General features: G+C 41.1%; 4 protein-coding genes and 1 long non-coding RNA gene across 6 annotated transcripts in view; 4 read left to right on the plus strand and 1 right to left on the minus strand.

Moving 5' to 3' along the window:
• The first annotated feature begins 1,252 nt into the window (after positions 1 to 1,252).
• serpine1 (serpin peptidase inhibitor, clade E (nexin, plasminogen activator inhibitor type 1), member 1) lies at positions 1,253 to 10,866 on the plus strand. The gene is made up of 9 exons (XM_038732780.1): positions 1,253 to 1,400; positions 4,011 to 4,249; positions 6,525 to 6,749; positions 6,902 to 7,096; positions 7,201 to 7,399; positions 8,750 to 8,850; positions 9,128 to 9,214; positions 10,130 to 10,213; positions 10,322 to 10,866. The coding sequence occupies exons 2-9, from the start codon at positions 4,012 to 4,014 to the stop codon at positions 10,366 to 10,368; spliced, it is 1,176 nt and encodes a 391-aa protein (XP_038588708.1). The 5' UTR covers positions 1,253 to 1,400; position 4,011; the 3' UTR covers positions 10,369 to 10,866.
• Positions 10,867 to 12,570: 1,704 nt separating this feature from the next.
• Positions 12,571 to 34,336, plus strand: ap1s1 (adaptor related protein complex 1 subunit sigma 1). Its single transcript, XM_038730732.1, has 5 exons — positions 12,571 to 12,748; positions 18,822 to 19,000; positions 22,599 to 22,707; positions 22,878 to 23,015; positions 28,464 to 34,336. The coding sequence occupies exons 1-5, from the start codon at positions 12,746 to 12,748 to the stop codon at positions 28,509 to 28,511; spliced, it is 477 nt and encodes a 158-aa protein (XP_038586660.1). The 5' UTR covers positions 12,571 to 12,745; the 3' UTR covers positions 28,512 to 34,336.
• A 9,908-nt stretch (positions 34,337 to 44,244) lies between these two features.
• vgf (VGF nerve growth factor inducible) lies at positions 44,245 to 51,617 on the plus strand. The gene is made up of 2 exons (XM_038730103.1): positions 44,245 to 44,492; positions 47,017 to 51,617. Exon 2 carries the CDS (start codon positions 47,067 to 47,069, stop codon positions 49,251 to 49,253), a length of 2,187 nt encoding a protein of 728 aa, XP_038586031.1. The 5' UTR covers positions 44,245 to 44,492; positions 47,017 to 47,066; the 3' UTR covers positions 49,254 to 51,617.
• A 982-nt stretch (positions 51,618 to 52,599) lies between these two features.
• LOC119911518 lies at positions 52,600 to 58,908 on the minus strand. Its single transcript, XR_005445883.1, has 3 exons — positions 58,847 to 58,908; positions 58,253 to 58,330; positions 52,600 to 52,921 (listed from the first exon to the last, which is right to left on the minus strand). It is a non-coding gene; the product is annotated as an uncharacterized LOC119911518 (long non-coding RNA).
• A 7,541-nt stretch (positions 58,909 to 66,449) lies between these two features.
• snapc2 (small nuclear RNA activating complex, polypeptide 2) overlaps positions 66,450 to 72,089 on the plus strand; it is a 17,901-nt gene continuing 12,261 nt past the window's right edge. Inside the window, exon 1 of one of the 2 annotated variants that reach the window (XM_038731834.1) lies at positions 66,450 to 66,871. In XM_038731834.1, the coding sequence (XP_038587762.1) occupies positions 66,656 to 66,871 (216 nt within the window). In that variant the 5' untranslated portion in view covers positions 66,450 to 66,655. The remainder of the gene's footprint in view (positions 66,872 to 72,089) is intronic. The other variant, XM_038731833.1, reaches the window with a different exon arrangement.

Below are 72,089 nucleotides of genomic sequence, written 5' to 3' on the forward strand. Positions count from 1 at the left end.
AACATCTCCTTTACTGTCTTTACCTCTGTGTGTGGATATTGTGTGGGCTGCCTCCCTCCCCTCTCTCTCTCTCCTTCCATCCCTCTCTTTTTCTCTCTGTTCTGACTGAACTGTTGGGCTTCTGTAAATATCATCATAGAGTACGGTCTAGACCTGCTCTTTTATGAAAAGCGCTGTGAGATAACTGTTGTTGTGATTTGGCGCTATATAAATACTGAATTGAATTGAATATTTACACATTCTCACCTACTGTACTTTATTATTAATATGTTTGAGTTTGTTATTGGTACGTTTGGCATGCATCTCCCTTCTTTGTTGTAGCATAACAATTTAGATTAGGTCTGCTCTGTGGAATATTTCTTTGGTAGAAAGTTGATGTTGTATTGATTATTCTGAGTAACAGGAACGTTGTTTCTGGAAACAAATAATTAATTTTTTAAAGCTGTGAGAATTCACCTACATTGTACTGGGTGGGGGCAGAAAACAGAAATCTCAAAACCTGGACAAATTAAACCATTTGCATCTATCTATCTATTTGATAGATCTACTTAATAGATACTGTGCCACTAGAGGGAAGGGAGAAACATGTTTGTTTGTAATGTGGGTGACCCAAACCTGACATTTCCCCATTTTTTTCCACACTCCACAGCTGAGTGAGATAAGTTTTGTCAAGTCCAGGAAGCTCTTATTGGCTTTGCTTTTTCACTTGTAAGAGAAAAAGTGGCTATATTTAGAGCTTTTGTGGGTCTGCCAGAGACCTCATTACAAATAAATTTGGAAAAAGTGTGTTAATTCCCATTCTCTGTCTACCAGATGCATGGTGAGTAGTGAGATAAGGAATGCTGCAAGTCACAACCAAATTTGGTGTTTTGATGTTTCACTGCCCCAAAGTGAGAGTCAAGAGCGTGAATGTACAAAAGATAAGCTTTTGTCAGAGCCCTGCTAAGTTACATGAACTGCTGTCATGGATAAAAAACATGACTAAACCTTGAGGTCCGAGGACGCTTCCCTTCCTGCACATGCCACAGTGATGTGTGTTTGTTGGAGCGAGACAGGGAAAACTGTTAAGTGACTTCCCATATGCTCTGTCATGCTTTGGGCAAAAAACAGACAGCCAGAGAATAGAGGGAGCGGGAGAGAGAGTGGTTGTGTGTTTTCACGAAAAGGAAGCCTGTCCAGACAGTGTTAGATGACATCATCGTCTCTAATAACTTCTGCGTGTGTGTGTGTGTGTGTGCATGTGTAGGTGGTGGGTCGGGCTTCAGACCATCCGGCTCTACACTATAAAAAGACAGAGAAAGAGGATTCAGTCATTCAGACACAAGCTACAGCAGTGAAGGGGACTGAAGCTGAAACACAAGAGACCCGCTGTACTACATCTGACGCCTTTCAACCAAAAGGTAAGAACTACAACTGGACTAAACATTTAGAGCTTCAGTAATTAGAATTATGGCTCTTATATAAAAGTACTGGCACAATTATTTTATGATCAACAAAGTCAATACATTTTTTTCCAGAACCTATTAAATTTGCTAAATGTGTTACTTTTTGTTTCAATAATATGACATAACGAAAACACAACACAAGGCATAACATGGTTGTGCAAATGACAGTTAAGTAAAGCATGAAGTACTAACCTGTCTAGATGGGATATGAATATTGCATAACATTAAAAGAATGTGTCAAATAGGAACAGAGGTAGCATTATTCACAGCCATAGCTAAGATGTAAGAAATATTGTGGTCATGTCTCCTTGGTTTGCTTAAAATGCTAATATGGTGCATTCCATGGATTAAACCACCCAACAACACAATGTAAAGTAGTTAAAGTAACTTAATTCTACCTAGATACAACATTAACATCCTGTTTACACATTAGTGCATCAATAATTGATGCAGGAGCTGTTGGTAAACTGACAGTTGGAATCAGGGACTTTTAAAATATATTTGGTTTTTATAATGGCAATCTGATGGGAGGAACTGGCATGAGAAATGAAGAGCGTGAAAATGAACACTGTTTAAAAATTTAGAAGCAACATAGATTAGGTATGCATCTTGTTACCTCAAAGATTATGTATGCATATTATGTGATAATATATCATGCAGTACAAATGTGAACTATGAAAACATCAGCAGTAAGCTGGGAGGAGATTTTGGGAATTAGCGGTGCTAACAAAATCAGTAGCTGAATCTCTAATATCTTGCAAAACAATCATCACCATCAACCATTTGAGTACCATCAAAGTACTGACAACAAGTTTTATTAAATCATTTTCTGATAAATGAGTATGATAAAACATATAGAAATCAGAGTTGAATGTTGTTACACACTATTAAGTAAAAACTGTGTGGATACGATTTTGAACACTGGATTACAGCATTAAGAGAGTGGTTGGTATGTGAATACCAGTATTTCAACTTATATTATCAAATTAGTCATTATATTATCAATATGATTTATTACTTCACTACTGACTAGAATTAAAAGTAGATTTATCTAATACTACAAAGATTAAGCAGTACAAAATGTTAGCTATTTTGAAAGATGTTCAACAAAGGATCCCAGTGTTTAAAGCTCTAAAATTACACAAAGCATAAGCAGTAAAATTCAGCGGTGGCCAGTGGCTTTTCTTAGACTGATGCACTTGCGAAAAAGTGAAAGCATGTTTGATCACAGCTGGAAATGATTACATTTGCAAATAGAGGCTAACATACAGCGTTCGCCTTTGACCCAGCACTACTTCTGTGATGCTGCTGCTGTGCCTACAGTATAATATTGATGTCTGCAGTGGAAATCTGATGACACACACAGATGTTCCAGTCAACATACTGACACATCCTGCCTGAGTCACACACACAGTACATTCCTATCTTACCAACAGTGGAGTCTCATGCGCCAGCCAAGGGTGGATTTCTGTTTCAGGTCATTTTGAAATAAAAATAGAATACATACATTTAAGTTCTTTTTACATAATATTACTGCAAATGTGCTTTATTAAATGTGTTAAAAGAAATTGCCAAGAGGGAACTTGTGTCCTTGAGTGATGTCTACCAATCAAAGATGGGACCTCCATATACTGCAGTGGACTCTCTGTCCCATTCTTTTACCTAACCGCTTTGTTTTTGTCAAAAATGGCGTATGATTGCAGCAAACACAATATCCACCCAGAAATACAGACAGTAAAGGTAGTAGTGGTACAGACTGAAAAAGAAATAATGATAATCATAGTAGTAATAATAACAGGACTAGTAATAACTGTAGCAAAGGGTGTTGAGCAGGGTCATGGCAGCAGCAGCAGGTGACTCACAACCACAGACTCAACAGTTCCAGAGCCAGAGACACCTGCAGAAGGCGATAGAAGGAGAAAGGATAACATTTAGTTTATCTAAGTTTCAATTATATAATACATCTTTTTACACTTGTGCACTCGTTTTAATTTTCCTCCTTGGGGAATTCATATTCTGTGTTGGTTGTGTGGAATGGTGATGTCTGCATTTTAAAGATGGCTCCCTTAATCCTGTGGGTTATCTTATTTTGTATTTGCTCTTAACTTAAGGCAGGGCAGTGTCAGGCAGACAGGAATGCTGGAAAGCTAGAGCTAGCTGACAGAGTGTGCGTAGAAATGGTCGTGTGTGATTACATACATACATACATGTGTGTGTACACACACACACGGGAACTAATGAGGGAAATGGGATGCAGTTGAGGTGACTGGTGGAACGAGGTAATAGAAGGGCAGGAGGGAGTGGCTGGATCTGCAAAGACATGAGAGAAACAGAGCAGGAATGTGAAAACATGACTTACTGGGTGGAGATGTGACAGATATCCATCCAACAAATTTTGCTCTTTTTTGGGATCATGTTCTGAGTGCCAATGATAGTGTGCATTAAGTAGGTGTTACTCTTTGGTGTTACTGTCTGTGTAAAATTCACGTGGGCCTGGTCCACACCGATTTTGAATTCAAACCAACCAGAATGAATCTTACACCTATTCTCTTCTTTCTTTATCAGGATGCTTTGCATTTATATTTTCCTGTTGCTGACTCTGAGCAGAGTGGGGTTGAGCTCTCTGCAGGATAGACAGACTGACTTTGGCCTGAAGGTCTTTTCACAACTGTGCCAGAGCTCTGTGGACAAGAATGTGGTCTTGTCACCCTACGGTGTGGCCCATGTTCTGGCCATGGCTCAGCTTGGGGCTGCTGGAAAAACACTCAGGGCCTTAACTACTGTGATGGGCTTCTCTCTGAAAGGTGAGTGATCCATAGTTTAAAAGAAAACAGTGAGGATTATGTCATGAAATGGGACAAAAACAACACCAAGCAATAATAGTATCAAGGGAAAAAATTATACACTGAACAGAAAATCCCATCTATATCGAATACAATGCGAGACTAAATCCTAAACAGCCATAAACATGTATGCACAGTGCATCCAGCTGTGACTGTCTGCATAATAGTGCTGAAAAATAGATTTAATTAAACAAAAGTCCAGGGTATTCAAAGTAAATAAACGATCCCAACAAACAAATAATCCAACTGGAAAACCAAGAACTGTCAGGGGAAAGCAGGTAGACAGAGGACATCACAGTACAGAGCATTACAAGCTAAACGCTACAATGATCAGACAGGGAATGAACAGAAACACCAAACATAGTACATACACAGGGACTAACGAGCAGGGCGGCAGCAACACAGGTGACCGGGCTAACGAGGCAGAGAGACAGCAGGGGAGAAGACAGAGACAGGAAGACAGAGTAATAACTGGGGGAACAGACATAACCTAGGTTATTGGACACTAAACACAGAACCAAAAAGCAGAGCTAAATCTAAGATAAATGACAGACAGGTACAAAGTGAGCTAAACAGAACCCGCGAATGAACAATGAAATAAACAAGGCTAAACAGAGAACACAAGATAAGGAACAAAACTCCAAAACAGAAAACATGGACCATGGACCTGTTACAGACCATTGTAGGGAACAGAGACAGAACTAACCAGGAAACAGGACAACACTCAACAAGAAACAGAACAGAAATAAGGAAAATACCAAACATCACTAAACACTAGCTGACTGGGTGAATAATAACTCAGACTAAATAACAGATACCAAACTCACAGTTAACTAAACTCAACAGAACAGAACTAAAAAGTGGATGCAAAACCCAAATCTTAGAATCAAGAACCAAAACCCAGAAAAAAAGAAACCAAATTCAAAACACAGTGTAAACTAGACACAAGACAACATACAGGACTGAAACCCAAAACACAGACTAAATGACAGATACAGAAAAGACTAGAAATAACAAAACTGACTGAAACTAACTAAACAGAGCAGAGCAGACACACCCACAGTGTGACACATGCAGTACAGCAAAACAATTGTTGGGTCTCTGTAAATAACATCACAGGGTACTGTCTAGACGTACACTATATGAAAAGTGCAATGAGATAACTTTTGTTGTGAATTGGCAGTATATAAATATAATTAAATTGAATAAAAGAGCACTCCCAGGATTAGTAGACTACCTACCTGCGTCTCAGCATTAAGCCAGACGTGATGTGAGCCTTTCTAACAAGCGCCTCCTACAGGCCGATTGTTATCACTGTAGTAGCTGTGCTATTTTATTTTATAGAAAGGAGGAGGATGTACTTCATGCCGTATTATAATTATCAGTTCCATTGTTCATTTTCAGTCTATACCAATACAACCTTTACTGTCTGTATTTCTGTGTGGATATTGTGTTACCACCCCTGCTTGCTCATGGTCTCTGTAAATAAAATCACAAATAGTACGGTCTAGACCTGCTCTATTTGAAAAGCGTTATGAGATAACTGTTGCAAAATTTTTTAATGGAATTGAATCAACAAGGCCCGGGAGCCCGACACTCATTCTGATGTCCCCCCAAACCTCTCCCTCTCCTCCCCCCTTTTACAGTTCATACTGTATATGTTTGCACATGCAAATCTGATGTACTGGTAAATAACTGCCATATTGCACATAGTTATATATTATTCTTTTACATTTAGTATATCCTGTCAATCTTATATTTATATATATTTATATAGGTTTAAATTTATTGTTAAGCACCAACTATTTTTGCACTGCCTTACAAGCTAAAAAAAAAGTTACAGTATGTACAATATACAGTAGTACAATATAATTATGAGGGTATACATACACTGCCACTTACATAAACTTGCTGATAATAACACAAATAATAATGCTCTTTTTTTGCTCTTTGCAGATATATAACAGATAATATACTCACATTTAAGGGCACAGAAAATATATGATAAAATCTACAAGAGAGATATAATAAGAGAAAGAAAGCAGTTAAGTATAAAATTAATTAAAAGCAAATTGTAAGTTACTAGACATCTAAGACTTCCAGCCTGCAAGGCCAGTTGCAAGTGAGGTGTGATGGATTTATCGACAAATGTATCTTTGAATTCGGTAGACTGGAGAATAGGAAGTTGAAGGTATATTGGTGTATCTATTAAACCTTCATCTCACCTGTCCTTCAGAGCGAGGGATGTCTCGGCAGCAGCGGCTTGTGTTGCGGGACCTGTCCAGTGAGGAGGGGGTGAAAACAGCCAGTGGGGTGATGGTAGAGAGGAATATGATCCTGGAGAAGGGATACCGAAGGGCCCTGGCCAAGGCCTTCCAGGCCCATCCTCATCAAATGGACTTCACCAAGGTAGACCAGGCAGTCAGCATCATCAATGCCTGGGTCTCAGAGCACACTGCAGGTACTTACAACACACAATTAACAGCACATCATCTGCAGAATTCTCCACAGAACTCCGCTGCAACCACCATCAACTTTGTTTTGCATTGCTGCATTCCTGCTTTTCTTGTTTCCATCTCATTTGAAACCTATTTGTTGTCTTTTCTTCTGTAGGTTCCATTCCTGAGTTCTTGGCATCTGGATCTCTGACTGATGAGACCCGCCTGATCCTCCTGAATGCCCTCCACTTTCAGAGTCACTGGAAGATTCCCTTTGACCCCCTACTGACACAGGAGAGGATGTTCCACTGTGCCAATGGCAGCACAGTGCCGGTGCAAATGATGAGACTCACCAACCGCTTTAACTACGGTTGGTGAAATTGACCCAGTGCACTTATACAGTGTTCCAAAGATGACAGACTTTCTGTGTGCTACTTTGAAAAATTAATCGGCCTCCTTCTCCTTTGTCAATAGCCGAGTTTATGACTGATGACGGGGTGGATTATGATGTCATTGAGGTCCAATACGAGGGTGACTCAATGAGCATGTTCCTGGTGTCACCCTTTGAGCCTGGTGTTCCACTGAGCATGCTCAGTGCAGATTTAAGCAGCCAGAGGATTCAGCAGTGGAGAGTGGAGATGAGGAATGTCAAGAGACAGCTGACCATGCCCAGGTGAGGTAGAAAGGGTCATGTAGTATGTGGGTAGCTAATGTTATTATTTTACGATTATTTGTGTCATTTTAATTTTTTTGTGCCTGTCCTACAGTGTCAACAGTTTGCGACACCAGCTGTGTGCTCTGAGACTCATTATTTCTTATGGCTTGTGCCACACTGGTGTAGTACTAGATGTACTTGGCCTGGCAGATGTAACATATTAACAGATTACAATTAGCTGTACATCGTAAAGTGTATGGATGCTGTGTGTTTGTGCCGCAGACTAACAAATTTTGAGTTTTGTGCAGAGAAAGAGATCTACATGTACTAAAATGTAAATGCCACACTTACATTTAATTATTTTACATGTTAATGCGGAGTGTAAGTTTGAACTGGTAAAATGACGTAGTCCAGCTATACAGTAAGTTTTGAAAACTCTCAGAATCCTACTATGGCAAAGACATGACCTACCCTGCTCTGTCTCTGATTGGCTAAGCCTGATAATGGTGTTTCTCACTTAGCCCTTGCTAAGACAACAACACGGGAGAGTTCAATCTCAAAACGTTTTGCACTGGTTTGCTATGTTCACAGTTAGAATGACATGTTTCCTCAAAATGGTGCGCAATGTTATGCAGGGCAATGTTATGTAGGTATGTTGCCATGTTAAAAAGGCAGAAAATTGCAGTGCACTTGGTACACAACAGGGTACTGAAGGCACTGTGTTTCTGTTGAAATAAACGTTTTGCTATGTTTTATCAGGGCTGAACTCAGCCCAGCTGTTCTGCTGATGTCGGGATCTCATCATCAGTCTAAGCCAATCAGAGGCACAGTAATGAAACAGTTATGAGACATACACAAGACTCAATGCTAAATTGAACAGTGAATGCTGGAAAATAAATTATAATCATATTTAGAATTATGTTACTATCTGTAATGTTCCTATATTTTATTTGGGACATCGGTTCCACAATACTGACAGGCTTGCCATTTGTAAATATTCCCATCAGCCACAAAACAACCAACTCCAGACCCGCCACACAGCTAAGCCACAGCCAGCCAGCCACCCCAGCTTAGTTTAGGTTACAGTTAGCTAATTGGCTGCCCCTACCTTGCATCTCTTTTGGCTAGTAGAAAGCAGTTGTTAGTTGTATACAAGGGTTAAATTCAATCCTCCGACAGAAATACACTAATCAACATTGGAAAAGGAAGCACAGGGAATGGATTAAGTACAGAGATTACTGTCTGCAGGATGTTCTGACCACCCAACCAGAGCATGAGTGCTATTAATTGCAAGGATTTGACAGTTACACGTAGAAACTTTGTGCAACCAGGATGAAAACTGAGGATTTGGGTATGTTGTTGTTGCAGGTTTACTCTGAACTCTGAGGTGAATCTGAAGACCACTCTGCTTAACATGGGTCTGGGAGACATGTTCAATCTGGCTACTGCTGATTTCTCACGCATCACCAGTAAGTTAACCTCTAGGAAGACCAGTTAGTTAGAAACTTTTTTTGTGGTGGACAATGTGCCTTCACCTCATAGCACGTAGGCTATACATAAAAACATAGAAACATAGTGGCGTTCTGTGTTCTTGTTTTGCACATTTTTGTAGCCCTTACTTGTCTGTGGGGTTTCCTTGGTTTTTCCTGGGTTTCCACACTACATAACCATGTTAAAAATGACAATAATTAGATTTTGCATTTTGTTGAACTATGTATCTAATCTGTGTGTGTTTCTGCCCTCCAGCTGATGAGAGGCTGTGTGTGTCAGAGGTTCTGCAGAGAGTAAGGATTGAGGTGAATGAGCAAGGAACCAAGGGAGCTGCAGCAACAGGTAGGCTCAAAACTCAATCTCTCTAGTGCACTCACTCACTCACTCCTACACATGCTTTTAATAGTTTTAATAATTTTGGCCATGATTTTTGTCAGCAATAGTAACATTCAGAAGTGCTGAGTCACATAATATCAAACAAAATGGTGGCGAGAACCACAAAGAATAAATAGTTGTAGTAAATGGAATTATCTTTTAAACAGGTACAGTCAAAGCTACAGTCAAAGCCAGCAACTCCTGATAAAATACATTTATTCTTACTACTTATACTATGAGAATTGAATAGATACTATAAGATATACTAGTGACATACTAATACTGAGCCATAGTTGTGGTAAGTTTATCTCTCTCCATAATGGAAGTAATTTTTTATTAATTTGGTAGAACAATGAATGGTAACTGGTTGGTGCAAACTGGTCTAAGAATATACACCATAACATGAAACAATAAGGTAGGTAAGTAGGTTTATTGTCACAAAATAACAAGTATTAGAGTGAAATTGTGTTTTGTAACTCCCCTCTGCTACATAGTAGACAATATAAATTAATAAAGAATGGAGCAGTGCTGAGGATGAATTTTAAGAGTTTAAGGATCTTAAATCAGTTATAATTGCCTTATTTGAGGCCCTTTCTTGTAACCTTTCTTGGCCCTGTGTCAAAAATTGTTTTAAGACTTTTATTATTTCTGATAATAGTATTCATATATGGCACATATTCTTAAATATATTTTGCTGTTTGATCAAATTACAACAAACTAACTTGAGACAAGGTAAACATGGGGCCAGATTGTATTCAGGAGTACAGTTTGTTATCTGGCATCTAGACAAAAACAATAAAGGGAGCCCACAGCTACATTTTGCACAGGGCCCCCACACACTTTAGAGAGACTGACCTGTTTTTAATTTCTTCCCTCTGTTAGCGGCTGTGATGTTTTCTCGTACGGCAGTGGAGGAGATTACTCTGGACCGACCCTTCCTCTTCCTCATCCAGCACAAACTCACAGGTTAACACTCTTATTTTGTTTTAATTTGAAATCCCACTTTACAGTGCCGTTCAGCTGATCATTGCAGGTAGTGTGTGGTGTGTCAAATGTTTCCCTTCCTGTGTTCAGGTGCTGTTCTCTTCATGGGTCAGTTCAACCAGCCTCAACAACAATAACCCACTCTGAGGACCTGCCTTCATTCCACTGTGTTTGACTACTGCTGCTTATACTTCACATGATGACCAAAAGTCATACAGAAGTCATACACATGACTTCTTTTGACTCTACAGACAAATTCATTGAAGGTTTATGTAAAATGTGCTTAATACAAGAAAACTGAGGCAAAGTGACACACAGACATTGGAAACAGGATTGACAGATATTATTTTATTATCTCAGTTAGAAGCAGAGTTTATATGTTTACTATTAAATTATTTCTCTGAATGTTTGTAGTTGGTAAGAAAGAAAATGATGATGACTGTGTGAGAAAAATCATTTTTATCTATTTTTATAATGTTAATTGTAATGTATATTTTTTGTTAAAGTTGTATCTTTCAGTATTAATATTTATTAAAATACTGTGTTTTTAGAAAGCTGTAGTCTCTGTAATTACTGTAATGTAAAAACACTGACCTCTTGTGTCCAAACAGTCAGACTTCCCTAATCTACAACATGCTGTATTGTAGATCTGACCATGCGTTACACACACATAATGAAGCCCTTATCAAATATAATCTAAAAAGCTTTCAGTACAATTAAAATTTTTATTAGGAAAACAAAAAGGGGATCATCTGTATTTGTGTCACAAAATAACAGGATTAAACAAGTGGACACAAATTAGATAACTCCCTTCTGCTACTTAGCAGATAATATACATTAATCTAGAAGCAATTATGAAAATGGTAAACAGAAATAAACTATAGTCAATGAAGCAGTGCTGAGGATGAATTTCAGCTTAAAAGTCTGATAGCTTAGGGGGAAAAGCTGCTCTGCAGTCTGGTGGTGCGGCAGCAGAAACTTCTACATCTCTTCCCAGGTATGCGGCTGGGTGGGTACTGTCCTTTAGTATCCTTTGGGCTCTGCAGACACCTCACCTCACCGATATCACTGATGCTCGTGATGGATGTGGTGTATAACATATGTGCATTTGACCATAACAGTTTAAAATAACACTGTAGCAGCTGGATAGAGGATTAGTGACCTTTTAAGGGGAGAGTAGAGGTCAGTGGTTATGTGGAGACTCAGACCCTTATATGGTGTCTAACAGATGTTTACTCTTATCCTATAGGACTGTGCCCTTATATGGATTGGTGCCTTAGTTTGCAGACTCAGACCCCTCTATGGTACCTAACAGATACCTAAACATGTCCTATATAAGCTATGTTTGATGTACAGAGAGACAGAGTGGCCATCGGGCTGGGTCTCTCTCCAAGCTGCTGCAGAGCTTGTAATTGATGCTGAACTCCTTGATGTAGTAAACTTTTATGATCAAGAACAGTGTCAAGCGGCTTTCTTCTCAACACATCATGGCAGCATTATTGTTCGGACACCACATGGGTAACAATGATCTTCTGAGCAGTTTGAATCCCCCCCTGCAGAGCCCTCCGGTCCTGGGCCGTGCACATCCCATGCCAGTTTGTGATGTTTCCAGTCAGGATGCTTTCTGTTGCTCCTCTGTAAAAGCTGACAAGAACTTGGCATGGGAATTTGACCTTCTTAAGCTTCCTCAAGAAATACAGTTGTTTCTGAGCTTTCTTCACCAGCGTGGAGATGTGAGACGACCATGTCAGGTTCTCTGTGATTCCCAGGAACCTGAAACTGTTCACCTGCTCCACCTCAGCTCCACTGATGTAGACAGGAGTGTGTGTCTTTATCTCCTTCTTCCTAAAATCAACGATCAGCTCGTTTTGCTGACGTTGAGCAGAAGGTTGTTCTCTGTAATGTAAAAATGTGTTTCACTTATTGTTACTCCCCTTGTTGTTTCAGCTCCACTGTGCAGAATGATGTATTTGCAGACTTCTACTGGCTAAACTTATTGCCCTACATCTCAATCATTTTGTTTAACTTACATCTAAAAACATTTCTGTAGATCATGTTCAGTCATCATTGGCGACCTGTCCAGGGCGTACCCACCGCCTTTCGCCCGATGTCAGCTGGGATTGGTTCATCTTAACTCCACTACATATTTTTCCCTGGTCAAAGCCAAAGTTGGGAACATGACATGACTGAGGGGGCCGTATAGAGGAAATAGAATTCAGCTTTTAGCTCGGGATTTATCACGAGGACAGACGCTTTACTCCAATTCCACTGTCCTTTTGTTACCTGACAGGCGTAACTCAGGGCAAGAAATAAAATATGTCAGTGCGCATGCTCACCAGAGGCGGAACTCAGTGGAGCAGGAATGGGTACAGTTCTGATGCAGCTGGACAGGATCTGACACAGGCATGGGCTGTCAGCATTAGCTGCGGTGTAATCGTTTACGTTGGACCGGGCAGTACAGACATAACCTAGAAGTCGTTAGTAACGTCGCCTTAGTGTAGAAAATCCGACAAAATGGTAAGTTACTGCTTCTGTTTGACTTAAAAAGGCAGTAGCTAGGCGCTAAGCTAATGCCACATCAAGCTAACAAGGTGTATGGTTTCAGGAAGTGTCCACCTGCGCTACCTGGCTTCTGTCAGCATGGCCTGCAAGCTAAAAGGCCGTTTGACAGCACAAGGTGTGAAATAGTCCTGTCTATCTGACACATGGTAGGGCTTTCAGATAGCGTATAGCATATGGCCCGTGTAACTGTTCATGTTCGCTGTGTCTTCATGTCATTCAGTAATGTTCAAACTGAGCATGACAAGATTTTTGTAATGTTAATTGTTTCCTCGTCGCAGGTAAAGAGTTTAGCCCGTGGTTTTAGTCGGTGTCCACAGTAAATGACCGTTATGGAGCTGCCCGTTTCTAACTGCCTGCGAACCTATAGCTTTAATATGCAGCAATTAATAAATTATTTGATTAGAATGCACAGTAACTGTCAATCTGAGTAAAAAGAATGTATCCTATTTCATCTTGAATATGTAGCCAGTGTATGTAAAAGGTCTTTAATTTCACCAGCTATAATGTAAACAATTTTCTAAATTGGTTAAACAACACAGGTAACTTAATATTGAGATATACAATACATATGTGCATGTGTCACTGTTTAAACAGACCGTCTTTAAACGTCTGAATCTGGACTGCCAGAATTCATAGTGTAGAGCTCTCAACGCCATCAATCGTCTGATTTTAAACACTTTGTCATTATTGCCATAAAATGGTCAACGGTGCAGCTGTTATAAATAACTATTTACAGTAAATAAAACTGATTTAATATCTTTAAAACTGTGAACTAAATCAGTAACTTTTTAAACAGTTTAAAGTAACAATATACAAAGAAGTTGACCTTCCCTGACTGGTTTAAACCCTGGGAGGAAGTTAACAACAGGAAACTGAATTTGTTTATTTCAATACATTTGTTAATGCTAAAAATAAATAAATAAATTAACCTTAAATATAATTCAGTATGTGTGGCAGGACTGTAATAAGGAGGGCTGGCTGGCCTGCCTGCCTGCGCTCACTCTGCCTGTGCACTCGTTGCACATGAAAAAGTGTTTTGGGGGAGTGGCAATGGAGGAAGGCCTGAAGGGAGGGGGTGTGATATTTTTCAATGGCTGGGGTGATTCATCGACATTATGAATTATGAAAATACGTCAATTTGTCAGCGTATCAAAAAATCATCCTGGAGCACTTCGTCAAGACGGCAGCAGGACAGCACCGCATCCTGTTACCTGTTTGTCCCCATACAATCAGAATCAGAAGGAGCTTTATTTCCAAGTAGTGTTTTACACAAATGAGGATTTTGCTGTGGTGATAAGGTGCTGCACTTAGACAAGCCTACAGTCGACGTAAATAAATGTGGAAATATATAAATATGGAATGGAGATATACAAGCCTGATATATCAGGATGATCAACAACAGGAGCGTGTTTCTGTTAGCTGTAGAAGTTACAATTGGTTTTCTGTCATGGTAACCTAATACTACACTATGTGTATTCTAATGTGTGGCTGTTTTATATTTCCTGTTTACTTTAACAAGTATGAGTGAGAAAACGGAAGTTCTTCAGTAAAAATACTGATGCTGACACACAAATCCTTTTGAATGTCTATGTTTCATATAAGCACAGCTACAATTAACTTGGCAATTAGCCAAATGTTACAAACAAGCGAAATTGAAAGCTGTCTGTCTGTGGTGCTGCTCAGCTTAGTTTGACACGTAGCTTAATATTTGGCACAACTCAGTAAAGTGAGCTGCTATCTGAGACAAACCAGCTGCTCCTCTCTACCAGGTAATGTTACCTGCAGGCAGTGAATAACAGGAACTGATATTGAGTTTATATAGTGACTTTGGTGTTGGCAAACTTTAATGTTGCTGCACATCCAGTAATGTTTGTATATAAGAAAGCGTCTGATTTTAAAATATTTCCAGCCGTCTCGCTGATGCTTAGCCCGTGTTTGTTGAAGAGACACAAATTTTTAAAGATAAAACTGCTAATCTATTTACAGATGGTGTTTTACAGAGCTTGAGGAGTTGGCAGAATTTAAATCTGTTTGTAGATCTTGTTTTGTGTCTATAAATTGTAATATGCATTTTTGACTAATTTTCAATGATTATGGCATTGTTTTATCACCACAGCGAAACAATATTGTAAAAATTCTAAAAACAAAGATAACACAATATTCAAACAGAATAGGATCTTCACCTGAAACCTATAACTTGCACTCATTCAAATTAGGGCTGCAGCTAACGATGATTTTAGTATTCGAAGCTTCTATAGATCATTCAGCGATTCATCAATGCGTCGTTTAAGAAGTACTTTTGCTTGGCGGCGGCGCCGTATTATTATAAAAATACCAATTATAAAGACAAAGAATCTGGGTGAAAGGATGGATTAGCACACGCAGGTAGCAGGGATTGTCTGAGCTACAGAGAGAGCTGCAGGTGAGTAAAAAGGTGCAGCTCCCTGACACCCAGTTAACTCATGACTGTGAGGCTACAACTCACGGCCCAAAAACGTAGAACAACAAACGCACGTGTGCACATTTTCAGCTGAGGACTGCGGCTTACTTTGGCTAGCCTTCAACTCAACAATAAATCATGATTTCAGTTAAATGCTAAAGTTACTGTTACCTTGTCTGTGGTCTGCTGACCAGGTACCGCCGTGCTGTTGCCGAGGCGACATAAGTTTCGTTTTACGGTGGACGGACTGTGGCATTACAGAGTGGTTGTTTTCCTTTTGCTTGTTATAATCCTATACTTTAGACACTTTCTTCTTCGTCTCTTGCTATTTTCTCTCTCCTCCTCGACTTCATAATCCCGTCATGTTCACAGCGTAAGCGCGATGTGCGACAGTTGTAAATGTCCGTGCGAAACTCTGTGCTGTATAGTTATATGGATTAAACGAAGCATCGATGCAAAGAATTTGCGTCGATACATTTTATTAATCGATGAATCGTTTCAGCCCTAATTGAAATTCTAGTTTTCAAGTACAAATTACGGATTTCTATTTGTAGATCATGTTTTGCAATTGCGATCAATCCATCTGTAGATTGTGTTTTGTGTAAAGTTGTAATATCTATTTGTGACTTAAAGTCTGTCCATTTTCAATGATTTTGGCTTCGTCTTACCTCCATATGCCCAGGTCGACCAAAACTCACCATTTGTGCAATGTGTAATGGTATAAGACTGCACAGCAAAAAATTGAAGTCAATCCGACTTATTCTGTAGGAGGAGTTCATTAAAGTGGTATTATGCTCATTTTCAGATTCAAAATCTGTTCACTTGAACAGTCTGTGAAGTTACATTGCCGTGTTTATTTTAAATATAATTCACAACCAATAAAGCATACTTACAGGTTATGATTGTGAATTTCCAGGCCCAAACGGAGTCGCAGTTGCATCGTCTTTTAGGACTAAACTGAACTGTTGCCGGTGTTCTGACGATCTATGCTGCCTTGCCGAAAAATGCTACCATAGCGCAAATCGATAGACTCGACTCTACCCTGCTCCGTTTTCCATTGCAGATAGTACCCAGAGATAGTACGTAGCTTGTCGTCATAGCGACGCTATACACAACAGCCGCAACGTAATGTTCAATGCGAGATGCACACCAGCGATCCACACAGCTTTCTCTTCTTTTTCCAGCTGTGTTTTCCTCTGCCGTTGTTGCTGCAGCGGTATGTGTGACGACGGGAGCAGAGGGCTCTGTGAGCGGGCGGCTGGCCGGCCTCACACGCTCCTCCCGCGGGTTGGCATCCCCCGCAGCCACTTCTAGAGCTCCTCTGTTTAGCTTATATATATATATATGTTTTATCTGAGGTCCAGTCCACTGTTGACGAGTAAAATATATAGAGCTATCAACTATTTTAAGGAAACACTGATATCCACGTAAACATTGATTGCATTTAGAAAGACTAAGATACAAAATGAAAAACAGCACAGCAAGTCAGCGGGAACTGAACTGCACACAGTTAAGTGAAGTTGAAAGCAATTATCGCTGCTGCCGGAAGTGGGATTCGAAACCTGGGTCTGAATGGAAAGAGCTTGCATTTGCTTTAAAAAAAAGCTTTTCAGCTATCATTTTAGTGTTTTAAGGTAGGAGACATCTTTAGTTTGTTATCATTAAGTTCAAACACCATCCAGGTGTTTAAAGTTTAAAGCAATAATCACTGCTGCTGGTTGCGGGATTCAAACCCACAACTGGAAATAAGAGGTGTTGCTCCAGAGACTGATTCCTAAACAATTATGCCACCAGTGAGTCTCCTTGTAATGATACAATTTGATGCTTCGTTGATACAAAAAGTGTATATGTTTTTAAAAAAAAAAGGTTTTCAGCTCTCATTTAGGTATTTTTAGTTAAAGCTTGAGTAGGTGAGCATAAAAATATACGTTGTGTCGACACTACAAACAGGGAGGAAGATATAGCAAGTTAAAGAATTGGTTACAGGGTGAGAACTCGGTGCAGTTAGGGAGTGAATGAGACACGACTGAGAGTTTCCTATCAATTTATGTCCACAGCTAAAAAAACTAAACCTCCAGTGAGCAAGATTTTGCCATTTTTGAGGGAGAAGAAGGCATGTGGCTACATTTTGGTACCTTTTTTGTGCTTATGGAGATAAAGCTTCTAACCTTCGTTTTATTTCTCTCGGCATCATGTATCACCTCATACCATAGCGTACCATACTCATTCCAAAATGTCTTGGTATGCTGAAGCATCAACAGTTCATTTCACAGGAATAAGGGGCCAAGCCCAACCCCTGAAAAACAACCCCACACCATAATCCCCCCTCCACCAAACTTTACACTTGGCACAGTGTAGTCAGACAAGTACCGTTCTCCGCAACCGCCAAACCAGACTCGTCCATCGGATTGCCAGACAGAGAAGTGTGATTCGTCACTCCAGAGAACTCGTCTCCACTGCTCTAGTATCCAGTGGCAGCGTGCTTTACACCTCTGCATCAGACGCTTTGCATTGCACTTGGTGATGTAAGGCTTGGATGCAGCTGCTCGACCATGGACACCCATTCTAGGAAGCTCTCTACGCACTGTTCGTGAGCTAATCTGAAGGCCACACAACGTTTGGAAGTCTGTAGCAGTTGACTCTGCAGAAAGTTGGCAACTTCTGCGCACTGTGCTCCTCAGTTTCTGTTGTTCCCAATCGCTTCCACTTTGTTATAATACCACTAACAGTTGACCATGGAATATTTAGTAGTGATTAAATTTTCACGAATGGTCTTATTGCACAGGTGGCAACCTACGCTTGTACCACGCTTGAACTAACTAAGATCCCCAATAAGGGTAGGCTATGTGTATTTTACCTTACAAATAATCTCCCCTGATAACTACATTCAGTGTAGCATATTCCCATCTAGTTTATCTCTAAAGCTATGAGAAACCATTTCTCAACCACCAGCTGGTTCTCAATCATGCCGTCGATGATAACGTTACAGTGACCTGCTGTTGAATGCATCTAATACTAAATGACTGTCTACAACTTTGAGATTTCATTTAAATAACATTATAACTATAACCAGAGCCATTACGGCTCTGACAGGAAGCTATTTTAGATTCTTCTTCAGCTCACGTTTATTTACATGTCAGCTCTGGTTTAATCATTTCAGACACACCAACTATAACTGCAGACAGGCGGCCAGAAACTATAGTTTAACGGCTCATTAACGTTAGCCCTCCTCCACTGATAAACACGGCTATATAGCTTTGTGGCTGATTTAGCAATGAGCAGCGTAAGCTGCTGTACCTGATTTGAGAGAAAATCTGAGAAAGTCTGTTTCAGCGCGCACACCCTTTCCACCTAATAAACAGTATGGCAATATCTTTATATTGTATCTAGACCAGATCGCTGAACCACATCAGTGGCTTGATGTGTCATGTGATAATGAAAAAGACAATCCTTACCAGTTAAGGAGGTCATTGTTTGAAATTATTTTATTGGACCAATAATGCTGATCACATATTCTCAGTGATGGGCAGAAACAGCAACACTACTTGTTACTTGTTTTGAATAGTTTCCATCCCTCTCTGTGTGTAGATGCGTTTCATGCTGCTTTTCAGCCGGCAAGGGAAGCTGCGTCTGCAGAAGTGGTACACAGCCACAGCTGAGCGCGACAAGAAGAAGATGGTCAGGGAGTTGATGCAGATAGTGCTCGCCCGCAAACCAAAGATGTGCAGCTTCCTAGAATGGAGGGACCTCAAGATTGTCTATAAAAGGTAAACATGCTAGCCTACATCATAAACTGTCATAATGTTGTACTTGTTTCTTCTGGACAGCCTGATGTGTCTGCCATAAATGTCTATTAAGTGATCTCTTTTTGCACCAGTTTCACCTTCTTTATCTCATCATTGGCTGAGTGTATATATCACAGACACAGGCTTACAGAGAGCACATTAGCCAAACAGCCAAGTGTTTCATTAAAATTTATGAAATTAATGTTAATAATTTGTCATTATCACAAGATAGTGACACACTTATACAAATGTTAGTGCCACTAGTATTTAACATGACAGGCTGATTGTCAGTTTCATTGTAGAGCTCAAGGCTCTGCGCCTGAGTCATTAACTCATTGTTACTGTGGTGCAGTTATAGACAATAGTTCAAACAGTAAAAAATATCCATCAAATAGCCTACACAAAACATATTGATCATGGAATGACTGTATTCATCATTAAACCAATAGAAAGGAAACGTAAAAGTTCCTGACTTTGGCTACAGTTAATTATTTTTATTAGGAATAATTAATTAATCAACTGCCAATTGTTTTTGCAATTTATTGTTTGTTTGCTGTTCAAAAACCAGAGATGTTTAATATCATATGAAAAAAAAGTAGCAGGCAGAAGATTTTAGACCAAGAAGTTTAGTTACTTGGTTTCCCACCATCAGTTCGTCCTGAAATCAGCTGTTCTGATCAGCATATATATATATATATATATATATATATATATATATATATATATATATATATATATATATATATATATATATATATATATATATATATATATATATATATATATATATATATATATATATATATATATGCTGTTAACACCTTTAAGCTTTTGTTAGCCAAAGCGGGAAACATATGTGTCAATCCTGTGGTTCCACTGACGTAAGGGTCTGTTATTCTTCAGCTGCGCATGCGTGGTAGTAGTGACGCATGCACAGTAACATGTTGGGAAACTTATTTTGGGGGCAAAGTCGTTAAACTTTTTCAGTGATTTTTATTAGATTTTACCAGTGATTCGATCCAGGGTAGATATTAGTGAGTTCCAGATTTCCAGGGTGTCTGGGGCAGTTGTGGCTCAGGAGATAGAGCGGGTTGCCCGTTAATCGGAAGGTCCGCAGTTCAATACCTGTCTCCTCCAGGCTACATGTCAAAGTATCCTTGGGCAAGATACTGACCCCGAATTGCCCCTGGTGGTCGTTCCACCACTGTATGAATGTGTGTGAATGGTGAATGTGATGTAGTGTAAAAGCGCTTTGAGTGGTCGAAAAGAGTACAAAGGTATATGGAGCATTTACAGATTTATTTTTTTTGATTTATGGAAATTCCTACCAAAATTAAACCAAACACAACCAATATTATACACTACATCCACACAAACTAATGATATATAAAGAAATACGTCGGCAAAAAATGTTTATCAGTCAGTGGGCTGAAAACTCACTTAGAAATGAAGCACACCATTGCTTGCATCAGCCACTATTCTGCTTTTAATGTGAGGTCTCCGGGTCGGATTCAGCCCTGTGCGCGCTCCCGAGCCTCTCAGACTACAGCGACAACACGGCAGCTAACGACATGCAGTCCACTAACAGCAAAAAACTACCAACTAACGCCACCCATGTTACTATCATGTGTAGGATGTAACGGCAAAAAACAAACGTGGAGCGATTTGTTTACTATCGTTAGCCTATAGTGATGCAGCCAGGAGCAGCCAGCTAACACTACAGTAGCTTGGACCTGCCGCTGTTTTCTTCGTAACATTCACTTTATGTTTATTGTGGTTTTACCAATACTCAGATACACAGCTTCTCCACCTCTCAGTCGCTGTAACTAACGTGACCCACACAACGTGCAACAAAACGGTCACAACAACACAGAGGAAGAGCCATGCACTGTCACTAGTTACAGTAAAGTTACTGACTGCGGTCTAACTGTTATAAAGTGTGACACAATCTCATAATATCCATGATCATGTAATGAGCATGGATTAGTTCAACCTGCAGTTGATAAATCTATTACTGTAACGTTGCAGTGGGAGTTCACCTGAGTTTCCAGCTCTGTCTGTTCTCCCTGTCTGTCTATAGCCGCTGTCACTCTGCCTTTTTCTGGAGTATTGAGCTGAAATGCGGCTCGCTGCGCTGAATGGAAGGTACGGCGCTGGTGTTGATCTGCCTCTGAGACGGGAACGTTAAAGTAACAGAGCCTGAACCTATGGCCTGAATATGTCTGGAGAAAAGCCACAGCCTGCATGCTGGTGTTCCTGTGTTTATTCTTGTATTTCTGTATGTTAGCGCGTACGAGCACACACCTGGTTGCAATCTTAGAACCGCACCACTAGTGGCCGCTGGAAGCTACATAATGCCCCTGTGTGTGTGTGTCCGTGCGCAGTGAAGGCTTAAACCGCGCAGTGGACACGCTGACAACAGGCTGTTCATCATGATTTCTCTCCCCACTGCTTGACTCACTAAAATTGCATAAAAGAGGTACACAAGCTATGATCAGGTAGTGCAAACAGGTAAACCTTAGTATGCTAATCTTCACAACATGCATTAGGCTAAATATGTCTCAAATGTTTAGCCCACTTCTACCGGTCCTTTTAACTTTCCAGGTGATTTCTTTATTGGGTTGTATTGCTGTATGCTGTACTTTCATGATTAGAGAGGCTGCTGTCAGTCATTGAAACATTTCCATGAGCGCAGTTATGCCACAGAAAATACCTTGGGAGATTTAAGCAGCAAGACTAAAAACTGTTCTTATAAACTTCACAGTACAAAGGAAACTCTGCTAATTAACATTAGATTCTGACCGATCTTGTCGGCGTGTCGGGAAATTTAAATATGAAGTTATGTTACTGTGCCTCGTGCGTAAATGCACACAGTGTCTCTCTTAATGGGGAGACGCTACACCCTGTTTGTTGAAATGATGGTTGCGACGGTATAATCCGCTGCGTCCGCTTGGTCCTAAAGCCTTCATTTAAGTTGATTGTGTTATCAGTGGTTTTTATTCAAATTATTTTATTGATAGGCTATAGCCTACATAGAGTTATGGAGGTCCAGACCACGGTGACCTCATAGCTGGTTACAGCCCTGCTAAAGCCGTGTACTTTTTGTACAAGGCTGAAAGTAAGCCTGCTAACCTCTTTAAGTTATGATATTATATTTTTTATCTGAAGTCCGTTTCACAGCATTGAAGTTGCAGCTGAAAGGAGAAGGCTATAATTGTCATACACACCATGAGAATACATCTAAGTAAGACATTTATTTAATGCAAAATGAATGATGCACATGCAGAATACACAAATATAATGAGAGTCACGTGCATGTACACAGTCGGCCCACGAGTGTCGTGACAGTAAAACATTAACTGATGTTTCCTTTCAGCCAGCATCTATTGGCAATAAAAGTAAATGTAGTTTAACATTTAACTTTGGTATCTTATTGACATGGATTCATACATACTTCATATGTCTACATGCATGTTTTTACTTTGTTAAAAATGTGTGTGCGTGTGTGTTTTAGTCACCTCTGAGTTGATTATGCCAGATGTTATTATATTTTTATGGTGTTTTTTATGTATTCATGCAGGTATGCCAGCTTGTATTTCTGTTGTGCAATTGAAGAGCAGGACAATGAGTTGATCACATTGGAAGTCATCCACCGCTTTGTAGAGCTGTTGGATAAGTACTTTGGCAGTGTAAGTCAGAAATCTCTGAATCTCTCGAGTTGTTCCTGAGCTGTTTGCTCTCTCTCTGTGCTTTGTCACAATGCTAAACTAAGGTTACAGACTTAAGTGAGAATTTTTACTCCCCAAGAACATGTGAAGACATTGCGGACTGCGTTGCTGATTTGTGTTTGTTTGGGCAGGTATGTGAGCTGGACATCATCTTTAATTTTGAGAAGGCCTACTTCATTCTAGATGAGTTCCTGATGGGAGGAGAGATCCAGGACACGTCTAAGAAGAGTGTCCTCAAAGCCATTGAACAAGCTGACCTACTGCAAGAGGTAACCTGGGGTCTCATTTATAAAACTGTACGTAGAAAAGACATGCGTACAAAATACAGGAAGTGCGTACACACAAAAATATACAGATTTATAAAACGGTGAGCATGCACGTCCTACGCCAATTTCTCTTTTTAAATCACAATCAACTTGAAATGTGGCATATGTGAGCGAGCTCCTTGTCCGACCCTTTAAACACCCATCAAAAATATGTTAGGTTCTGCAGTCGGTGCCATTGATCAGACACTGATAAATTTCTGGGGTTGGTCCCCGGATGCTGCACAGCGGCTGCCCACAGCTCCCTTGAGGGGATCTGTTAAATGCAGAGAATGAATATCGCAATGCATATATGTGACAATAAAGTATCATCTTCTTCTAGTTGCCTATAAATGGTAGTGAAATGCCCCTCATTAATATTAATACGTACTGACTGCATGAACAAAAGAATGGTAAATTCTGACACAAGCTACAGAAATTTAACCCAGTGTGACACTGACGTTCCTTAGTGAAGCTGAGGCATGTTGTTTGGTGTGTAAAACGCACACTTACATATAATGCTTGTGCATCCCTAATGAGTTGTGATGGAGGTGGAGAGGGATACACAAGACGGGATGACCCATGTACTAATTTGGATTCCCCCGTATTTGCTCGACTGACGCTTTGAAAACGCATCAATTTAAATGTAATTGGTCCTAATGTTCACCCTATTTAAGAGAATAAATTGCACTGAATGCAAGTTTTACTTAATATGATTCCCGATTAAACTGTGCAACGCATTTGAGGCGTTCTTATGGAGATATCTCCGTTTGTGTTTATTATCCTAAATCATGGTTACTTTTCTTTACGCTGAAAATGATCTTAAATTATATTTTTATTGCACACTTAAAGGGGTTATATGTAAGTGTTTGATTTTAATAAATCAAATTTTCATTGCCTTATTGTCAGTGGGCTCAAAACTCACTTAGAAATGAAGCACACGCCTGTTTTCTCCATTGCTTGCATCAGCCACTATTCTGCTTTTAATGTGAGGTCTCCGGGTCGGATTCAGCCCTGTGCGCGCTCCCGAGCCTCTCAGACTACAGCGACAACACAGCAGCTAACGACATGCATTCCACTAACAGCAAAAAACTACCAGCTCACAGTAAAACACAGGCTCCACGTAAGGATCCAAAACAACAATAAAGATTTATGTGCTGAAGCCCATCAGACCAAACAGGTTCAGATGATGTCGAGTAAGAACAAAGTGCGCATTAGTAAAGCTGGAGAAACACAGAGAAAGTCACGTTAGCTCGCAGGCTAACGCCGAATAGTTGCTATTGTTATCCGGTGCAAAGTTATATAACGTTAGCTTTCCACATTATGTGTACCACTGTTGATTTAGCCTGCAAGAAAGGATGTAACGGCAAAAAACAAACGTGGAGCGATTTGTTTACTATCGTTAGCCTATAGTGATGCAGCCAGGAGCAGCCAGCTAACACTACAGTAGCTTGGACCTGCCGCTGTTTTCTTCGTAACATTCAGTTTATGTTTATTGTGGTTTTACCAATACTCAGATACACAGCTTCTCCACCTCTCAGTCGCTGTAACTAACGTGACCCACACAACATAAAACAGTGCAACAAAACGGTCACAACAATATGTGCGTACACATGCCTCAGAGTTTGCATGGATGCGTATTTTCCCGTCAAGTTTGTTTTTTATAGATCACAACCTTTGCTTGGGTAGTGGCGTACGCATGTTTCCAGTCTTGTTTTGAATGTACGCACCGTTTATAAATGAGGCCCCCGGGGCTTTAGGGTTTCACCCACCACCTCCACCAAGGTGGCTTGTGGTATGAGCTTCTGTCCTGTTTTGTCAGTTTGCAGGTTATCACAAAAACGAAATAGATTTCCATTAACAAGTGTTTAGTATTATTGCAAATGTGAACTACTGTTTAAGTAATTTGAGTATTGCAAGTTGTTACAACAAGGAGCAGACATTTCTTATAATTTTCAACAGTGAAAACATATTTTATGAACTTCTTAATGACTGTAAACACAAACAGGAATTGGCATAAAGGGCTTTTAGTTCCATTTTCTTCCTCTAGTTCCTGGAACGATTTGGCCAAGTTTAGTTTGAAATCAGAACCTATCTGATAAAAGAATATGTAAGCGAGATTACTGGATGAATCCGAACACACCTTCAGCTTTAAGGGCATGGCAGTTTTCAGTACTCAGAGCTTCATATACATACAGTGTGTCACAAAAGTCAGTACACCCCCCACATTTTTGTAAATATCTGATTATATCTTTTCATGTGAAAACATTGAAGAAATGACACTTTGCTACAGTGTAAAGTAGTGAGTGGACAGCTTGTATATTGAGTGTATACCCTCAAAATAACACATCACACAGCCATTAATGTCTGAGCCACTGGCAACAAAAGTGAGTCCACCCCTAAGTGAAAATGTCCAAATTGGGCCAAATTAGCCATTTTTCCCTCCCCAGTGTCATGTGACTCGTTAGTGTTACAAGGTCTCAGGTGTGTATGGAGAGCAGGTGTGTTAAATTTGGTGTCATCGCTCTCACACTCCCTCATACTGGTTACTGGAAGTTCAACATGGCACCTCACGGCAAAGAACTCTCTAAGGGTCTGAAAAAAAGGAATGGTTGCTCTACATAAAGATGGGCTAGGCTATAAGAAGATTGCCAAGACTCTGAAACTGAGCTGCAGCTCACTGGCCAAGACCATACAGCGGTTCAACAGGACAGGATCCACGCAAAACAGGCCTCGCCATGGCCAACCAAAGTAGTTGAGTGCATATGCTCCGCGTCAAATCCAGAGGTTTCTTTGGGAAATAGATGTATGAGTGCTGCCAGCATTGCTGCAGAGGTTTGAAGGGGTGGGGGGGGGGGTCAGCCTGTCAGTGCTCAGACCATACGCCGCACACTGCATCAAATTGGTCTGCATGGCTGTTGCCTTCTTCTAAAGATGATGCACAAGAAAGCCCGCAAACAGTTTGCTGAAGACAAGCAGACTAAGGACATGGATTACTGGAACCATGTCCTGTGGTCCAGTGAGACCACGATAAATTTATATGGTTCAGATGGTGTCAAGCGTGGGTGGTGGTAGTGTTGTTGTCTGGGGCTGCCAGCACTGGTGAGCTACAGTTCATTGAGGGAATTATGAATGCCAACATACACTGTGGCATACTGAAGCAGAGCATGATCCCCTCCCTTCAGAGACTGGGCCACAGGGCAGTAATCCAACAGGATAACGACCCCAAACACACCTCCAAGATGACCCCTGCCTTGCTAAAGAAGCTGAGGGTAAAGGTGATGAACTGGCCAGGCATGTCTCCAGATCTAAACCCTATTGATCTGTGGCGCATCCTCGAACGGAAGGTGGAGGAGAGGACTCCAGTGGCAACATGTAAAGCCCTGGTGAACTCCAGGCCCAAGAAGGTTAAGGCAGTGCTGGAAAATAATGGTGACCACACAAAATATTGACACTTTGGGCCCAATTTGGACATTTTGACTTAGGGGTGTACTCACCTGTGTCATTTCTTCAGTGTTGTCACATGAAAAGATATATTACAAAAATGTGAGGGGTGTACTGACTTGTGAGATACTGTACATTAGGGGTACAACAACTAATCGACATAGTCAATGAAAATCATGTCCATCAGTCAATTCATTTATGACGCCATCGGGCCGTAACAACACCGTCAGATTAACGGATTAAAGTGTTGTGAACAGTAAAATTATTAAAACAGCACAACATCAGCGCTGCATTAACACCTTCACAACCTAAAACCTCCAAAGTGTGGCAGCATTTCACTCTTCACTCAGTTAAAAGGGTTGTTAACTGCAGCGACTGCACCGGAGCGTCTGAGGAGGAGGCTCTTAATGTTGTTGCTCTGTAGATGATGAAGACTCGTCTCGGTAAGCTAGCTTCACGTTAAAGCCGTGTTACTTCTCGCTATGAGCTGTAATGTTTTCTATATAGTTTCCCTTGGACAATTTGATTGATTGTTAAAGGCGCTGAGATTAATAGACATAATTATTATGCACAGCTGCCGCATTCACATTCCAGATGTGCCCTACTTTACAATCATAAACGATGTATGGCTCATGGCGACGTTCCCAGCTGGAGAATGTGTTGCTACAGAGTGCGCAAGATTAGACAACATCGGACAATTTCATACTTTCTAAAGAAGAGAAAACAGTTCTCCTGTCAATGTGGGAGACAGCGGGTAATCAGCCCCAAACTTCCTTAAAAAAATCACGGCGTTTTGTGAGTTGTTGAGTTAGGGGAAAATGTATAAACGTTATTATTATTATTATTATTATTATTATTGACCCCCCTGTAAATTCGGCTGATGTAATGCATGATGTTATTCCTTTCTTTGTAGTGTCAGTTTGTCCCGGTGTGTTGCAGTACTGGCCTTTAAACTGCTCCGTCACTAAACAGCAGATCAGGACTTGATTTCAGTGGAACTTTCTGTTGCTGCAGCAGAAACGTTCATTAGAAGATGTAGGCTATTTTTGAAAGCAGTATTCATTTTATTGTCGTGACTGTTAATAAGCACATGCCTAAAACAAGTTTAATTTAATCCTGCAATCAAGTTTAATTTAAAAGCTAATAGCTAAATAAGACACATTCTGTAATTTAGCCATTCATAATCCGAATAGTCAATTATTTGTTTCAATAATCGATAGATTAATCAAAATAGTTGTTAGTTGCAGCCCTACCGTACATACATTTTGGTTTGGTCGATGCCCATCCCTAGGTGGTCACCTATAACACCTGGAACAAATTGAGAGCTGGATGGTGAAACTCACTGGCATCGGGGGTGTGTGTGTGCGTGAATGAATGGCAAAAGCCTTGTAAAGAACTTTGGATTTTACAACAGCAGAGTCACTATATATACTCAGTGTAAACACATCTAAAAGTGAGTAAAATAAATCATATTCCTGAGATCAAAATAGTGAGTGACAATCAGAAAGATGGAAGAACACAGACATCAGTGAGTGTCAGTCCTCCTCTGCTGCTTCTGTGATTCACTGCCTGCAGGTATCACTTGTAAGGAGTGCAGGGGCTGGTTTAGAAGTGGGGCTGCCATCTCAGCCAGCAGCTGAGTTTACAAGAATTTGCCAAATTTAAAGGGTCATGGCCAACGAAGATAAACAGTTATACTGCATACAGACAGCTTACGTTTTAGCTTGTTCATGACCCTTGCTGTTGGCTTAACAAACACGCTGTGGGTGAGTGTAAAAATCTGTTCACTATGAAACTGTGCGGGAGGGATAAATTAGACAGGCCGCTACAGTTCAGGTAATTGCTAGGAAACACTGATAGTGGCAGTTAAAATTAGCCATTTACTATTATATGTTTTATTTGTTTTTGTTTTAAATAGTATTAAGTGTAACCGAGTCCTCCATTCTAACGCTTTTGTGTTTCCCTTTACAGGAGGATGAGTCCCCTAGGAGCGTGTTGGAGGAAATGGGCTTGGCGTAGTATACGGCAGCATTATGAGAGACTGTAGATACTAGAGCAGAGGGCTGAATGATGGGACGGGACAGAATCTGGGACTGAACATGCTTGGACTGACGATGTTGGTTCTGTGTTATCTGTGGCTCTGGTGACTGTGTTTAACTGGGGAATAGACTCAGTTAAGAATGGAAGATTATTGCATTGACAGGCCCTTTATCCGTGTGCGTGCGTGCGTGTTTGTGTGATCTGTGTGTGGGGTAGAGGGATTGGGATAAATTTAAACTTGTGTGTGGCTGCAGGAGGGTTGTGTGTTCTAATTTTTAAAGAGGTGAGATGGAGTCCAGCTTTGCTTATCTGACAGTTAAGATAAAACCCACAATGAATACTGACATTAGTAGTTTGACTGATGCGTTGATGCAAAGGGATGGGTGACCACTCTCATCGTGAAGTTTTGTCAGGTACTGAAGGTAGATTGACAACAGGTAAGGAAATTAGACAGAAAAACATAACTGGGCGTGTCTGATCAATCAATATTTTTTGTATTTCAGTATCAACATTTCTCATGAAAAGACCAAAACTAACAATGTGTTAGTCTATATATGAGTACTTTCTCATTTTCATACCCTGTCTGTTTCTCTTTGCCCCAAGCCCATTGGTTTGTACGAATGAATACTATAAAGAGGTCACAAATGTAGTTTCGTTAAAAAAAATAAAAAATAGACTCAGTAATTTCCTAAAACAGTTGGCCGCTGTAGTTTTTAACAAACGTTACTCTGGTTACTAGGGTGTAGTGCATTTGATGGGGACTATTTTCAGTGGCGGAATAATCTGCATTTTCTGCTCTAGTGTTTATTTCCAGCATGTTTCCTGTATGTGGAATTGGTCAAAAGTAAACTACAGTGTGTGTCCATGGTAATGAAGGCATGCGTCACACTGCAACAGGCTTACTGATGGGTTTGTTTTTAATAGGTTTTGGAAAAGAATATGGCATAGAAAAGATGCAGTATCAGGTTTTGATACACTAAGTACTTGTTTGTATGATACATTCATTGTTGGTTTGGCTCTGCACATGGGATTTGGTAACAATCAGAAAAACTTTACCATTAAAGTACAATTCTGTGTTTATACAATCCTGTGTTCCCATTGGTTATGTACTTGACAACATATAACAAGGAAAATAACACACACTGTGCAGTTGAAACACAGAAACAGAATGTTTGTTCCACCACTGAAGTGTCTGGCCTTCATTTCAGCCTCTGTCTGAAACAAGCTGTAGAGCCTCCCCTCTCAAGCTGATGATACACAGAGCAACCTTTAGAGCAATGGTGCTGGGCAATGTTGCCGTCAATGCTAATGAGTAAAGATTACCACCATAATCCCCTTCTCCCACCACTCCTCCGCCCCGCCGCTGTCCATTCAAAACATAGTCGGACTTACCACCAGTAAGATTGCCCAGCAACATTACTCAAAAAGTCAGCTTCAAAGCCTACTGTCTTCTGATTGGCCAAGACCTGAAGCATGTTACCAGGCTGTTGTTGCCGCTGAGTGGTACTGACAGACCGAGCGTTGCTGTGCGGCACAAATGACCATATATGGAACACCAGCTCCGTCTGGTTCCGTATGTCGTAGAACAGAACCGTTGGTAGAAAAAGCAGTTCAAAACAGAGTGTTTAGAAGAAGAGGACATCTGAGGTTTTTGCTAACAGGGATTTCTTTTAAATACTTTAACGATCTAAGCAGCTTAGAAGCGGCTAAAGCAGGCGACCCGGAGGGGTTTAAGAGGCGTTTAATGGAGACCTGCATTTATTTGTCAAAATTTGTTCCCACACCAGGCCAGTAAACGGGGTAGGCAGCTATTTGAGACTCTGCTATTTATTGTTTTAAGGTACATAAGGCAACCCCCAATATTATATTATCTGCCATTTTATAGGAGCAACCACAAGTGCGCACACAACCACTATAGGTACTGTCGGTCACATTTGAAGCAGGAAGTAGCTCAGAAAGATGAAATTTACAGTTCAAAGCTAGATGATCCAACACTTCTTAATCGTGAGACGTTTGTCATAAACATCTGTTACAATTACTTGATCTGATGTTTTATGAATTTCTATAAAATTTTCTTGGAATTCATTTTTTTCTGGGGTTGGCCCATCTAACCTAACACGATGGGCCCGGGGTGATGAACTGCATTGTGGATTTTGAATAATGAACCAAAGGCATTTGAGATTTCCATCACAGCCTAAAATAACTTTTTTACTTTACTTTTTTAGTAAGTGGACTGATGTACCAGATGAGATGGAAATGTCGAGTTTGTCTAACTTTAACAAAGAGAACATTGATGGAAACTAGGGCTGCAGCTAATAATGATTTTAGTACTTGAAGCTTCTATAGATTATTTCAACGATTCATTGATGCGTCGTTAGAAGTACTTTTGCTTGGCGGCAAAATGTGACCTTGTCTGTGGCAGAACACCGGGTGATTTCTGATCAGATGCCGTCGTGCTGTTAGGCCACATAAGTTTTATTTTACGCTGGACGGACTGTGACATTACAGAGTTGTTTTCTTTTAACTTGAAATAATCCCATACTTTGGACACTTTCTTCTTCGTCCCTCGCTATTTTCTCTCTCTTCCTCCACTTTGCAAACAATAATCATCATAATCACGTTCTGTTCACAACGTAAGCCCGATTTGCGACAGTAATGCTATATATATAACAGTGTGCTATATAGTTATATTGCTTAAATGAAGCCTCGATGCAAAGAATTTGAGTAAACAAATGTATCGATTTAATCGATGAATCGTTTCAGCCCCAGTTATAATTTATCTTTTGAATGTGCGGTTGTTAATGATGCTGGTGATCTAGGTTGGATGTCTGTGTGAAGTGCCATCTCAGGCAGGATGAGCATCAGCATGAGTAATGGAAGTCAGTCATGGAAAGACCAGGATCACACATGTTCTTCCTGTAAGTGGTGCCTGCATTGTTCAAGTTAGTTAATCATTTAATTTAAACAAAGTGCATTTCTTAAAGGGTGGCAACCAGTTTTGAATGTATTATATAGTGGCGCAGCAGTTTACCAGGATCATTGTAGGTACATACCTCAAGTTTTTGTTTTTTCTGTCTCAGCTTGCCTTAGGTTTGACTCAGTTCAGATCGGCTTGTATAAATCATTCAGTGTCATTGAGTGGGCAGGTGTAGTGAACGTTTCTGGGAAATGTTTGTGTGGTCCTACAAATCAAAAAATCTTATGTTTATGCTTACACATAAGGCTGGAGTTTGATTGCATTTTATTAAATCTGTCCAGAATTGACTAAACTCATTGAATCTAACTAAAGATAATAAATAATCCAAACCCAAATTGAAATGACAGGCGGAGTCTACTTTGCAAAAGCAATTACCTACTTGTTCCAAGAACTGGAAGTCCTGATCCAGTGCTATTAAGGTAATAAACTGAAACTGTTGATCTGGGAGATTCCAGCTCCTGAAAGAGATGTGACGTGATCACCTACATAGATTTTCATCATAGAAGACTCACCACTCTGTTGGCCTTATTGAATTACAAAAGCACTTGTCTACTTGTAGTCAGAGTGATGTTACAGAGTGGTGGAAATGACATTTTACTGAGTACAGACACCAGCTTTCAGATAGCACATCCAGACAGCCAAGCAAGGGAATTAAATGTATGTGTGGAACAAGCTACAGTTGAAATAATCTGTTGCGGTCAATATTTATCATTTTAACTGGTGAGACAAATATTCCAAAATTGGAACCAAAACCGTACCAGATAATACTGAGTGAATATGAACTGTCGCACTCCTGGTATTTAATCTAATGTTAGTGTGTGCATTGGTGTGTTCTTATGCATGACATGTTCACTTCATAAAAAGCTGTGGACAGGGATGAGAATGTTAGCATATACTATAAACTTCTGTGCAATCACATGTAGGGTTAATCCAAAAGCTCATAACTGATTATTCATCATATACTGTAGAGTGAATCAGATTTTAGAAAACCAGAAAAACTATTCACGAAAATAAATTCATGCTTAAACATGTTCACTCAGCTTGTCTCATCAGGCAAGTCATATGGTATCTTAGGAAAAAAATGAATGAATTGCTAATTTCACTCAGCTGAATCCGTCAAATATTTTTTGAAAATAATTTCTCTTAAGCTATATCATTATATTAATTCTAGATGTCTTGTTTCAGTGGTTGTCACTTCTAGGGTTTTGTTACATTTTACAATCTTATGTAATCCTACAGAGGAAAATCGTCCTGGTATTGCCTCAAAATGTAGGCATGTTTTTCATTATACAGGGATATCGTTTGTACAGTGTCCTCTCAGGAGTTCTGGACAAAAACCTCTCTCTCATTTCTAGTAGGAAATTTATGTGGTTGTTGCAAAATGGGTAAAGGAAAGATTTAAAGTTGGAAGCTGGAGTCTACAGGAGGATTGTAGCTTGAGCTTGACTGTGGACTGTTTTGCTCAAAGAGTTGCTTTACTGCAACCATAGTGAGATAAAAATATATATCTATTTATCTCTTCAAGTGAAAATGGATTACAATTATTCATTGAAACATAGTCTGATTGTTTTTTGCTTTTTAAATAAGAAGTCAGAATTTTGGCTCATGACAAACTTATTGACCACATCAGCTAAGTTTCTCACTCAGATCAAAATGCTGCAGAATCAGTTCAACCGCAGCTCAGGTGACTGTAATAGAACGCTCAACGTCAGTGTTCTAAGAGTAAGGTCGCACTGTGATCTAAATGTTTTCTACAATGTTAGGGATAGAGTGATGTACTGTGCCTACATGTAGTGGAACAAATGAAAAAGAAAAGCACATGGGGAAGAGAGTCTGAAAATGTGCCGAGGTACAATCTGCTGAAAACTGCAGCAAAACAAATCCATCAGATTGCCACTGATGCCTGTGCAGGATGTGAAATAGCATTAGGGACAAATGAATTGAGTTCTAAGATTTCATAGAATATTCTGAGAAAAGTCTTCATTTTAAATATTGTCCTTTTTTCAGACTGTGGCCCTGAAGGCCTTACTAATGTCAATGTCAAACAAACTACTTTGTAGTACATGTTCTCTAATCACATCTAAAAGCAAACATGTTTCTAGCTGTCCTGATTGTCCACACTGGAAGGTGGGATGAAAGCCTGCTGTTGTTGCCTCCTCTATTCTGCATCCCACTGTCTCCCGCCAAGTATTTTGTTTGTGTTACATAAATCTTTTTAGTCATGATGCAAAAACGGCTCACACTCAGTCTCTCTTTATGGCGTTGCACTTTGTTGTACACACGTGAAATGACGAAGGTAACATCAAGTTTCACTTCTTCGCACACCTTGCCAATTGCTGTGTGAGGTGGGCATGGATTGTCTGTTTCAGAAAGTAAAACAAATTGGAAATAGCCTCCTTATTTTTGGTTTCACAAACTTTTGTACATCTGAAAATGCACCCACTTGCAGCCAAAGCTATTTATAATTAACCTTCACCTCTGCTGCCCCTTTTCTCCTTTATGGACCTTCTTTGAATAGTGTGTTGAATAATGTTCTTCTACATTGGGTAAGATTTATTTAAACCCAGCCTTTGTCAAGCTGGTCAATCGGCTCATCATATGCAACGGCTTAATCAATTTAGTGATTGTAGTTTTGATTTTAAATCTTGTTAAAATTTGTTTGTTCCCTACAAGAAAGAGAAGAAAAGGTGGTTGAGAGAGCTGTAAAGGGGCCCTAGTGTTGGAAAGCGGAAGCTCTGGGAATCTTTATAGTGTTGTACAGGCAAAGGCTAAAGGGACTCAATGTGTGAATGTAATTTTATAACGAAATAAAAGATTTTAAACTGAATGAAACATTGTGTTGCTGATATTTTGTAACTGTCTGTGCTTGTGTATGAGTAAGTGGAATTCCTCTTCCTATTGGTAAACAGAGTATGTGCAAACAGCAGGTATTGCACATAAAAATAGAGAGCTTGGAAAAACATATCATCCAAAGTCATGATGTTCCAATACTGCAATTCTTTCCAAAGATTTCCCAGTAAATGTTTTCATACTTTCATAAATATATTATTTTATACACATTTATGTTGAGAACATAACCCAACTGTATGAGGCACCATAAGACTGTCCTCCCAAGAAAAATGACTTAAGTGTCTAAAATGGCCTGTATTTATGTTTAAGTAGCATGAATATGTATGAATTATGTCTCATGTCTGTAAAGTACAAAGGAGGAATTGGCATAGCCACAAAAGATTTTTGGGGAGGACATGTTCATGAATGGATGTTCAACAAATAATGTGACTTTAACAAAAGCTGCTTTAAGTTATTTATTAAAAAAAACATTATTTTGTAGCTGTCAAATATGTTTGCAGTTATAGTTGCATTCACTTAACTGAGATGAATGGCACATTCAATACATTACAATTAAAAAGTTTTAGTCTTACCCCTCTCTCTCTCTCTGTTGTTTAAATTACTTTTAAACATTAAGCATTAGAGCTACTGTTTTGGCTGAGAGTCTGACCGGAGCAGAGAGTGAGGGACAGCGCCTCATACCCCACTCACCAGCTCTCCAGAAGCTCTCTGCTTAGTATGGGACAGGTTGGCAGTTCGCTGTCTCAGTTTTAGTCACTAGTTACTTTGCAGAATCAGATTTTTATTTCAAAATATGGTCCAGTTCGCCACATGCTCTCTTCCACTGTTATGCTAAGTTAGTTCACAGAGGAGACCACATGGGCAAAGGGGGAACTGTCTGAACTGTCTCACACTCGTTCCTGTCAGAGCAGCACGTCAGTGATGCATTGTATTCAGATCACAGAAGAACCAGTGAGGTGATCATCTGAAGATTTGCATCAAACGTGTCATAGATTTAGGTAATCTACACATTAATGAGTGTTACAGGGGGGAAAAAAAAGTCAAAGTCAAGTCTAAATGGGGGGAAAGTGCCACAGGAGACATCAGTGGCTTCAGAGAGGCTATAAACGCCCTTTCCAGGTACTATAGGAAAGGAAAGCTTATTCCAGAGCTGTACCACAATTGTGGGCCCTCAGTTCACATTTCAAATTGACTAGCTGAGAGACATAGGCACTAAGTGCCACTCCAACGCACTGACTACACTTTAGGATGTCAGGCTATGGCTCCTTAGGAACAAACACAAAAAAACAACAGGAAGAGAAGAAGAGGGTGACAGTGCATACTGTCTGAAGAAACCAGCTTATGAGCGAGATTTTAAAAAGATCCAGATTGCAGCTGGGTTTGAATCAAGTTGTTTTTGTGCGCGATAAACAAGAATGTAGATTGCTAAATGTATTACTTTATAAATTACAATCAACAGTGTTATGCTAATAAGATGCATTCAAAGCCCTGGGGACATGCTTTCTCTATTAGAGGCATTGGACATGTTCACGAGTTGCTTCACTAACCTTGCAACTGGGATCAGGATAAGTGGTCACACAAAGCTGGTCCACCAGGGTTTCCAAATCCAGCCATGAGCGTGTTAAGGTATTAGCAGCAGATGACCAATCGCAGACATGAACAAGTCTACTGGCAGCAGAGCATCATATTTTACAAAGGAAGAGCAAACTATAATATGAAAACAAATACGACATAGGGAGACCAGGTATGGTTGTAACACTTTTTGCTTCAGTAACTATAACTGACTGAATTTCTTTGCTAGAGTTCTCAAATTTTTATACAAAGTACCCACATTTATTCACTACAAATGCACCAATTCAATCCTCTACAAGAATATCACAGACCTCGTGAGTTGATGTCAAATGCAATGTGTTCCCATGCTGGGGTAAGTTGTAACAATCACACAGAAGAATCAAAAATAGCTGCCACGCTATATGATAAGTTTGCAAAACAGAACAATGTTTCTCTCTTGCTGTAACAGACCTTGTCTGATGACTCACGTGCATGAACAGTATGTGTATGTAAATTTATCTATAGAATAAATAAACTTACTTAAAAGTATACTTAATAAATACTGCTTAAATGTTCCTAATTAAAGAACGTCTCTGTACATCCTTAGGTCTAACTATAAAGGTGTGTGTGTGTGTGTGTGTGTGTGTGTGTGTGTGTGTGTGTGTGTGTATTCTTATTCAGAGTCAAAGTCAGTGCTTGAAGTGGGCCAGTAACCTATTCACCGGTACGTATAACAGCACTTCTATATTTTACTCTTTGGCGTACCGGGACTTTTTCTTGCACACAGGCACTTGTCACAAGCTGTCCATACGCTTTTCTATACAACTTTCCTCTCCACCGGGGGAGACTGAGTATGGAAAATGTCGAGTGACGATACATACACCAACATGTGTAGGGGAGAGCAGGGGCGAAAGTACCATTTTTCAGAAAAACCTGATTTTAAAAGATAATGTTTCAGACAGAGATATATTTTTGCTGTGGTCACTAACTCACAGGTGTGCTCTATCAATATCAACGACTTCCGTATAATTTCACTTTAAACATAAGTGGCACATTGTTACTTTCGACCCTGTCAGCTGGGACAAAAGGAACACAACAATACAAGCTAGATTTTTTGTGTTACCACCCTTGTATTTAATAAATAAACATGACTGTGACCTTGTTAATGTGTAAGTGCAAACATCCTTTGTCCTTTATCTTTAAAAAAATAAATAAAAATACAATATAATGACATTTTTATTTTATTTTAACTATTCAGTTTCAAAAGTAACCTGACAGCCCAAACTTGAATTGTTTAGAATATTTCATATTATATTAAGGAAATATTATAAATATATAATATAAATATGCAAATGTGGACACCTAAAACAGGGGGGAAATGGTAAAATGGACATTGTTTATGAACCTGACATATAAACACGATTTATTTTTACACTGAAAAACTCTTTTAACTCTGTTAAAGCACTAAATAACTTGTAGATTAATCCTTATTGTGGCACATGAAACGAGAGACACAGCTTGTAATTCGATAAACAGTCCTGCTTCAGAAATTGACTTGCCATGCTCAAAAACAATTTTCCGGAGACGGCCACAGGAAACGATGACAAAATCATGCGATATTTGGCAGCTCCATCAAGGGTTGCGTGCTGAAGGTGCTGTCACAGCTTGGACTGCAAACGCAGTCAGGGCTCTGAGAAAATCGCCATGTTACTTTCATCCCATGTTATTTTCGCCCCGGTTTACCCCTACAATATGTGAATGGGACGTACTGGTCACAGTGCTGACAAATGAATGCTGGTAACCCTGGAGTGCTGGTTTGGTGGGCCCAAATCAAGAAAGTACCTGTAACACATTTTGAAGAAGTGTCACAACACACCCCATCCCTGTCAGCCAATGTTTAGCTAGCTGTATTACCCTAGTGGTTTGAAATTAGAAAGGAAATAATGCATCACATGTTGCCTGAGAAAGTACATTTCAGTCTAATAATTCTATCTGCGATAGTATAGATACTAAACAAAAAATAGTTTTGGTCAAAAAATTTACTTTCTTACTTCAAAATCAGGTTTTTTTTCTATATATTCTGAATATGCCTGCTTCCAGACTGGATAACCACCATGCCTGATTGGGGAGGAAGTAGGTAAATTCTGAAATGATCAGCTAACTCCTATGTTATCTCTATTTGGTGGAATTGGTGTTGTTACAACTCTCCCCATGTTACAGCCATACCCCGTCTCCCCTAGTCTAAGTAAGACAGCTGCAGTACATGCAGAGAGGGAGACAGAAGTCTATAATAATGCGTTGATTTGATGTGTACTTTTGGCGTGTATGAAAATATTAGCCTTATTCCATCAGCTCGGCTGTGTGTCAGCGTTTCCACATTAAAGACTGAGGCACTGAATAAGTGGCCGGTTCATCTCACTTTTAAGAACTTCTTGTCACTTCAAAAATGAGATCAATTTATTTAACACACTAAAAAGAGTTACAAATATTGTTTTAAATTAACTTCATAAAGTAACGAAGCTCACATCGCGAAAGGTGGGGCGGAACGTGACCAGTCTGTGTAATATAGATAGGCCTAGCTCTGTAGATAGAAGATAGCTACTAAGCTAAAATGAATAGCCTACGTTCATATTAAAATTACTTTCAATATCCCTACCAAACTGCTCATAATATTCAGCCTCACATAAGAAAAATGAAACCTATTTATTTTAACGGCAGCGACAGGCTGTGTGAAATGAACTGGGCAGCAAATAAAAAATATAAAACACACCACATTTACTGGGGTTTAGGTCAGAGCTGTGAGATTGTTTTGGTGTTTCACTCTCTTGTTGTTCCTCTACTCTCATGGAATGTTCATTCAAGGCTGAGAGAGGATCTCTGTTCCCCAAAACATAGAAACCTAGACTGTGTAAATAATTATGCATCCCTTTGCTCTGTGTAAGCCACCCGAAGCCGCCCTAGGCAGCCGGTCTCTGGACCAGATATATTTGTTGTAGTACTTCTCTGTTTGTTCTCTTTTGTTAAATAAATTCTTCAAAGAAGAAAGTTGTTACTCAATTATTTGCTCAACCCCTCACCAGGAAAACAATTTCCATGACATCCTCCACCTGTCACCCTCCTTGTATCATCAGCAGTTTTTGAAACATGTAATGAGTGGGTTAACTCCCAACACTAACACCAGCAGCAGCTTAGGAAATACTGAACTTTCTGGTTCTGCAGCTTCAACTCATTTAACAAATATACACGTCATGGTCTGGATCACAGATAGCTGGCGTCTGTTTCTGGTGTTCATTCAGTCTCTCCTCCAGGGAACTTCCTGTTTTACTCTACTTCCCTTTATGTTATTCACAAAAAGCAAACGTTATATACAGTAGATGGGTAGATAAATGACAAGTCATAGAAATGTAGTATTTCATTTATTGCTCCCCACAGCTGTCACATGTGATGTCATAATGATGTCATACTTCACTCCAGTCTTCCTCTCGAGGGGGTTCTAAGAGATCTTAGATCTCAGAGATCTTAATCACACGTTGGGTCACGTGATGCCGCTTTCATTCACTGGTGAAGACTGTGAGATGTGGTTGAGATGCTCCAAAAAGCTAGTATGTGGGCCCTGGGCCGGCCGGTGGCATAGGCGACATAGGCGGTTGCCTGGGGTGGAAATTGTCAGGGGCGCCGCAAGAGAAAGTTTGCGACACTTAATCAAGTGCACCTCGCGCTGTGAGTCCAGACAGTAACGTAACTGGTAGAGTTTTGCAATACAAACATCTTAAAACTGAAGTGCAGCCTTGTTCTGTTTTGGACTGTGAGCTGCACTTTACCAGAGCTGCTGAAGTTAACGTGGGGATTTGCGGTGAGATTTCTGCTTGCAGTAGTGTTTTTGGTTGTTTTCGATTTCATGTGCAGCATGCTGTCCCAAACTGTGTCAGTCAAACGGTCTAAAGGGGATAGTTATATACCAGCAGATCAATAACATAATGCACAGCAGAATAGAGGCCAGGTGGAATTAAAATTATAATGAATTCTCATGAAATTCAATTCAATTTCAATTCAATTCATTTTTATTTATATAGCGCCAAATCACAACAACAGTTATCTCACAGCGCTTTTCATAAAAGAGCAGGTCTAGACCGTACTCTGTGATGCTATTTACAGAAGCCCAACAGTTCCCACCAAGAGCAGCACTAGGCGACAGAGGCAAGGAAAAACTTCCTTTAAGAGGCAGAAACCTCGAGCAGAACCATGGCTCAGGGTGGGCGGCCATCTGCCTCGACCGGTTGGGGTGAAGGAGAGAAAGAGAGAGAGAGAGAGAGAGAGAGAGCGAGAGAGAGAGAGAGAGAGCGAGAGAGAGAGGGAGAGAGAGACAGGGCAAGAGAGAGAGAGAGAGAGAGGGATGGAAGGAGAGAGAGAGGGGAGGGAGGCAGCCTACACAATATACACACAGAGGTACAGACAGTAAAGGTGATGTTGCTATAGACTGAATGAAAAATGGTACAGATATTTATAGTAGTGTTAATGATAACAGTCGTAATGTTAATGATTATAATAACAATAACAACAATAGGACTAGTAACAATAGTTGTTGTAGCAGAGGGTGTCGAGCAGGAACACGGGGGCAGCAGGTGACCCGCAACCACAGATCCAGACTCCACAGCTCCAGAGCCAGAAAACCTGCAGGAAGTGATAGGAGGAGAGAGGAGAGGGACGAGAAAGCACAAGACTACCAGAAAGGGGAGAAGTTGTGTTAGTAACATGCAATAATGGGATGAGGTTGCATACAGAGGGAGAGAAAGTAGAGGAGAGAGGAGCTCAGTGCATCATGGGAAATCCCCCGGCAGTCTAGGCCTATAGCAGCATAACTAAGGGATGGTTCAGGACTACCTGAGCCAGCCCTAACTATAAGCTTTATCAAAGAGGAAAGTCTTAAGCCTACTCTTAAATGTGGAGATGGTGTCTGGATGGTGAAATTATGACGTTAGTCTTGTAATATTGTGAGATTTTTCTGGAGATATTCTGAATGTGCAGAAAGTTTTGAACATGAGCAGAAAACCTGCTGAAACACAGGAACTATTAAAGTCCAGGAGGTTAGAACTGACTTAAAAGAACTTCCTCTTTATTTGTCCCCTCCACAGCTGAAACTAAACCAGTAGACTTGCATTTCAGGAAAATTTACTACAATGAAAGAAAATAGTATCTGTGTTGACACACAGTTTATGGGGGGACACATTCCCAGATCCCAGATTAGGTTTGGTCTCCCAGTTTAGGCTATGGTGTGGAGGTTGATAAGGCTGTGTGTAGGTGGATCACACTTCTTGTGAGTTTGGCTGCTGAATTGTTTAAACAGGCATGTTGTGTTGTGGCGTCAAACATTGCTGTTTCACCATGAAACAGGAAGTTGTTGTAACTCCACTACACATGCTCAAATCTGTACCAAACTTTACACATTTGATAAGAGTCCGCCCTGAACACATCTACAAGCCAATATTCAAGAAGGGTTCAGCAACAGCGCAGGATGTGAAGGAACTTGAAGGAAGTAAAACTTCCAAAAATGGTTCATGGGTTGTTATTTTTTTCCTGAGTTTCATCAACTCTTATTTGCATTGTGTCCTTTAATTATTCACATTATAAAATATAGAAAAAAATACATTTTGATATTCATAAATATCAAAATTTATGTATAAATATATTTTTAGCAGTTAGGCTAAAATAATTCATAGTCTACCAAAATAGTCGCTAAAATTGCTACCTTTAATAACATTTTCAATGTATTTTTGAGCTGCAGCTGCTTTGCTATCTTCCTAATAACAAATTATGATAATGGGAGTGGTTTGGAGGTTCTGCATGGCTGCAGCCTGATATACTTGTATAAGGTGCATTTGACTTAATGCGACATAAATAAATGAAGTGCTACATGATGTGGCATTCTCCTGTAATACATTATTTTACTGGACTGTTATCATGCATGTTGTTACATCTGGGGAGGGTTAACTCATCTGGAATAATGTACCAAAAGTATGTACAATCCTGACTTGGGCAGTGAAATGTTTCATTTGAGTTGTCCACAACTCAAATCAGAATTTAAGGAGAAATTTGTTTTATACCACCTCAAGAAGACTTCCTATCAGGAAGGAAGGTATTTCAATGTACAACTTCAGTACTTCAATCTAAGTAAAGTAATTTCCCTGCCATTTTAGTGTTATTTTACTTTTAATAGATTATAATCCAATTAATCTTATTTTCATACTGTATATCTGTTGTGTTATCACCTTATTTTGAAAACCGGACATTGTGGCATGTGTATCTTTGTGCTGTCTGACGTAATTTGATAAATTATGTTGGTGTTATGTTATGTGGTGCTCCCATCACATATTATTGAGACTTCATTGCCCTCTTCAGAGAAGACTCTGACTGCAACATGCGTCTTTGTAAAGAGAGAAACGGACAGAAAAAGTCTCTAACTCTGCCTGTCAGCTCGCTCTGCTCCGTTAAAACTGAATTTACCATACAGAATTGAATACGAGTGCACTCCAGATTTAGCTGCAGCCAGCTGACCGTGTGCTTCTCCCTATACCGCAGTTCTGTGTCCATGCATGCAGCAAACTGAAAGCACTGTCTGTCGGAGCGTCTACACGAAAAGGAAGGAAGACATGACTGACGGAATCATCCTCAGACAGAGTTGCTAATCACTTCAGTTCACTAAAGGAAGCCATCTCTTGTGACTCTGTGGGGAGCAAGCTTGTTGATGTGTGAGTTTAGAGTCCACCTCTGTTGTCTGACTGGTCCACCAATAGGGGAGAAGATGACCCCTTGAGACACAGCCCCTCCTCATTTGCATAATGAGGCAGAAATGCATAGAGAAATGTAAAAAGGACAGGCAGAAATAAATACCATTGGGGAAATAAATAGTAGAAATGCAAAGGATGAATAAAACAGACAAAAATATTAAAACACACACACAAGTATATAAATACATTTAAAAAAGTAGTAATTAATAAATAAAGTTGAAGATTATAAGGGACTAAATAAATAAGGTAATTATTACAACAGTGAATAAATAAAGGAGCTAATTAAAAGAGATATATACATTTATGTCTCCTTGTATAATTGAATTACTGCCTACATTTATTTATCTTTTTTAATTTTTTGTGCATTTAATCAGATGCTTTATTTATTGAGCATTTATTTATTTCTGTATTTATTTCTGAATTTGTCAGGATCAGTCCTTCATATACCGGCATCTACACTGCTGGAATTATACAAGCAGAAGAACACCATGGTGACGAAAAAAAATGGCCCATTCTAAGGAAATAAAAACATAATTGTTTATTATGTAAGGTCTTTATACACCACTGAAAACATAGTAATAGATCGTATATTGCATTTCTGTCAATAAATCCTCAGAAATATTATACACTGGACCTTCAATAAAGGCAGGGACCAAGCAGGATGAGTAAATATAATGTATTATGTACATACAATAATTGGGATTCATGTTGATAAATATGGGTGGGCAGGAGGGTGAGCGTGAGCAAGCATTCTGACAACCATTTCCATTATTTGGTGACAGGTAGGCCTACTCTATATGCCTTTTTGCAAACTTGGTAATGAAGTAATATTTTCCACCTGTTGTCCACCTTTAGATGGCCTGCATTAAAACAACAGGTAAGAGCGCACAGGGCAAAGTGCAAAGATGCGCTTTTTGAACATTGTAGTTTAAACCATGGCAGACCACGTCAGTAACATCAGCCATCGCATAATTACATAGCCTAGATGAGAGCAGTTGGATTTTCTAAGCTGCTGTTGTCTTTTCCTAAGTCCTTATAAATTCTCCTTCCCATCTTTCGTTAACCTCATAACCTCAAAAGTTGTAATTGTCATGTTTTTTACTTTTTACAGTTTTTATTTGTGTTTGTTTAAATAGCAGAGGAAAAGGAAGCAAAACAGGAATGCAAGGGAGAAATACTGAAAAAAGGCACCATGATAAACAAGGAAGATGAAAAGGATAGATTAGATGGAAAAAAGGAGAATCAAAAGAAGAGGAAAATGTATATATACGCATATTGTGATATAAAGTATAGTTTTATTATAATTTCTATTTTTTTCTCCATGTTCAAAAAAACACACACGTGTTTAGGTCAAATCAGTAAGTGAGAGTTTTTTGTGTATGTGCTTTGTATTACAAAGAAACTGGAGTGCCTATGTTTACTAATCATTTTAGGGCGGGGGTGCAGAAAAATCTTATGAATGAAACTAAGTCTGGTGACGTCAATGGGGACCGCTTGACGCATGAATCACGTGGATCGGGAGAGCGACTATAAGACAGCCGCAGCGCTGTTCTTGGTCCTGAAAACAGACCAGCCAAGCAGTGGAGTTCCCGGGAGAGGAGCAGGAAGAGCCGCAACTCAGCAACAAACAACAACAACAACAACAACAACAGTGACGACACTTAACATTAGACAACAAGAACAGCTGTCACACAGCAGCCGGGCTCTGTGTGTGTCTGCAGGACTCCTGGCAGCTCTGAGTGTGACGTGTCGAGGAGGGGAAGCTGGAGTCCCCCCGCTGCTCCGACAGAACTACAAGTAAGGGTCAACTTAATTGGCATTACTTTACCTTCTCTTGTGAAAAAGGAAATATGTTGTGGCAGGCTGGTTATTAACATAGAGAAATTTAAAAATAGAAAATAAAGCGACCATGCTGAAGCCCTGCTCCGTTTTTCACATAAGCAAAAAATGTCAACAGTGTAGGCTACTAAAGAGGAGGTGGATTTCTCGTGTTTGTTGGTTAGAGAAGGTTTGATAGTTTAATCAGAAAATATTAATATATTAATATCACTTACCATTGGATATGTGAGCAGTGACACATAATATATTTGAATGATCATATACATTCAATAACATATTGAACGGTGTTATATGAGACTTTGTGTTATAACTGCGGCACATGTGGGAGCTGAATTTTTTTTAGGACTAGCCATTTTTCTTTGTTTATGGTCAACACAGTGGTGACCGTGCTGTCCACCTCCTCCACTTCTTCCTCCTCCCCATCATAATCATCATCATCGTCATCATCACATTTATCGTCATCATCACCATGACTGGCTTTGCCAAAAATAACCAGACTGAAGAATGAAGTTGCAATTAAGCTGCTTCAGCTGTTATCTTTTGCGTGCTTTAAGGCGCGGTGACGTTCAAAGTAAAAAGTACCAGAGAGACAGAGAGAATGACTGTCTTCTGTCGTGTCTAAAATATCTGCATAATACTGACGTCCATGTTTGTGGGGGTTTGGAGGTTTACAGTTAGTGTGTAGGCTGCGGGGAGGTTACTCGTGTTGCCAGAAATCTGGAGGTGGCTTAATGTTCTTGATTCTTGACTCTTAGGAGCTGATTGGCAATCCACTTTGCCTAAACTGTAGTGTCACTTGCTCAGGTCAGTATACTTTTTGCAGGAGAGAATAAGACAGATGCATGTATGGTGGGTGAGGTCATGCACATTAGATCCTGTTTATCTCAATCATTCGCTGCGTATTTGCACATCTAGCATCACACATCCCCATGCAATCCAGCCACCCCCACTGCCTTCCCTGCAGAATAGGCTATGTCCGGCTCAACTAGGCATTGGTCTGATATTGTGTATTCAAATTTCAACACGTTTCCATCATAAATAAACTTGTTTCAGAGATGTTCTTGAAAAGTATAGGTTACTAAAATATCTCTGCAATATCAGTGTTTTCACTGCTTTAATCAGGCGAACTAATCTCAGACTGTTGTCACTTGTCTTGATAAAGAAGATTTTTATGACGCTGTTGCATTGTTGTAACGTCAGACTGCGTGGCGGTGCCATGCAGCTTGACGGTGGTTCCAAAATAAGAGCGAGTTATTGTTAAGGTAATGTAAGCGTCCTGGAACCACACAGTGATCTTTTAGACCCAGGTGTGCACTTTCCACACATCACAGACTGGAGATTAGACATAGGCTGTTTATGCGTGTTGCCTGTTGAAAAGAAGGAATGGCCGTGCTGTTATGTTTAGCTGCTGTAATATTTTAGAACAATGCGTCAACGTCACTGCACTTGTTGCGCTTCGGAGCGCTGTGTTGAAGGCTGCAGCGCTGGGGACAGCGGCGGGTCCCTCCCCTGCAAAGCAGCACCAAGAGCTGTCCTTTGTGATGAGCTGAAATGAGTAGGGTTACTCTAAAGCAGACTACCATTACAGATGCAGTGGTGTTCATGCACAATGACACTAATGTTCATTTTTTTTCTTTCTCTGGCACCGGATTAGAGAAAGTAGGGCTTATCAGTCGATCAAAAGATGGTGCTTTCCAGTTCTTCAGCAGCATAATTCGTAACCTCCTTAAATGAAACAAATGAATACATACATAATGATAATAAAGCTCAATTGAAGCCAATAAAATGCCTGGGTTTTGGTACTGATGCCAGAGCAATCCATTATTTCAATTCCTTGAATATAAATCTGTTTTTGTCCAAAACCCCATTTTTACTGCATAAAATGGGCAAATGTGATTTGAGTCAAAATAAAATATTATAAATCTAACTAAACATTCAATGGCAGCTTTTAAGTTCTCGGTTCTATACAAAAATAATTTAATACCCATCACTAAATTATAATAAAAATTTGTCCTGACTTATTGCTATTCTTACTGTTGCTGAACACAGGTCAGTAAAAGTCAAAATTTAAAGGGATTCATTCAAATCTTTAGCCTGGTACAGTGTGGTACAGGGGTTCAGCTGTTCAGCACTGTCACCGCAGTGAGAAGGTCCTGGTTCCCAGCGTCCAGCTGGCTGGGGATTCTTCATGACCCCGCACAAGATAAGCTTCATTCATCATCCTGACTTCCACACCCTTACTTTCCGCCCTTCTATAGTGTGCCACTTGTGATAAATCCGCAAGTCTCCTTGGGACTAGGTGTGACTTCCAGTGTAATATTGTGTAACTATCCCTGTATTATTGTAATAGCATTGAGCAGAAGCATCTTGAGGTGCAGAATCGTCAAGGACAACATTTCTATGATACTATGCTGTGGTATCTCCAAGGCAAGAAGTTATTCACTTATTGAAACTCAAGATGTGCTTTTTCTCTCTCCTCCAGGTATTTTTGACCCCCTTAGCTGCTCACAGCAGGCCTTGTTCTGAGTGGCCATGATTGGGTTCCATAATTCCTCAAGTGGCCTTACCCTCCTGGTCCTCCTGACAGGGGCTACCTTCTTCCATCTGTCCACCCCCAACTCAATCAACACCCCTGGAGATGTCAATAACCGACACAGAGATACTCCTCCGGGGCTACTAGAGTCAGGAGACAGGCAAAGAAAGGATGAGGAGAGACAATCAATGCAGAAAGAAGAGGCAGAGGAAGAAGAGGAGCTTTTTAAAGATGTGGATCTCAAAACACTAGCAGCAGTTTTACTGGAGGCACTGAATCGCTCACAAGTAGAGAAGAGGGGGGAGGGAGAGGAGCGGGATGGGAGGGAAGAAGAGCTGAGGCTGAAGGCTGAGAATGGGGAGGTTAAAAAAGAAGAGGCATACAGAGAAGTTAGCACGATGGAGGGAGCAGACCGAGTCAGAGATGGACGGCAGGAGTTAGACCTGCTGATGGCTGCACAAGGGAAGGAGCATGAAAGAGAGGAGGAAGAGGAGAGAAGGATAGCTCAGGAAGAAGAGGAGAAGATGACAGAGAAGGTGACCAGTCGTACCACAAGCCAGACAGTCCAGGTCCAAACAGAGCAGCAGCCTGCCAGTCCAGATGGAAAAGGGGAGAACAGGCAGCTCCAGCAGGGACCAAACAGCCCTGAACAAGGCAGCAACGAGGAGGAGGAGGAGCAGCTCAGTCCTGAGGAGCTGAAGAACCTCGAGACCATGATGAAGGAGTTTCCTCGTTTGAACACAGCCATAAAGAAGGAGGGAGATTCAGAGCAAATCCAGAGAGAGAGCAGAGGCTACAGCAGCTACAACGACATCATACCAATCAACAAAGGCAGCGACCTCACCATGTCTAAGAAGAAACTGAAATGGCAAGAGGAGACGCAGAAAGCCTTGACCTTTCCCATATTTAGGGGAGGCAATTTTATGGATGACTTTGAAGACAGTAATTATGCTGGCAGTAATCCAGCCCAGTCCCAGCTTCCCACAGAGCAGGAGGTGATTCATGATAATGAACCAGAGGAGGAGGAGGAAGATGAGGAGGCGTTGAGTCCCGAAGAGGAGGAAGCTCAGGTCAAAGCAGAGCAGGAAGAGATGAGGAGGCAGGCGGCTGAGGCACAGAGAGCCAAGATGGAGGAGGAGAAGTTGGCCGACATCGCCTCGGACATGCTGCTGCGCTACATGGTCAAACAGCATAATGGGCATAAGAAGTACAGCTCATCTTTGTCAAGCACTGCGGAGGACAAGAGGTCTGATGAGGAAGTGACAGAGGAAGATGATATTGATCCCCAGACCATCGACAAGCTGATTGAGATCTCCAGCAAGCTCCATCTTCCTGCTGACGATGTGGTGGATATCATAAGCGATGTGGAGAAGAAGAAGAAGAAAGACGTGCCGCTTGAGAGGCCGTCTCACTGGCAACGACCTCTAACTCCGCTGTCTCCTTCATTCTCATCTGCCAATGGTGTTTCAACATCCCAAATATCAACCATCAAAAGTAGCTCCCCTGTCTCAAAGCAACCCTCTCCAGCTGTCAATCTCCTCAAAACATGGTTTCAGGAGAAATCGCCAACAAAATCACAAGATTTCTGGAGCAAACCTGCAAAGCCTCTGCTAGCCAATCAAAATCTTTGGCCCAAACCTCAGAAGCCTCTGCCAGTCAAACAGGAACTCTGGCTCAAATCACCCAAATATGTTGGGACCAGCTACCCTTTTTACCCCTACAAATACCCATCCCATTACCAGAGGAAGCCCTACCCAGACTACTACCCCATCTATTTTCCTCCTCCCCTCAGACCCAAACAACGTTACTATGTGCCCAAACCCAGTCTCACCCTTAACAACTTTCTGGGAAATTCTGCATTCACTTTCCCTCCCAAACGCCGTTACCACAACTGGGTCCAACCCCAGCTGCGAACCCCGCCTGCAGGTCTCCAGCAGAAGCCTTACTTCACCAGCTACCCCCTCCCACTTTACCCCTGGACATTACCCATCCCCAAACCACGTGCCCCTCCCCGTATGCCGGTGATCCCTCCTCAACAGAAGCAGTTTTATGACTCAGCCCCGGCACCTGCAGTGACGAGAAATAATGATTATTATGTGGCTGGAAAACCACACAGCATCAACCGTGACGATCTGGAGAAATACATACAGCAGATACTAATGAAGAGACCGCAAATGTTGGACTAAAAGGGGAATGAGAGGGGAGTGAGAATAGGGAAAATGGAAAAGAGAGAGATGAGCAGAAAAGAGTGCATTTCTTTATGATTTAGTTTTCACATTATTTTGTTTCGTTTTACATATGTAACAATTTTTTTCACCTGTTGTGATTGGCTGTGACTTGGACAAGGACATTATGAAGGACTGTTTTTCCAGTGTTAGTCTTGATAAAATGGAGAATGAAAAGGAAGAAACACATCTACACTCCTCCTCTGTGAAGGAGGGGAAACAGGAGGAATGTGGTCTGTTGGAAAGCATGATGCTGCAGAGATTCCTATCATGCTAGAACTTTTCATCCAAACTCCCAGTATGACAACATTCTCCATTTGGACATTTTACAATGCAAACAAAGGAGGACGCTTAAACATGTTGTTACCTGAACCTTTAAAAAATCTGTTTCCGAGTCAGAGAGTGAGAGTGGGAGGAATCGTAGGCTGTGATGGATGGCTGAAAAAAAACATTTGTGTAATTATCTTGGGCAGGGACATTTGAAATTATTTTCATAATCATACTATTTCAGATATGACATACACTCCATGGCCAAAAGTATGCGGACGTCAAACATTCCAGCCATGTGTGATGGTTGAAAATGCAATTGCAAAGTAGGGACATTAATGTGCTTCTAGCCTCCACTCTTCTTCTCCCATTCAGCCACACATTTCTTTACAGAGCTGGCTTTGTGCACAGGGGCATTGTCACGTTTAAAAAGGAAAGGGCCAAACACAAAGTGCTGAGACAAAGTTGGAATCTCACTTTTTTTCCGAAATATTGTATGTTTAAGAGTTCCTTTCATAAAAGGGGCCTAACCTAAACAAAGAAAAATAACTCCAGGCCACAGGGCGTCCAGATAGTTGGCCACATAGTTTAACATCTGAGACACCTATCATCTCTTAGATATAAAATCATGACCATACATAATCAGAAAATGTTCTCATGCTCAAACCACTTGCTATGCTTATCTCATAAAACTGGTACATTTTTATGCAAATGTACCAGTTTTGTGTTATTTTGTATGAAAATGCAGCAAAAGCAAAGTTCCATTATGTATACTCAAACACACATACACATGTCTTTGTAATGAAATTGAATGCACCAAAAAGCATATTTCATAAAATGGCTGTGGAAGCCACTGTAATGGCTTGGATGACTCATCCTTTTGCATAACTTCAATTACCTTGTTGCTATGGTGCCAAACCCCTCTATACCTCTATATAGCACCATTTTACATTTGATGCCTTCAGAGGAGGATGCAGTGGTAGAGGCACACTGTTCACTAGTTCATTTCAGCTCAATGAAGACCACTTAGAGTTCTTTTTAGTGTTCAACTTTTGTTTTTCATTTATTTTTATCAACTCACAAGTTTTTGTTGTTATCTAAATGTTGCACAACCGTCGGTCACACATGGTATACATTTGTAGGTGGGAAGTTGTTTGCAAACTCTGAGCAGATATCTGCTGCCTTACATGTCACTGTGACACCCCTCCCATTCTGTTTTGTTTTTTCCTCTTGTACCATTTGATATTATGGGTGACATCAAGGCTGTAATCACTAGTTGAATGGAAGCGGATGGGATAATGGAAATGATTCTCTGGGACTGATCCCACTGGAGATAGGAGCATTTTGCTCACATTCAGGTGAATCTGAGTTTAATTCACAATTTTAAAATCATGATGATGGAATATTTGACTGCTTGGATGACAGTGCTATAAAAATTACTATAAAAAGGTTTTTTTATCATGCAAAAAAAAGGACTGTACTGCTGAGATCTCCTTTCTTTTCTAATATAGCTACTGATAATCAGTGACAAATAAACACTACCCTTTCTCCCTTTTTCAAATATGCCATTGGGAAGCAGAGCAGATGTTGCTCTTTGGTTTGTCTATATTGTTGACATTTGTGTCCGGCTGTTGCTAAAGGATGAGTCTTTGTTTCCAAGCCAAAACTGAATCATAGCATTGACAATCTCATAATAAAATAAACAACATGAGGCCATTAGTCTAAAAAGAGAGTAAACTGAATGGAGGCTTTTTTTAATGTTTACTGATTTGTTGCTTTTGATGAGATTAAGACAGAAGGGGAGGAAAAAAGAGATATGAAGTGACAGACCAGAAGTGAGGGTACAGTGTCTGCACGTTTATGTATACTTGCATCAAAAAATTGACGTACAAGCATCAATCTAAAAAGTATTAAAAAAATTTAAGATGACAGAAACAATGACGTCAGTGTACCTTAAAATCATTGTTTGAGTCATGTATGCAGCGAGTATTGTCCATGATCTTTCTAGATGTACCTTGTTGTAACCATCGCAATAAACATGCGTTTGCTGGATGTAAATATGCACATGTCAATGACTACTTTTGCTACACATAAAGAAAAAAATAAAGTCAATTATTTTTATTACAAAAATGCTTCATTGTGGACAGAGAGAATTTTTACACCAAATGTCCCTGGACAGCCATCTCACTGAACCTGGACATTTCCGTCACTCAGGCGTATAATTTGTTACAGGGATTGTCCTCGGTGCTGCCACTGTTGGCCAGGAAGATATATTACAGCAATACTAACTATTAAATGAATGCTTCCCGCTTGGTTGGGGAGAAAAAGTGTTTGGTTTAAGAAACTTATAAAAACATATTTTCTCACTTGGTTCTAGTCTTGTTTCTCCGGGTTTTGGATTTGTCTTTGTTATTTCTGCCTCCTCTCCTGTACAATGTGAGCTAAATGGAATTTAGTATGTGCTGCGAAGACCTTTGAAAAATTACATTTCTGCAACAGCCACAGATACCAGATCTTTTTTCCATTTAGATTTTTTGATTGCTGTTGAGTATTTGAGTAGATGTAAATGTAAAAATAATGTAAAATTAAGGTAATGTCAAAAAATCTAACAAAATGCTTCTTAAATAAATTGCCTACCCTTGATTTAAATGGACAAATATGCTAGATCTGGTATATTCTGAAACCTATCTTTTCCTTCTCATATATACATCATGATAAACAAATCAAATCTTGGGTTAAGAAAGTTAATCCCCAGTGATCCCTAGGTAGTCCTTTAGGCTGATTACAGCACAGACGGTGGGAGGAAACAGAAGACAGGATTTGGCTTGCTTTGATACGTCATACTGCTCCAGAGTGGGAGTGTTCAGCAGGGTGATTATATGTTGGAGGAGTCATTAGGGGAGATGCTGATTGTGGGCTGCAGCGATGTGCTAACACTATACACGAGTAATCACAAACGCATTTCTGTGAAGCACTGAGCACTGAAACTTATTGGAGGTGTTATTTTTATTTATTTTATTTAACCAGCAATAAAAGGTAGCAGCACAAATAACACTGTTGCAGACAGAAGAAAAACATAAAACAATTTAAAACAGACATGGTTAGATGGGACATGCATTAGTAAATGAAAACAGCCAATACAGGGACTGGATCTAAGGCTACGACACAAGTGGAGAACAGTGAAGACAGAGAGCATGCTAGGTAACACACGGCTGGGCAGAGGCAGGGAGGAGGGAATGAGGGCTGAGATAAGAGAGGAGTGAAGTGGTTGATGCTTGCAGCTCTGCCCATGGAGAGGTGCAGTGATTCATGATGTCACGTGAAGACGGGGTGACTCATCCACCAACATCATCATGCAGCAACTGCAGAACACCCAAACACACACACACACACAAAAGTGCACACATTAGACATATGTCTACATGCATGTTCAAGCATACAAACTACAAGCTGATTAAACATATTGATAAGAATGTAAATTCTCAAAAGTAAAAACAAAGCAGTGTGCTCATTAAAACATGTAGAGCAGCACATTTATGTTCTAATAACGAACTGTTAAGGTTGCTCACAATAGGATTCAGGAGCAGACACTGAGGCAGTAGTAAGGGATGAACACAGGAGATTTATTAACAATTTACAAGGAACATGCAAGGATGTGATCCTGTCGACAGGGGCAAAAAAATGGTCCAAAAACAATGGTTAAAGCTCCCTCTCACCAGAGCAGCAACCAGAGGCATATGTAACACCATACAGGATGTCAGTCAGGTAACCACACAGCAAGACGAGGCTAAACTAGATACAATACTGAGCTGGCCATTGCCTGTATACCATAAAGGTAAACGGACGATCTGGCAAAGAATGGAGCGAGGTTTTAGTACCGCCATGCTGAGAAGGCCTAGTGGGATCCACCTCTCTGTTCCTATCACAGGTAATCTGGTGATAGGAACAGACAGGGGACCGGAGCCCCACGCCTAAACAAACACAATGAACTGACAGAGGAGGGGAAAATAGGAGAGACACGGGGACTGAGGAGGTGGTAAAGCAGAGAAAACATTTCTTTTTTTTCATTGCAGGTGTTTTTTTTCTCCACCACTGCAAAACGTCTGAAGACATGTGCTGAAGATATTGAGCTTGACTTAGTGAGCACAGCGTGTGCTCAAGCAGTGATTGTACAGCTCTCCTGGCTCTGATTGGTTGTTTTCATTCAGGTGCAGTGGATTATTTCAAATGCCATTAGGAGCAGTTCACTAACTAAGACCACGCCAACATGAGTATGTATAAAAAGGTAGTTTGTTCAGATATGACGGAGGGATCAAGGGGAGAAGGGTGAAAGGGGAGAGGGATGAAGGGGTCGAGAGAAGAGGGATGGAGGAGGTTGTTTAGGGTTTGGTGGCCGGAGCGGCTAGGGGTCGAGACTCAGGGTGGGGGCTCATCTCGATAAGCGGCTAGCTTATCAACCCCCTGTGGTTCCTGTGGTAGAAAAAGAACTGATGATGAATTGGTGTTGGGCTGAGATTGAGGTCAGTCTGTGGGTGAACTTCATAATGAGCGACCTTGGTTTATGATGTCAACAGCAGTGTGGTTGTCTGTGTGTGCCAGAATGGCTTTGGACCACTCATGCCCCCAAAGAATGGCGGCGGTGATAATTGGGTACGGTTTGAGAGAGTGAGGATGGTTCTGGCGGCCACTCTCCACCATCTGAATCCGTGGTAGCCGCTGAAACCGATGGAGGGGGCTGCATCGGTGTATAAGCTGATGTCTTCGGGTTGGGTTATGTGGTCGTAGTAATAGAAAGAGATGCCTTTCCGAGATGAAAGGAAGTCGTGTCATAATCTCGCTCATTTTACCAGTGTCATTGAGTACTGCATTATCATGGAAGGACGATGCTGCGGCGGGTAGTGTTGGTAAGTGGGAAAGGAAGGATCGGCCTTGTGTGATGATGCGGATGGGGATGGTTAGGTGTCCAAGAAGAGTGAGAAATAAGCAACAGTAGAGGAGGTATTTTGTATTGTACGAAGAAATATGAGGTTGGGACGGAGGCTCGAAAAAGGAAGTGGATCAAATATCTTGGGGCTGCTCTAACACCCGAACACGGGGCTGACAGTGAGTAATATAGACAATTCTGAGTAGTGCTAAAAGAAGATATTCTGGAAATCAAAGTGTATGGGCAACAATGCCTTGGAAGTGCTGGTAATGTCAGATTGGGACAACCAGGGTTGGGTGGCCGGCAAGATGGTTGAGGTTGGTGTTGTGTGAGCAGGTTGCGTGGTGCTTGGTGTGGTGGTGCCGTGGGGGAAAGAGAGATGGTTCTTCACCAGAGAAAGTCCTGGTGGTGATGCTGATATGGCTAGTGCAGTGGATTGGGAAAGGGGGAGGGGGCTGGTGGATGGACCTGTAATGAGCCGTTGTCAACTTCTTAGTTTGGAACAGAACTAGAAGCAGGTTCGTGGGAATCAGGATCACAGAGAACCTGACATGGTTCTCTCTTATCCCCATGTTGATGAAGAAAGCTCAGAAACGACTGTATTTCTTGAGGAAGCTTAAGAAGGCCAAATTCCCGTGTCAAGTTCTTGTCAGCTTTTTTCAGAGGAGCAACAGAAAGCATCCTGACTGGAAACATCACTAACTGACATGGGATGTGCACGGCCCAGGACCGGAGGGCTCTATTCAGAAGATCATTGGTACCCATCTCCCGAGCATCAGTGATATCAGTGTAGTGAGGTGCCTGCAGAGCCCAAAGGATACGAAAGGACAGTACCCACCCAGCCACAGCCTGTTCATCCTGCTGCCTTCTGGGAACAGATATAGAAGTTTCTGATGCCATACTACCACTTCTAAGATTTTAAGTCTTTTAAGCTCAAATTCATCCTCAGCACTGTTTACCATTTTTATAATTGCTTCTGTATAATGTATATTGTCTGCTATGTAGCAGAAGGGAGTCACAAAACTCAATTTCACCCTATAACCTGTTATATTGTGACAAATAAATGTATCTACCTACCTACCTTCCTAACTTGGCCGCTGCCAGGACAGACAGGAGGTTATGATGCATCTGGGATAAACCTTTACATTAGATGGCCTTTCTTCGTAGCTGTCATTTTAAAGCGACGTCAGTTAAACATGTCGCACAGTTACATCATCTGTTCACTGTTTGAGCCTGCCACAGATCATATCTTCACAATTCAGAAACATGTCTGTCAAGATTATAACAAGTAGAAACATCTCGAGGTTCCAATAAACAGTCACTGATTACAGTAACTTTTTTTGCAGTGCGCCTGTTGTTTGTTAACAGGAGAAGATTTCTGCCCTTTGATAAAGTGTTTCATCATCAGTCTCTTTACGAAATGACACAGTAACATTTATCTCACATAGCCCCAATTAAAACTGTCACCACAGGACTCTACTTTGGAATTACATATGCAGACTACATGGGCACTATTATTATATTAAGCATGAAACACACATATTATTGTGTTGTATTGTATGTTATTGTTTAATTTAGTTTTAGTCTATAATCACCTTGCTAACTAAATGGTACATGGGCTACTTTTATTTTGAATGGTTTACCGGTTACTTTTGCTTCCAAAAAAGGAATAGACTACGTGACTTCCGTTTTTGGTTTAATGATTCTGACAACAAATTCGGTTATGTCGTTTTTTGTTTTGAAACAAAATAATAGATAAACAGTATTTTTGTTTTTGAATAACAAACAAATTACGGATTATCCAATGATACCCAGACAATTTGTATTCTCCTTTTTATTTTTTCCTGCTGTATTTGTGATGACGGGTTAGCCAGGCTGATGTTGTACAATCAGCCAGGTGCTACTGTAGTTAGTGTTAATTGCTGTACTGAAAAGCAACAGGGGACAGCCAGTGGTGCAGTCAGAAGTCAAGATATGGGATTTGGTATTATTTTCTTTCCCTCAAAAAATATTTTTTATTATGAAACAATAATAAAACATATGCATCAACATAATAGCAACAATAAAATAATCAGTCAGTAAGACATAAGCAATAACGGACCTGCAAAACACACAGGTTTGCACACTTTCAGCACAATGCGACACAAAGGCCAGTTTGTTTGTTTGGGTTTTTTTTGTTTTTTTTGTTTTTTTAAACCTGTTCTGCCCAGCAGCCTGGTTTAGAGTGTTGTTGACCAGGATACCATATTATACAAGACAGATTTTACTTTAACAAGAGAGTATTAATATACCCCTTTGTATGTTTTATTTTTTATTCCATTATGTATTGATTTGTCATCGGCCGGACAGGGGGGCAGACATGGGGATGGGGGGGCACAAACAGACAGCACAGAGAAAGGACAACACCTGCAAGAGAACAGGTATTAGGGCTTGAGGCGGAGAAAAAGCAACAACAAACTAACACAAACAAACAAAAAAGAAGACAACCAGCCGAACAGCAGCAATAAACAGCTGACATAGGAAGACAACGAAGAGAGAAATGAAAACAAGAAACAGTCAAGCACAATTATTAAGCAACACAGCACAGCCATGAGAGCTGGAATAATAACAATTCATTTAAATAAGTAACTGAAAGAAAAGCACCAGGAATAATTCTACCAGGGACAACCTAAATTTGTGTGTGTCTGTGTGTGTCTGTGTGTGAGACACAGCAACAGGCAGGCAAAAACCCCAGTAGCCAATAGGGGTGGAAGAAATAAATAAAAATTAAAAAATAAAATTGTGCACTGTGACGCAAACGCGGAAAACCCCGACCCAACCAACAGACGGCCAAAAAAACGACCATCCAAATGCCAATCGACGCAATGCCGACGGAATGCAAAAGGTGGAACCCGCGGAAGAGCAGCGCCCGGACTGATTGCGGCGCACACACAACAGAGACCAGCACACAACAGAGACCCAGCACCCCACCGCCGCGGAACGAACAACCAAACCGCCAAAACGCCATGCAATCATCAACATCAATGCCCAACGGGTTGGGCTTGACACCCAATGTCTGGCAGCCTCCCGCATATCCTGCGCGCGAGGTCGAGAACAGGACGGCGAAAGCATGCGGAGAAAAACACCAGCAGCAAGTCCCAGTCCGGCAGCAAACGCGCCGTGCAGGCCACCGTGCACCCGCCCATCAAAGTCTGCCGTCCCCAACCGCCGGAAAAATAAAGGCCGCCCGCCTCAGCCAACAACCCCCATGCACAACACGCCCCCAGGCTGCCGTGCAGCCCTCCAGAGACCCTGCACAGAAAAAAAAACAATGCATCAAGATGCACCGACAATCGCCCTACAATCCCATCGCAGCTCTCCGAACCGCAACCGGACCGACCTGCGCCCAGAGACCCCCACCCCCAGTAGCCAGGGCACCACACGACCCCCCAAAGCGCAAAGGACCCCAGACTACATTTCCCGGGGAGAGCTGCGCCGCCAGGGAGCTATAACGCGGGAAAACCAGGGCCGATAGTCCCCCAGCCCAGCCGGAGGCGGGACTATCAGCCAACCATCAGTCAACCATCCCCCAGGAAGAGGGCCAAAACCCACCCCAACAACACCGGCCATGTGCCACAGGGACTCCCGAATGCCCCCACTGTGAGAGAGCCAGCAGGGGTAGCAGTGGAAGCCCCTTACCCCCAGGTCCGGAGCAGGTCCCACGCCATACCACAATACGTATACATAGGGCTTACATTTACAACAGCAAACTTGTCCTTTTAGTCTTTACCTGGTCATTTCCATTTGAAGCGATGGTCTTTCTGGTGAAAGGGCTGAACCGTCATTGTGATCTTTCTTCCTCTGTTCTCTGCCGGATTGTATCCAAGAATATTTATTAACCATTAAGACTGGAATTGATAAATAAAAACAAGCCATAGTGGTCATGAATCGAAGTTTAATACTAAACTCCATATCTTGACATGAGACGGAACCACTGGCTGTCCCCTGTTGCCTTTCAGACAATGTTAATAAGTACAGCAAGTATCAGCCTGACTAACTCATCATTGCAAATACAGCAGGAAAAAATAGAAAGGATATTACAAATCCGTAGCACACAGTTTAATTTTTAAATGTCTGAACGTTACTAAAGTTTAATAAGCATAACATGACGTGTTTGGTTACAGTTCAGTAATAACTAACATTATATCCATTGTGCTTGTGCGTTTTTTAAATACTGTAGTTACCCAGCTGTTTAATGTACTGTTAGTCAGATCTGTTATGTTCAGCCACCTGGCTGAACGCTAGAGAGGTTGTGGACCCAAACGCAGACTAGAGATGGAACTGTTGAGTAGGTGAGGTTTATTGCCAAAACGGTGAGACTTACAGGTGATATGGTGTAAGCAGTCCAAAAACACTAAGCACAAAAATTCAAAACACAAAGGGGTGAGAAATCCAAAAAAAGTATAAATCCACAAGAAACAGTGACAACACAGAATCCACACCAAAGCAATATGCATAAAATCAACAATGAACTTGCAACAACCACTTAAATACACAGGTGGGGGGAGAAACTAATTACACACCGGTGACACTATTCAGACAATCAGAGACAGGCACAGGATGTAAAAAATGACAAGAGACACTAGGGCAGACTAACTACAAACTAAAACAGGAAGTAAAGCTGATGCACTCATAACAAGGAAATCTTGATAAATAAATGATCAAATTTACGCCCACACATTCTTCTTCTGGGACATAGGACGTCTCTAGGTAGATCTACAATATTAGCCTAATATCGGTTCACACACAGGATTATCGCTGTATGTATGTAATGTAGCTCTAGTAAGAGATGTACAGATTACAGTTTTCCTGGCTGATTCCAATTACTGATTTTTTAAAAGGTCTGACCTACCGATTCTAATTTTGGCCAATTCAGATTTTCTTTCTTTTCAGAACTATAATTGACACCATACACAAACATTTTTTTTAGAATCCCCATCAGCACCAGTATAAATGTTGGCTATTCTCACTGGGGTCCATTCAATTGTATGGTCATAATGAAACACTGATTATAAAATAACATGAGCATTTTCACGGTAAGGAGCTGAAAATAAATTGCAGTAGCCCATAAACTAGGCCATTTTAAAATATATTTTACTTTAAAATATTTGAAAGAATACATTATCTACTTAATTCTCCAACTTATTTTTGCGTTTAATCACAAACTACAGTAATCTGCTCACCTTGCTTTTCCCGTCAGACACACAAGCACACACCTACACCTGTCTGTCTGTCTGTCTGTCTGTCTCTCTCTCTCTGTATGCTCCGACTTTATTTGTCAACAGTTTTATTTAAAAGAACTTGTGTTTGGTATTTTTTCACCCGCAATTTTGTTTTCACAGCAGCAGATGAGCCGCGTGTGGAGGAGGCTTGTTGGTAATAATTACTAACAGAGACCAACCACCGTGGTATGAATGACATCGCCACCAACAGCTTTGTTCAGTGTTGCTTTAGCTGGTCCATGATTTAAAATATCCACAGTGTCTCTTTCGGTGTGTTTCTCTGCAGATGTAAATAGTAAGCGCTGCTTTTTCTTCACTGTAGTGAATAACTTCCACACACCTAAGACATGTTATAGCCTGTGTGTGGCTGTGACATAAGGTTGAATGGTTTCTATTGTAGGTTTGAGAAGCCCACGGTCACACCTCTCGCACCACCCGCTCCAACACCATCTTCAAACAGTCACCTTCCCCGACCGCCATGCTCTCACTTCTCCTCTCCGACCGCTCACCTGCACTCACGATTTGTGAAGAGGATGTGCGCCAGCAACATTCCCAGAGGCAGAAGATCAGGAAGTTTCCTGGCCCCTGCGATGTGTCTCCATCCTGCCTGAAAATCTGTGCGGACCAGCTGGCCCCCAGTTTCACACAGATCTTCAACAGATCACTGGAGCTATGTGAAGTTCCCTCCTGCTTCAAACGCTCCACAATTATTCTGGTCCCCAAAAAACCCTCCATCTCTGGACTGAATGACTACAGGCCCGTCGCCCTGACATCTGTAGTCATGAAGTCCTTTGAAAGACTGGTGTTGGCCCACCTGAAGGACATTACAGGCCCCTTGCTGGACCCCCTGCAGTTTGCCTACAGGGCTAACAGGTCAGTGGATGATGCTGTCAACTTGGGTCTGCATCACATCCTGCAACACCTCGACTCTCCAGGGACATATGCAAGGGTCCTGTTCTTCAGCTCGGCGTTCAACACCATCATCCCGGACATCCTCAGCACCAAACTCACCCAGCTCACTGTGCCAGCCTCCACCTGTCAGTGGATCACAAACTTCCTGACTGACAGGAGTCAGCAGGTGAGACTGGGGAATATCACACGATACGTGCAAACCGGAAAAATGATTTACAAGCACAATGTGCTCTCCCCCCTACTCTTCTCCCTCGTCACCAACGAATACACCTCAGGAGACCCATCTGTCAAACTCCTGAAGTTCGCTGACGACGCAACGGTCATCGGCCTCATCTGGGACGGTGATGAGTCGGCCTACAGACGGGAGGTTGAACAGCTGGCTCTCTGGTGCGGTCAGAACAACCTGGAGCTTAACATCCTCAAAACTGTGGAGATGACCGTGGACTTCAGGAGGAGCCCCCCTACTCTGCCCCCCATCACCATACTCAACAGTCCTGTGTCTGCTGTGGAATCCTTCAGGTTTCTGGGATCCACTATATCCCAGGTCCTAAAGTGGGAGCCCAACACTGACACCATCATCAAGAAGGCCCAGCAGAGGATGGACTTCCTGCGTCAGTTCAGGAAGCTCAACCTGCCTAAGGAGCTGCTGATCCACTTCTACACAGCCATCATCCAGTCTGTCCTCTGCACCTCCATCACTGTCTGGTTTAGATCTGCCACCAAAAAGGACAGGAGCAGACTACAACGAACAGTCAGGATTGCAGAAAAGATCATCGGTGCCAACCTGCCCTCCATTCAGGACTAATACATTTCCAGAGTCAGGAAACGGGCAGGAAACATCACTGCAGATCCATCTCACCCCGGACACAACCTGTTCCATAAGGTGGAGCTTAAGGTGAATATAAGGTGATGTTCGCTGACCACCAACTCATTTCCATCCTGAGACCTGCAGGGATGTTGCTTTATCTGTCCTTTATTGGAATAAACTCTTTTGCACCGACTCTTGACCATCTCCAGTGAAGTTTTTGACCACGCAGTTTTTGACTAAAGAAGAGATCTAAGAGTAATTTTATTGAGTTTATTACGTTGGTTAGGGTAGGGACCAGGTCTTCCACTGGCCCGGCCGGTCCTTATTTCCGACCCGACACCTCCTAACTCCTAACACTTCTGTCTGTGTTCTTTCCTTAAACCCTAACTCTTTCACATACTTCCAGTTTCTGCCTCATGTACTTGTGTAGCTCTTCTGGGCCCAGAGATACCTCTTCCAGGAATCTCTCTGCAGCATCCACAACCACTTTTGATAACGTCAGATCTTCTGGACTGGTCTCTAGCTGCCCACAGAACATCTATGAATGCCTGGAACGACTGGGTTCCCACAATCTGCCTCGCTTTCTCCTTAACCAGAGAGAGATAAGACGGTGCTCCAACCGCCACTTGTCTGGAAAGTTCGCCTGTTCCCCTCACTTTCTTCAAGGCCTCTGCATATGACATTTTGCCCTCAACTCTCATTTTCTCAACTTCTACAGCTCTAACATGATGCTCACACCCCATAAATGAAGATACATGATTTCCACCACAGTTACAGCACTTAATTTCGTCAGCTTGACATGGAGTAAAATTATGGCTTCCTCCACACTTTTCACACCTTTTATTTCCTCTGCATGCTGCTGCTACATGGCCATAGTTGTAACAGTGCAGTGGAGGACGATTGTATTGTCTCACTGGAAAGCTCATATATCCTAGACTGACTTGTTAGTACATTATCTTGCTTGAATGTTAATAGCACGGCGGTGCTAGATTCTTTGAATCTCTGCTTCAATCTCAGCTCCCTTTAAATTCCTCAAAATGGCACTCTCTGCTTTCTCAGGGCTTATGTTCAATTCAATTCAATTCAATTCAATTTTATTTATATAGCGCCAAATCACAACAACAGTTATCTCACAGCGCTTTTCATAAAAGAGCAGGTCTAGACCGTACTCTGTGATGTTATTTACAGAAGCCCAACAGTTCCCACCAAGAGCAGCACTAGGCGACAGAGGCAAGGAAAAACTTCCTTTAAGAGGCAGAAACCTCGAGCAGAACCATGGCTCAGGGTGGGCGGCCATCTGCCTCAACCAGTTGGGGTGAAGGAGAGAGAGAGTGAGAGAGAGAGAGGGAGAGAGAGGGCAGGAGAGGAACAGAGAGAAAAAGAGAGGGATGGAAGGAGAGAGAGAGAGGGGAGGGAGGCAGCCTACACAATATACATGATGTTGCTATAGACTAAATGAAAAATGGTACAGATATTTATAGTAGTGTTAATGATAACAATCGTAATGTTAATGATTATAATAACAATAATAACAATAGGACTAGTAACAATAGTCGCTGCAGTAGAGGGTGTCGAGCAGGAACACGGGGGCAGCAGGTGACTCGCAGCCATAGATCCAGACTCCACAGCTCCAGAGCCAGAAAACCTGCAGGAAGTGATAAGAGGAGAGAGGAGAGGGACGAGAAAGCACAAGACTACCAGAAAGGGGAGAAGTTGTGTTAGTAACATGCAATAATGGAATGAGGTTGCATACAGAGGGAGAGAAAGTAGAGGAGAGAGGAGCTCAGTGCATCATGGGAAATCCCCCGGCAGTCTAGGCCTATAGCGGCATAACTAAGGGATGGTTCAGGACTCACCTGAGCCAGCCCTAACTATAAGCTTTATCAAAGAGGAAAGTCTTAAGCCTACTCTTAAATGTGGAGATGGTGTCTGCCTCCTGAACCCAAACTGGAACCTGGTTCCACAGGAGAGGAGCTTGATAGCTGAACGCTGGTGGGGTAGTAAGGTACTATGAGCTCTTTAAGATAAGATGGTGCCTGACCATTAAGAGCTTTGTAGGTAAGAAGAATGATTTTAAATTCTATTCTGGATTTTACTGGAAACCAATGCAGAGAAGCTAAGACAGGAGAAATATGATCTCTTTTCCTGGTTCCTGTCAGAACACGTGCTGCAGCATTCTGAATCAGCTGAAGAGTCTTAACGGACTTTTTCGAGCAGCCTGATAATAAGGAATTGCAGTAATCCAGCCTAGAAGTAACAAATGCATGGACTAGTTTTTCTGCATCATTTTTAGACAGGATGTTCCTGATTTTCGCAATATTATGTGGGTGAAAAAAGGCGGTCCTTGAAATTTGCTTAATGTGAGATTTAAACGACATGTCCTGATCAAAGATAACTCCAAGATTCCTCACAGTGGTGCTGGAGGCCAGGGTGATGCCATCAAGGGAAACTATATCTTAAAGATAATGCATCACGGAGTTGCTTAGGCCCCAGAACAATAACTTCAGTTTTATCTGAGTTTAACATTAGAAAATTACAGGTCATCCAGGTTTTAACATCCTGAAGGCACATCTGAAGTTTAGCTAACTGATGAGTTTCATCTGGTTTGATCGATAGATATAACTGAGTATCATCTGCATAACAATGAAAGCTTATGGAATATTTCCTGATAATATTGCCTAAAGGAAGCATATATAAAGTGAACAGGATTGGTCCGAGGACAGATCCTTGAGGAACTCCATGACTAACTTTGGCATGCATGGAGGACTCATCGTTAACATGTACAAACTGAAATCGATCTGATAAATAGGACTTAAACCAGCTTAGAGCGGTTCCTTTAATGCCAATGAAATGTTCCAGTCTCTGCAATAGGATCTGATGGTCAATGGTATCAAATGCAGCACTAAGATCTAATAAAACCAGTACAGAGACAAGTCCTTTGTCTGATGCAATAAGGAGGTCGTTAGTAATTTTCACCAGTGCTGTCTCTGTGCTATGATGAGCTCTAAATCCTGACTGAAAATCCTCAAATAAACTATTGCTCTGTAGAAAGTCACACAGCTGTTTAGCAACTGCTTTCTCCAGAACCTTAGAGAGAAATGGAAGGTTAGATATAGGTATATAGTTGGCTAAAACATCCGGATCAAGTTTGGGCTTTTTCAGAAGAGGTTTAATTACAGCTACTTTAAAGTACTGTGGTACATAGCCTGTTGATAAAGATAGATTGATCATATCTAGTATAGAAGTGCTGACTAAGGGTAAAATATCTTTAAGCAACCTAGTCGGGATGGGGTCTAAGAGGCAGGTTGATGGTTTAGATGAAGAAATTATTGAAGTTAGTTGGTAAAGATTGAGGGAAGCAAAACAGTCTAACCATATATCTGGTTCTACAGCTGTTTCTAAGGTTCCTGAGTTTAGAGATAAGTTAGTGCCAGTTAAGGTGAAGGTCTTATGTATATTACTCCTTTAGCATTTTTAACTTGACCAGGTATGATACATTCTATAGCCATGTTAACCAAATGGCAAATTTTAAGGGCATTCAACCTCTGAGCATCATTTCTGAGGAAAACAAGTACATTTCCATTCATCGTTGTTTTATCATTTATCTTTTCCCATTTTGTTTTTCAAATCCTCTGACAGTCTGAGAGGGTTTAAGGCCTTGTCACTCCATCCATCCATAAATCCAACGTCAACCGCTTGTCCTGCGTACATGGTCGCATCAGGCGGGAGCCAATCCCAGCTGACATCAGGCAAAAGGTGGGGTACACCCTGGACAGGTCGCCAGTCTATCGCAGGGCCACACATAGACTTTTAAACTTGCAATTGAATCGAATTGAACAGAATTAGATTGTATCTACAGCTTATTTTAAATTACAAAAACTTTTTATCAACTTTTGTCAGAATTGCTTTGTTTAAATAACTTCAAAAATTGTGATGAAACAGAGGAAATTTTTAGTTGAATAAGACTAGAAAGTGTTTTGTAAGAATTCAGCTGGGGGGCGTAATAATTTTCTAAAGCAGGTGAAATCATCTCCAAAAAAAGAAACCGCCTGTAGCCCAGCACTGTAGAAAAGTTATTTTTAAATATAAATGAATAAAATGTTGTTTCTTTTACCTAAAGTCACCAACCAAGTGATCATATGTCCTTTGTTTCCACTTTCCATTGTATCATAAAGACAGACACTATATTAAGAAAGCATCACACACTAAAGCCATGGTGCCATTAGAATCACTCTGCCTGTTTTACAGTTATTGTCCACTTGATGGCACACTAGAGTTAATGAAGCACCATGAATTGGATGGAAACCTTCATGAAGCTTCATCTCGCCATCACTACATACTGCTCCGAGATGCAGCTGAGGATTCGAGGCAACAGGAATGATAATGAACCAAGATGTATTTTTTGTTATTGTTTAAAACTATTGCAACGCAACCAATGACATGTTGCATTCTGCAACCCGGAAGCAGTTAGACCTCTAGCCTTCAAATTAAAGTCATACACTAAAACGTCAGTGGATTATACTTTTTTGTATACCTGTGTTGTGTGTGTTGACGGTGTTGACAAGATGTTCTCTACTCTACTTTTTGTCTGCCAACAAATGATGGAAAAGTATCACATTTACATTGTTTAATTGTAAATAATAATGTTAATAAGTTTAATATGCGATCAGTAACAAAAAATGTAAATGTAAAGGTCATATGAAATTTGTTCCATTTCTTTTTTATGTATTCAATCAAAGTGCATAAACCTTATTTTATACAGTGTGTGGCACAAACAAATGTTTAAAAAAGCTTGTGAACCCATTTACAAACCAGGAAACCCCAACCCTAAAAAGGTAAAGGAGCTCAACAGCTTTTTCTTGTCTTTGTTTTTGTGAAGAAATAAGGTCAACATCAGCCCTGAAAGAACGACTGCATCTGTGGGAATTTGCGACATCGCGCCTTTATCCTGAAAATACTGCACAGGCGTTTGGTTTACGGCTTTACCGGATGGTCTCTATCGGGAAGACAGGGGACGAGTTCAAACTCAGAGCGTTTTGCTACGTTTTGTCGGCGTTGAAGCCGCTCAGGGTTTAAATTCACTTTTACGTATAGAGGATGTGTATACTAGCAGACACGGCTCTCTGAGTGAGTCTTTAGGTCCGGTGTAGTTGTTTTAAGAGCTCGGTTTCAATCAGCAACGTGAGTCGAGATGAAACCGCCGCCTCGAACACGAACTAAACCAGACCGCAACTTGAAACCTGAACCGGTACCGCAGCGTTCAGGCAAACTGGCCGGTAAGTGGCAGCGACCGGAGCAAAGGAAGCTCCTGGATGCCCTGAAAAGACTCAGCAAGACCGCCGGAGGTCTCGGAGACATCGACTATGCTTTTCTAAGAAAATACGTGCCTACTCGGTCCGTTGCAGAGGTAAGTTTACCAAATGTAAATATAACGTTAACGTTGTTCGGTCCTGCTCGGCAGCTCGGCTCGATGTGAACCAAAGACGACAAACGTCTGAAGCTAAGTTAACTTCGAGCGATCGATTCTCCGTTTTTGCATCTCTTACTCAGAATAACGCCTTACAAAAGTAACACAATTAACGTTAAAATAATGTATTGCTTTTTGCTCGTGGTGCTACTTTTTTTTAATTTTTTTTATTTACATTTTCAAATTAAATAAACAAACAGGGCTCAGATGCAGCTATTGCCAGTTGTTTACAGTCCTATTCAATACAGCAGTAGGAGGAAAGTTGTCAATACAGGAACACAAGTAGTAATTTAGCTTTTTCAAAATGAGTTAAAAATGGGTTCCAAGAACGGAAAAATGTGTCTGTTTGACTGGTGCGGAGTTTCTCCATTTGTATTATGGATAGCATATCAATGACCCATACCTGAAAGGAAGACTTCCATTCCTTCAATATCAGTCTCTTGGCAACTATCAGTCCCAGTTCCAATGGTTGCCGCATAATAGTTGGAATTGTCTTCAAGTCCAGCCTCGGGCTGAAGGGGCCGCTCATATGCTTTGGAGTACCAGTCAAATATTCTAGACCAAAAGTTTGCCAGTGAAGAGCAGGCCCAAAAAGCATGGGACAGTGTAATGTCACACACCGGGGAAACTGATGGATATATTCTATGTAATTTGACTTTGGAATAATGCAAGCGATGTACAATCTTAAATTGAATTAGTTGGTGTCTGCTGTTTATAGAGCAGAAATGAATATTAGACAAACAGGTGTTCCACATGGATTCAGATAATTCCACACCTAACTCTTCTTTTCAAGTATCCCTAGTTTTCACAGTGTGCGCAACAATACAGTCATCAAATGGACGTACAATTCTCGAAATAAGACGCTTGGAGAGAGGAGGGCTCTTGCAAATATCATAAATTTCATGCTCCAGGGGTAGATTTTGAAAATCTTCAATTTTTGATTGGGCGTAATGCATTACCTGCAAATACCGAAAGAAATGGGAATTAGGGAGATTGTATTTTCCTTTCAGTTGGCTGAATGATGCAAGTTTACCGTCAATGTACAGATTATTAACTGAAACCAAGCCCCTCTTTCTCCAATCATGGTACAGTATGTCATGCCAGGCAGGCAGAAAACAATGGTTAAAACATATAGCTGTTTGTACTGATGTATTTGGTAATTTATAAACTGATAAGCATTTCCACTCCTCCAATCTGAAGCCCCTTCATCTGTGGGTGCTCTCTTATTATTACAGCAAGAGGCTCCAGTGCAATAGCAAAGAGCGCCGGAGATGATGGACAGCCTTGCTGAACCGAGCGTTGCAAAAAAAAAAGGGGCTGACCAATCACCATTCGTCAACAGAACAGCATGTTTTTGCATATATCAGTTTCACCCAAGAGATAAAAATTTCCCCGAATCCAAACCTGCGTAGTGACTCAAACACTCGACCTGATCGAAGGCTTTGTGCGCGTCAAGGGACAAAATAGAAGCTCCATTGGTACCACTAAAATCAGAGTAAATGGTATTGAGCAGCCGCCTGACATTAGAAAAAGAGAGTCTGCCGGGAATAAACCCTGTCTGGTCGAGATGGATGATAGAAGCCAGATATTTGTTCAAACTAGTAGCCAAGATTTTTGTTATTTTGAAGCGCAATTGGCCTAAAGCTTGCAGGGTCGGTTTCGTCTCTGCCATTTTTTTAAAATTAGAGAAATGTTTGCTTCATAAAGGGTTGTTGGCAGTTTTCCATCATTTTTAGAATTATGCATCATCCTGAGCATAAGTGGTGCAAGAACATCACAAAATCTCTTGTAGAACTCTGTGCAGTAACCATCGGGCCCAGCAGCCTTTGCCGGATGGAAATGACTTTATGGCATTGATGACTTCCTGCAGTGTAAAGTCTGAATCAAGACATTTTGTAGCAGCATCACTCACTTTGGGCAATGATATAGAGTCAAAGAAATCATTCAAGTTAGATTGTGAAACATTGTGTTTTAAGGAGTAAAGCTCAGAATAGAATTCACTGAAACTATGCTTTATGTCAGCAGGATTGGTTAGAAGAATGCCTGTTTTAGACTTAATACCACTAATTGCTCTTGAAGCCTGGGCACCTTTAAGCTGTTGTGCTAACAGTTTATCTGGTTTATCCCGAAGCTGTTTCTGCCTTAATTTCAAAAGTAAGTTCTTAACTTGGCCACTCATAACATCATTGTATTCATATTTAAGCTTCAATATCTCTTTATAGTGATCCGGTGATTTAGAAATTTGGTAAGTTCTTTCCAAAATAGAAAGAGTGTTGTTAATTTCAAGTAGCCTCATCTCTCTCTCCTTTTTAATGGCTGAGGTGTAGGAGATTATATCACCACGCAAAACGACTTTTAATGTTTCCCATAGGGTCAAGTCAGATACTTCACCATTATCATTTAATTCTATAAAATCTTCCAATTTAGAGGTTATATTCTTAGCAAAGTTGTCATCACTTAGAAGATTTGGGATGTGAAAAGTGCTGTTTACCCAGCGTTAGAGCGGCTATCACTAGCACTAGCCCCGCTAGCATTAGCACTGCCGATGTATCCATCGATGGTCTTGGGCTTCCCAGGAGGGTTTCTTTGCCTCAACATTTTCAAATTAGCAAAGTTCAACGAATGAAATAGGCGAGCGAGCAAAAAATATCAGCTCTTGGACAGTTTTATCGTGGTATTCGGTAATTTTGCATAAGTTGCAGTGGAGAGCACAAGCTAAGCACGTCTACATCCTACGCATGCGCACTAGCGCCCCCGCTCGTGGTGCTACTTTTAATCATCAATGGGTTCAGCCTGCACAGAGAGAGGAGTTTATTAAAGTACGAATCAGAATCAGAAGGAGCGTTATTGCCAAGTAGTGTTTTACACATACAGTGAGGAAAATAAGTATTTGAACACCCTGCTATTTTGCAAGTTCTCCCACTTAGAAATCATGGAGGGGTCTGAAATTGTCATCGTAGGTGCATGTCCACTGTGAGAGACATAATCTAAAAAAAAATAATCCAGAAATCACAAACAATCAATCAAACAACTACTAACATGGCCAAGACCAAAGAGCTGTCCAAAGACAGTAGAGACAAAATTGTACACCTCCACAAGGCTGGAAAGGGCTGCGGGGAAATTGCCAAGCAGCTTAGTGAAAAAAGGTCCACTGTTGGAGCAATCATTAGAAAATGGAAGAAGCTAAACATGACTGTCAATCTCCCTCGGACTGGGGCTCCATGCAAGATCTCACCTCGTGGGGTCTCAATGATCCTAAGAAAGGTGAGAAATCAGCCCAGAACTACACGGGAGGAGCTGGTCAATGACCTGAAAAGAGCTGGGACCACCGTTTCCAAGGTCACCAGATGGTCGATCTCCCACCTGTAGGCGGACTCGTCCCCACCAGAGATGAGCCCAATGAGGGTGGTGTCGTCCGCAAACTTGTCAGACTGAAGACTGGAGGTGCAGCTGTTGGGAGAAGAGAAGGGGGGAAAGAACGCAGCCTTGAGGGGAACCGGTGCTGATGGTCCTGGAATCAGAGACATGTTTTCCCAGCTTCACGTGCTGCTTCCTGTCCGTCAGGAAGTCTGTGATCCACCTGCAGATGGAGTCAGGCACGCTCAGCTGGGAGAGCTTGTCCTGCAGCAGGGCCGGGATGATGGTGTTAAAAGCAGAGCTGAAATCCACAAACAGGATCCTGGCGTAGGTTCATGGGGAGTCCAGGTGCCGGGTTGTACGTTGCTCACGATGTGCTTACTCATAATAAAGTCTGACACAGACTTCAATGTAGACAACACAAATATACACACTATGAACAAAAACAATGTAGACATATTGAAAAATAGTGCAGTGAGCAGAGTGCAAAGGATGCAGGAGTATGTACATGTCGGAGGTGGATGTGATATACAGGTACATTTACATGCATACATGTACACAGTGCAAAGGATGCTGGAATAAATAGGTATTAGTATTTTGTGCAGGAGTAATGACTTGAGGTAGGTGTATTGGTATACAGTATCTACAATATGACGATATAACAGTATGAACACCACTGAAATAGAGAATGGTGAATAAATAATAAGTGTTAGCCAATGAACAGGTGGCTGATTAGAGACAGAGTTACTGGGTTATTGCATAAGAATTGTTCCTGACACTGTTCATCAGAGTGATGGCTTGTGGGAAGAAACTGTTCCTGAGTCTGTTGGTTTTGGCATACAGTGCTCTGTAGCGCCTACCAGAGGGGAGAAGTTGGAACCGGTTGTGTCCGGTGTGAGATGGATCTGCAGTGATGCTTCCTGCACGTTTCCCAACTCTGGAAATGTATAAGTCCTGAATGGAGGGCAGGTTGGCACCGATGATCTTTTCTGCAGTCCTGACTGTCCGTTGCAGTCTGCTCCTGTCCTTTTTGGTGGCAGATCCAAACCAGACAGTGATGGAGGACAGATTGGATGATGGCTGTGTAGAAGTGGATCAGCAGCTCCTTAGGCAGGTTGAGCTTCCTGAGCTGGCACAGGAAGTATATCCTCTGCTGAGCCTTCTTGATGATGGTGTCAGTGTTGGGCTCCCACTTCAGGTCCTGGGATATAGTGGATCCCAGAAACCTGAAGGATTCCACAGCAGACGCAGGACTGTTGAGTATGGTGATGGGGGGCAGAGTAGGGGGGCTCCTCCTGAAGTCCACGGTCATCTCCACAGTTTTGAGCATGTTAAGCTCCAGGTTGTTCTGACCGCACCAGAGAGCCAGCTGATCAACCTTCCATCTGTAGGCCGACTCATCACCGTCCTGGATGAGGCCAATGACCCAGGGCTCTACGCTAAGGTTTTCCCAAGGAGCACATGTGCTCCTAAATGGAAAAACACAAAGAAATTTAGGAGCACAGTAAAAAATGTTAAAGTAACACAGAGTTTTACAAACTTTATTATATACATATTTATACTACGTGTGTGCTCCTTCTTTTTGTGTTCAATGATGGTGTGAAACCATTAGAGGCCTTAAACAGTTGTTGAAGCTTTTGAAAATATTGAAACGGATGTTTTGAAAAATTGGCATTGAAACAGTTTTTAAAACACTGATCACTCATCACAAAAAACATTACTGTGATTATTATGTAGTTTTTGAACCAGGGACGGATTCACGATACACCAGCAAACAACCCACACCTAATGTCAACAAGAC

This window comes from Micropterus salmoides, unplaced genomic scaffold (genome assembly GCF_014851395.1).
Source record: "Micropterus salmoides isolate LMB-PRFRI ecotype aquatic unplaced genomic scaffold, ASM1485139v1 Ms_hic_scaffold_2, whole genome shotgun sequence".
NCBI lineage: Eukaryota > Metazoa > Chordata > Actinopteri > Centrarchiformes > Centrarchidae > Micropterus > Micropterus salmoides.

Coding starts and splice junctions, on each gene's coding strand:
- serpine1 (XM_038732780.1), top strand. CDS start 4,012: ATGCTTTGCATTTATATTTTCCTGTTGCTGACTCTGAGCAGAGTGGGG. Junction 4,250..6,524: donor GATGGGCTTCTCTCTGAAAG/GTGAGTGATCCA, acceptor CCTGTCCTTCAG/AGCGAGGGATGTCTCGGCAG. Junction 8,851..9,127: donor TGATTTCTCACGCATCACCA/GTAAGTTAACCT, acceptor TCTGCCCTCCAG/CTGATGAGAGGCTGTGTGTG.
- ap1s1 (XM_038730732.1), top strand. Junction 19,001..22,598: donor CTCAAGATTGTCTATAAAAG/GTAAACATGCTA, acceptor GTATTCATGCAG/GTATGCCAGCTTGTATTTCT. Junction 22,708..22,877: donor TGGATAAGTACTTTGGCAGT/GTAAGTCAGAAA, acceptor TTGTTTGGGCAG/GTATGTGAGCTGGACATCAT.
- vgf (XM_038730103.1), top strand. CDS start 47,067: ATGATTGGGTTCCATAATTCCTCAAGTGGCCTTACCCTCCTGGTCCTC.